The following is a 72,089-nucleotide window of genomic DNA, read 5'->3' on the forward strand; positions in this document are numbered from 1 at the left end:
GTCAGCTGATACTGGTTACCAGGAGTCCGGGCGCTTCCCCAGCAACCAGTCGCTGGATGGTCTTGTGATTTAGACCATACTGAGAAAAAGGCATTTATAGCATTTTGATAAATAAATAAAGAAAAAAGGATTAAAGATCCAGGGTTCAGAGCTCAGATCCTACGGAGGACCAAGCCAAAATTGGGGCACAGTAACATATCACTTCTAAATATTAGTTATAATCGCACAGTATATTGTCCATTCATCAAGGTGGGGTAATAGCATATAAGCACGTCTACTGTAAAAAAGATATGTAGGATAATAATACATGCTTATGATTCCATTATTTTTGTTGCCTCAATTTTGAGGCATGATTGAAAAATGCAGTTCTATTTTACGTGTGGGATTGACTGGGGTAATGACATATAAGCACGTCTGGTGTCAATGACTGATATGTCAATTAATAACACGTGTTTTATAATGCCTCGTTTATTAATGCCTCAATTTTGAGGCATGGTTCAACATGCTGTTCATTTTTGTGGGATTGACTGGAACATTTCAAACGAAACAATTGAAATTAAGTTGCTCGTTCAAGCCGGTAGGTGATACTGTACACAGCCTAAAGATCCATCGGGTCTCGTGCTGCAAAAGTGTGCGGTCCCAATCGCCTCCTCTTATTGGTTGTTTCACCAGTTCTATCCCTATGGCACTCAGGCATTTGGGATTCCCGTTGTGGACCTCGTGTATATGACTGGAGACTGCTGTGTCTCTCTTATTTGCTATGTCTCCCAGGTGTTCGCCTATGCGTCTACGCAACTCCCTTTTAGTTTTTCTTATGTACTCCATTTTGCATATAGATGTTAGCTTGTAAATTACGCCACTGCTGCGCCAATTAATGAAGTCTTGGATTTCGAATGAGCGTTGTAGGTTTGTGCTTTCAAAAGTCTTGCTGGGTCTAAGGGTGCCACATGCCACGCAACCACCGCCACACCTGAAGCAACCTAATGGCCTACGATCTAACCAGGTGTCTGTTGCTGGTGCCAACGGGAGGTGACTGTGGACCAGGGTATCCCTCAGGCTCTGTCCTCTCCTAAACGTAATCTGAGGGTACTCGTGTACAGTGTCTCGGATGTCCGGGTCCATAAGGAGAATGGACCAATGTTTATGTAGGACTTCTCTAGCACTGTTTGACATCCTATCAAAGGTGGCAATGAGGCAAATCTTCTGATCTCCAACAGTTTTTGCCTTTGGTGACAGAAGATTAACACGAGGTACTGCCAAAGCTTTTTGATAGCCCTGTCGCAGCACTTTATCGGGGTAACCTCTTGAAAGAAACCTCTGTCTGAGGTCCTTGGCCTGCCTCACAAACTCTTTGTGGTCAGAGCAATTGCGGCGCAGGCGTAAATACTGTCCACCGGGAATACCCATCTTCAGAGATGTAGGGTGTCCGCTGGACCAGTGAAGTATTGAGTTTGTGGACGTGGGCTTTCTGTATATTGTAGTCTGTAGTTCTTCTGATTCACCCCTGGAAATGCAGACGTCTAAAAATGGTAATGACCTCTGTTCTATCTCATGGGTGAACCTCAGGCCTATTGGTTTACAGTTCAGCCTGTCCACAAACTCAGTAAATGCCTCCTTAGAATTATTCCAGATGATGGAGATGTCGTCGATGTACCGGGCCCATATTAAAATGTCCCCTGTACTCGACGACTCCGCATCACTGAATACAGTGGTAGATTCCCACCAGCCCAGGAACAGGTTGGCATAAGATGGCGCACAGGAACAACCCATTGCTGTGCCCCTGAGCTGGTGGTAAATCTTGCCACTGTAAAGAAAGAAATTATGGGTAAGGAGAAACCGCAGCAATTTGAGAACAAAGTTATTGTGTTGGATGTACTGCTGTCCCCACATACCCCAAAAAAAATAATTGTACTGCCTCAAGGTCCGCTTCATGAGGAATTGACGAATACAGGGCCTCCACATCAATACTTGCCAACCAGGAGTCTGCGTCTACAGTGATGCCATCAAGCCTTTTTAGGAGATCTGTTGTATCCCTTGTATAGGAAGGGAGCGAGGTGTCGAATGGCATGAGAATTTTATCAATGTATATCCCCAGGTTCTGACATACACTTCCTATTCCAGATACTATAGGTCTACCTTTTAATGGCTTGGTCCCTTTGTGTATCTTCGGTAGGCTGTAGAATGTTGCTGTGGTAGGGAACCTAGGGAATAGAAATTCATATTCAACCTCGCTGATCAATCGGTTACTCTTTGCTTCTACAAGGATCATTCTTAATTCGGTCAGATATGAATCGGTGGGATTGGAGGTTAAGACAGCATAATTGTCTTTGTCTTTCAGGATCTGGTTGCACATGATCTCATAATCCGACTGGTTCATAGCCACCACATTGCCACCCTTATCTGAGGGTTTGATAATGAGTGTGGGGTCATCCTTTAGTGATTTGATGGCTTCCCGTTTCTCCTTTGTACAATTTGGAGTCTGGTGAGATGGAGGCAATGTTGAAAGATCCTCTAGGACAAGCTGTAGAAAAACATCCAAGCATGATACGTCCATCATAGGGGGCATCCTTCTACTTTTGTTAGTGAGTGTAGTAAAGGGGCCCTCGCCTTCCACTCTTAAGCTACCCTCCGCCAAGCTATGCAGCAGTTGAACATCTGGCAATAGGTCAGGTGGGATTCCCAGTTCCCTGCACTTACGTCTATCATTATTCTTGTATAGCTTATGCCAGCGTAGTTTTCGAACAAACAGCTGCACATCTTTTGTCCATGTGAACAGATCAAAGTCACGCGTTGGGACAAATGAGAGGCCTTTACTTAGAACCGTCATATCGACGTCCGAGAGGGCCCTACTAGACAGATTGATTACTTTTGGGCCGTCCGGTCTCGAGAGTTGGTGCGGTTCCTGAGATGGTATGCTACTCCCTGTTCTAAAAAAGTACTCTGTGGTATACTTGATTGACCCCTGCCTCATCCGCCTCTACCTCTGCCTCGGTCTTTCCTAGAGGGATTTCTGTTCTTGATACTGTTGGGGCCTGTGTATTCACGTTCGCTATCCGATTGGTCAGTCTCAGTGTTAGATAAGTCAGAAACGTGCTCCCTAGGTTGTGGTTTGTCTTTCAAAACTAGGTATGCTTTCTTGTCTTTGAATTCTTGGAGATCTTTATTGAACTGCCTGTGCTTGCGTTCCCGTAGAAAATATTGAAATTTTTCAATAGATGCCTGTAATTGTACTTCTTTGTTAATGAATTCGGGATCCGCTGAAAAGGTTTGGGCTACCTCTAGCTGAGATTTCAATTTACTATCAAGACTCGCTAGGTTATGTTTCTCTTCCTCTAGTAATAAGGTCATGAATTGAAGTGAACTCTTAGTAGCTATCTCTTCCCAGCGATTATTAAACCCCTGGCTACGGTTTCTCTGGGCCGGTGTTAGTGTAATTCTAAGGCCCAATGTTTATGTAGGACTTCTCTAGCACTGTTTGACATCCTATCAAAGGTGGCAATGAGGCAAATCTTCTGATCTCCAACAGTTTTTGCCTTTGGTGACAGAAGATTAACACGAGGTACTGCCAAAGCTTTTTGATAGCCCTGTCGCAGCACTTTATCGGGGTAACCTCTTGAAAGAAACCTCTGTCTGAGGTCCTTGGCCTGCCTCACAAACTCTTTGTGGTCAGAGCAATTGCGGCGCAGGCGTAAATACTGTACACCGGGAATACCCATCTTCAGAGATGTAGGGTGTCCGCTGGACCAGTGAAGTATTGAGTTTGTGGACGTGGGCTTTCTGTATATTGTAGTCTGTAGTTCTTCTGATTCACCCCTGGAAATGCAGACGTCTAAAAATGGTAATGACCTCTGTTCTATCTCATGGGTGAACCTCAGGCCTATTGGTTTACAGTTCAGCCTGTCCACAAACTCAGTAAATGCCTCCTTAGAATTATAGCATGCTTAATGTAGTTGTCCAGGCTTTGGACCTCCCACCAACATGTAAGATGATCCTTATATAATTCTTGTAGCTCTTTAAATGCCGCCTTGAATGAGGGAATAAACTTTTTTTGTGTATATGTACTGTCCGAAAACACCCCCTTAGCTTCTGTCAACCATGAATCTGTGTCTAACCCCCCAGCCAAAAATCCCGCCATGCCTTGGTTAGGGGACAAACAGCAGAGCTGTGGCAGGATATAAGGGACCAAACCGAGCTGTGGCTCTCACCACTGAACCTACAACCAGGCATGATTGTGTCTGACAATGGCCGTAACTTGGTGCTGCTTTGGAGCTCGGCAACCTGACACACATCCCATGCCTAGCCAACGTCTTAAACTTAGTGGTTTAGCGGTTTATCAAAACCTACCCCAATTTGCCAGAGCTGGTAGTGAAGGTGCGCCACGCATGTGCCCATTTCAACAAGTCGTCCATAGCTTCAGCCGGTCTGTCAATACTGCAGCAGCTATTGCGGCTTCCAGCTCACCGACTGTTGTGCGACGTGAGCATGCGCTGGAACTCTACGTTCCACATGTTGGCCAGGCTTTGTGAGCAGCAGAGGGCAGTTGTGGAATACCAGCTGAAACATGGTCGTTGCCTTTCGAGTCAACTGCAACTATTCACAAGCGAGGAGTGGGCATTGATGTCAGACCTCAGTGAGGTTTTAAAAAACTTTGATTAATCCACAAAGATGGCTAGTGGCGATAACGCTATTATCAGCGTAACCATCCCTCTGCTGTGTCTACTCAAAAGATCGCTGCTCACAATTTAGAACGACGCTCTGAATGTAGCAGACAAGGAAATGGGGGAGGACATTACACAGGGTGATAGCCAGTCCACCCTCAGTTTGTCTTCTCAGCGTGAATTGGACCATGAAGAGGAGGAGGATCTGGAGACAGTTGCCTCTGCTACAGAGGGTAGTACCCATGGAACTTTAATTCCATCTGTTCAGCGTGCATGGGCAGAAGAGGAGGAGGAAGAGATGGAGAGTCATCCTGATGTTGACATTGACGTCTTGCCTGTTAGTACTCTGGCACACATGGCTGACTTCATGTTAGGCTGCCTTTCCAGTGACCCTTGCGTTATACTCATTTTAGATAACCCGGATTACTGGGTGTTCACCTTTCTCAACCCCCGCTACAAAGAGAACTTCTCATCTCTCATTCCTTTGGTGGAGAGGACGAGCAAAATGGTGCAATACCAGAACATCCTTGTTGGAAAATTTATCCAAAATGTTCCATCTGACAACGCTGTCGGCAGAGTCCGCAACACTCTCCAAGGCATGGGACACTTTCATGACCCCCCCACCAGCAACCTCACCCTGAAGCACGGCCTATTGGTACAAGGAGGGAAAAGTTTTGGAAGATGGTGAAAGAATACATAGCTGACCTTCTCAGCGTCCTAAATGATCCCTCAGTGCCTTACAACTACTGGGTGTGCAAGCTGGACACGTGGCACAAACTTGCGCTCTACGCCTTGGAGGTGCTGGTCTGCCCTGCCGCCAGCGTTTTGTCTGAGCGTGTATTTAGTGCTGCTGGTGGCAATATAACAGATAAGCGTATCCGCTTGTCCACTGGCAATGCTGAAAATGAACAAGGCCTGGATTGCCCCTGACTTCTCAACTCCACCAGAGGAGAGCTGAGCTGATGATGAACATAAAGGCAATTTTAATCTATCATTTATAATGTACTCAATCTACTATAGTGTATTCCCATGCACCTTCTCCACCACCAAAAAGAGTATATTGTTGAATCTCCTCCTCCTCCTCCTCATCCAGATTGTCTATATTCCCTCCACTCTATTTTTTTTAATACGGTCAGCTCCACTGCAGGCCCTCAACTCACATTTTTTTTATAGGGTCAGCCAGGGGCGGACTGACAACTCATGGGGCCCCCGGTCAATAGGAGATTATTTTGCCCCTGTGTCCCTCCTACCCTCAAGTCACACCCACATACAGCTTCACCCACATACTGTGCCGCCCACATCACCTACACTTGGCACATAATTTCTCTTTACCATCCCCCTCTACCTTCTCCAACCACCCAGCACCCTTACTCACATAAAACAAGTAATATATATAATATAGCTTACAGTGAACTACTGTAAATACTTACAGTACAGTTCTGAAGACTCCAGCAGGCTCAGGATCAGTGCTCAGGCTAGAAGTGGGCACCGCTCTGCAGTTCAGGAGACCTATAAGAGGCACCTAGGTTTTAGAGGGGGACAATAAAAAATATATATTTTTCATTACACCTCAGGTCAGACCACCAATCAGACCCCCAATGTTATTCAGACCTCAGCTGACAGCCCCAATCAGACCCCCAATGTAAATAAGACCCCAATAAGACCTCAAAGCAGACCTCAGCTCAGACCCCAATGTAAATGACCCCCAATTAGACCTCAGATGAGAGACCCATGCCTCTCATCAGCCCCCATTATGCCTCTCAGCCCCCATTATGCCTCTCAGCCCCCATTATGTCTCTCAGCCAGCCCCCATAATGCCTCTCAGTCCCCAGATTATGTGCCCCTCACAGTAGATATGCCCAGATATGTGCCCCCTAACGGTAGTTATGCCAGTTTATGTGCCTCCTCACAGTAGTTATGCCAGATATGTGTCCCTCACAGTAGATATGCCCAGATATGCGCCCCCTCACAGTAGTTATGTTAGATTATGTGCCCCCTCACAGTATTTATCCCAGATTATGTGTCCACTCAGAGTAGTTCTGCCAAATTATGTGCCTCTTCACAGTAGTTATGCTAGATTATGTGCCTCTCTCAGTAGATATGCCCAGATATGTGCCCCCTCACAGTGGTTATGCCAGATTATGTGCCCCCTGACAGTAGCTATGCCCAGATATGTGTCCTTCACAGTAGATATGCCCAGATATGTGTCCTTCACAGTAGATATGCCCAGATATGTGCCCCCTCACAGTAGATGTGCCCAGATATGTGCCCCCTCACAGTAGATATGCCCAGATATGTGCCCCCTCACAGTAGTTATGCCAGATTATGTGCTTCTTGCAGTAGATATGCTCAGATATGTGCCCCCTCACAGTGGTTATGCCAGATTATGTGCCCCCTGACAGTAGTTATGCCAGATATGTGTCCTTCACAGTAGATATGCCTAGATATGTGTCCCTCACAGTAGATATGCCCAGATATGTGCCCCCTCACAGTAGATATGCCCAGATATGTGCCCCCTCACAGTAGTTATGGCAGATTATGTGCTTCTCGCAGTAGATATGCCAGATTATGTGCCCCCTCACAGTGGTTATGCCAGATTATGTGCCCCTTCACAGTGGTTATGCCAGATTATGTGCCCCCTCATAGTAGTTATGCCAGATATGTGCCCCCTCTAGTTATGCCCACAGCTCCCTCACAGTAGTTGTTTCCCCCAGTCTGCAGCTTTATAAAAGAAAAACAAAAAAAACATACTTACCTTTTTTCCTTATGTACTGCTGGCTGTGCTGGAGGCCAATTCCCGGGCCTTCAGCGCTCCTCCTACAGCCAGCAGCGCGAATTGTGGCCAACAGGGGGAGCGCTCAGGAGAACAGTGAAGCAGGGAACGGAGAGCGCTTTCTGCTTTGCTATGAAAACAACAGCCAGCAGTGACAAGAACTGCCGGGTGTGTGAGTGCGCACCGTGTGCCCCCCCTCCCCCCTTGCCTCTGCGCCAACACCCCCACCCCTTCCTTGACTCATATTATACATGTTTGAGGAGCGCTCTGACGGGGAAGCACCCATCCCTAACCTAGGGTGAAATTTTCATAATTGTGTATCCATGTATTTATTTATATTCTGATTTATTCAGTCCGAATACTTATATCGATCTGCAGAAGTAAGGTCCACCCCATTGTGGGGACCCTTTTGTCATGCCCTGCTCAGGCTATGTGCCGAGGTCTGCCAGGTTAGCAGCCCGTGTGTAGCCTTTTTGTTTTTTGTTTTGGAGTTGAGCTATATCCGCCTCCCTTCAGGTGCACTGGGTGGGGTCGTTGGTTTGAGTTTAAATTACGCCCACTCCCAGTGTCCTGTGCGGGTTATAGAGGAAGGAAGGAAGGAAGCCTCTTTCCCCTTTCACCATCTTAGGGATTCTAGGGAATCATCAGCCTAGGCATGGGGACACGGTCATTCCCACCTTCAGGGTCTGAACGTGGGCATAGAAGCCTAGGGAGAGCTGGTAGGGATTTGTCAGGAGGTGACCTTTATCCCCAGCTTCTTGCCTAGACACTTGTTTGTTTATATCCTGTGTATCTTGTATCCTGTCCGCCGTGACATTATAACCCGCCAATACTTTGACTGCCATTTCTCAGCTGTTTTGAGATGGAGTCAATTGATGCACTAGTTGATTGCATGCAGGGATTATCCCTAGAGGTTGCTGATCTGCGTAATTCGGTCACACAGTGTCAGAATGCTCTGGCATCAGGTGCAATAGGAGGAAGTCAAATTTATGGGGAGCCTAAAGTCGCTCTCCCTGATAGATTTGCAGGGGATGTGGATGACTTTATCCGCTTCAAATAGTCATGCAAGTTGTATTTTCAGCTACGTCCATCTTCGTCTGGTGATGAGAGTCAGAGGGTAGGGATAATCATTTCCCTGCTTAAAGGGGACGTGCAATCCTGGGCCTTTTCTCTGCCGTCCGGGTCTATGGCCCTCCGGTCGGTGGAAGAATTTTTTAAAGCCTTGGGATTCATTTATGATAATCCAGATCGGGTCTCGATGGCGGAATCTAAATTGCATAATTTATCACAAGGTGAACATACTGCAGAGGCTTACTGCGGTGAGTTTAGGAGATGGGCTACCGAGTCAGAGTGGAATGACCCCGCGTTACGTAGTCAGTTTTGTCAGGGGTTATCTGAGAGATTGAAAGATGCCCTAGCTTTTCATGAGTACCCGGATACTTTGGAGAATGCTATGTCTTTGGCAGTACGGTTAGATAGACGTATTAGAGAGAGGTGTAAGGTTCCCTCCGTGCAAAGGATCCCTTCTGTGAGTGGTTTCGTCTCACCTGCTCCCCAGGGTGATATGAGATGTGACTCTGGGGTAGGGGAGGAACCCATGCAGCTGGGTCAGGTGTCTATCCGTTCTGGTAGTAGGAACCTTAGGAGGTTGCATAAACTATGTTATTACTGTGGAAAAAGTGGTCATTTTATTTTTGCTTGTCCTTTTGTTAAACCGCATGTTGATGAGAAAGAATCACAAAGAGGTTTACTTAAAGAGAAAAAAGAAACATCCCTGACTCTTGGTAGTGTGAATGGGGTGGTGGAGCAAGCAGGTATGCAAGCTCCCTGTAATACTAGTTTTCTCCTTCCAGCTATGGTGGCGCTAGACTTTTTTTGTTGAAGTATTCATTGACTGTGGTGCTGGAGTAAACCTTATTGATTTTCTTTTTCTTCAAAATCTGGGTATAAGTACTTGCACTTTAGAAAGAGAGATTCCGGTTTTCGGAATTGATTCTTCCCCTCTTTCTCAAAGGAGTCTCACTCATATTGCTCATGGTATTCTGTTAAGGGTGGGTGATTCACATGTTGAGTAGAGATGTCCCGAACTATTCACCGGCGAACATAGCTTGTTCGTGTTCGCCGCAGCGGGCGAACATATCCGATGTTCGGTCCGCCCCCTATACATCATCATTGAGCAAACTTTTACCCTGAACCTCACAGTCAGCAGACACATTCCAGCCAATCAGCATACTCTCCCTCCCAGACCCTCCCACCTCCTATCAAAAAGCAAGGACAGCATCCATCTTAGATTCCTTCTGAAGCTGCAGTGTCACAAATTTGACTAAGTTGTAATCGCAATGCGAATTCAACTTAGAGCTGGGTTCCTAATGACCCTGTGCCTCACAGTCAGCAGACACATTCCAGCCAATCAGCAGCGTACCCTCCCTCCCAGACCCTCCCACCTCCTAGCAAAAAGCAAGGACAGCATCCATCTTAGATTCATTCGGAAGCTGCAGTCTTAGTGAGAGGAGGGACAGTGCAGCTGCTGCTGATTTAATAGGGAAATCGATAGTTAGTCTAGTGTATTCAGTGTCCACTACAGTCCTGAAAGACTCATCTGATCTGCTGTAAGGACGCTGTCCTTACAGCACCCCAAAAAGCCCTTTTTAGGGCTAGTACATCAGTCTGCTTTTTTTGTCCTCTGTAATCTAATTGCAGTTGCCTGCCAGCGTGTGTGTCAGGCACACAGCGTATACTGTGCCCACTTGCCCAGTGCCACCACTCATATTTGGTGTCACAGTAGATTGCATTTCAAAAAAAAAATTAACTTTTTTGACTGTAATATAATTGCAGTTAGTTGCCTGCAAGCGTGTGTGTTAGGCCTACCGTGTCTACTGTGCCAACTACTGCCAGTGCACAGTGCCACCAGTGCCACTCATATCTGGTGTCACAGTAGATTACATTTAAAAAAAAATAATACTTTTTGGACTGTAAAATAATTGCAGTTAGTTGCCTGCAAGCGTGTGTGTCAGGCCTACAGTGTGTACTGTGCCAACTACTGCCAGTTTACAGTGCCACCAGTGCCACTCATATCTGGTGTCACAGTAGATTACATTTTAAAAAAACAACACTTTTTTCACTGTAATATAATTGCAGTTAGTTGCCTGCAAGTGTGTGTGTCAGGACTGTGCCAACTACTGCCAGTGCACAGTGCCACCAGTGCCACTCATATCTGGTGTCACAGTAGATTACATTAAAAAAAAAAAAAATAATAATACTTTTTTGACTGTAATATAATTGCAGATAGTTGACTGCAAGCGTGTGTGTCAGGCCTACAGTGTGTACTGTGCCAACTACTGCCAGTGCACAGTGCCACCAGTGCCACTCATATCTGGTGTCACAGTAGATTACATTTTAAAGAAAAGAAATCTTTTTTGACTGTAATTTAATTGCAGTTAGTTGACTGCAAGCGTCTGTGTCAGGCCTACAGTGTGTACTGTGCCAACTACTGCCAGTGCACAGTGCCACCAGTGCCACTCATATCTGGTGTCACAGTAGATTACATTTAAAAAAAAACTTTTTTGACTGTAATATAATTGCAGTTAGTTGCCTGCAAGCGTGTGTGTCAGGCCTACAGTGTGTACTGTGCCAACTACTGCCAGTGCACAGTGCCACCAGTGGCACTCATATGTGGTGTCACAGTAGATTACATTTAAAAAAAAACAAAAAACTTTTTGGACTGTAATTTAATTGCAGTTAGTTGACTGCAAGCGTGTGTGTCAGGCCTACAGTGTGTACTGTGCCAACTACTGCCACTGCACAGTGCCACCAGTGCCACTCATATCTGGTGTCACAGTAGATTACATAAAAAAATAAAATAATACTTTTTTGACTGTAATATAATTGCAGTTATTTGCCTGCAAGCGTGTGTGTTAGGCCTACCGTGTCTACTGTGCCAACTACTGCCAGTGCACAGTGCCACCAGTGCCACTCATATCTGGTGTCACAGTAGATTACATTTAAAAAAAAATAATACTTTTTGGACTGTAAAATAATTGCAGTTAGTTGCCTGCAAGCGTGTGTGTCAGGCCTACAGTGTGTACTGTGCCAACTACTGCCAGTTCACAGTGCCACCAGTGCCACTCATATCTGGTGTCACAGTAGATTACATTTAAAAAAATAAAAATAATAATACTTTTTTGACTGTAATATAATTGCAGATAGTTGACTGCAAGCGTGTGTGTCAGGCCTACAGTGTGTACTGTGCCAACTACTGCCAGTGCACAGTGCCACCAGTGCCACTCATATCTGGTGTCACAGTAGATTACATTTTAAAGAAAAGAAATCTTTTTTGACTGTAATTTAATTGCAGTTAGTTGACTGCAAGCGTCTGTGTCAGGCCTACAGTGTGTACTGTGCCAACTACTGCCAGTGCACAGTGCCACCAGTGCCACTCATATCTGGTGTCACAGTAGATTACATTTGAAAAAAAATATATATTTTTTTTGACTGTAATATAATTGCAGTTAGTTGCCTGCAAGCGTGTGTGTCAGGACTGTGCCAACTACTGCCAGTGCACAGTGCCACCAGTGCCACTCATATCTGGTGTCACAGTAGATTACATTTAAAAAAAAACTTTTTTGACTGTAATATAATTGCAGTTAGTTGCCTGCAAGCGTGTGTGTCAGGCCTACAGTGTGTACTGTGCCAACTACTGCCAGTGCACAGTGCCACCAGTGGCACTCATATGTGGTGTCACAGTAGATTACATTTAAAAAAAAAAAAAAAAACTTTTTGGACTGTAATTTAATTGCAGTTAGTTGACTGCAAGCGTGTGTGTCAGGCCTACAGTGTGTACTGTGCCAACTACTGCCACTGCACAGTGCCACCAGTGCCACTCATATCTGGTGTCACAGTAGATTACATAAAAAAATAAAATAATACTTTTTTGACTGTAATATAATTGCAGTTATTTGCCTGCAATCGTGTGTGTTAGGCCTACCGTGTCTACTGTGCCAACTACTGCCAGTGCACAGTGCCACCAGTGCCACTCATATCTGGTGTCACAGTAGATTACATTTAAAAAATAATAATACTTTTTGGACTGTAAAATAATTGCAGTTAGTTGCCTGCAAGCGTGTGTGTCAGGCCTACAGTGTGTACTGTGCCAACTACTGCCAGTTCACAGTGCCACCAGTGCCACTCATATCTGGTGTCACACTAGATTACATAAAAAAAAAAAAAAAAAATTTGACTGTAAAATAATTGCAGTTAGTTGACTGCAAGAGTGTGTATTAGGCCTACAGTGTGTACTGAGCCAACTACGGCCAGTGCACAGTGCCACCAGTGCTACTCATATCTGGTGTCACAGTAGATTACATAAAAAAATTAAAAAAACTTTTTTGACTGTAATATAATTGCAGTTAGTTGCCTGCAAGCGTGTGTGTCAGGCCTACAGTCTGTACTGTGCCAAATACTGCCAGTGCACAGTGCCACTCATATCTGGTGTCACAGTAGATTACATTTAAAAAAAACTAAAACTTTTTTGACTGTAATATAATTGCAGTTATTTGCCTGCAAGCGTGTGTGTTAGGCCTACAGTGTGTACTGTGCCAACTACTGCCAGTGCACAGTTCCACCACTCATATCTTGTGTCATAGTAGCTTGCACGCATAGTACAACTAATCTAAAAAAAATGACAGGCAGAGGCAGGCCACCCCGCAGGGGCCGTCGTGGTCGTGGTGCTGTGATTCCCTTTGCCTTTAGAATAATGCCCAGTGTTCAGAGGCCACGTACTCTGAACTCGAAAAGTTCTGAGGACATAGTTGACTGGCTAACACAGGACACCCAAACTTCTACAGCTTCCGCTCGGAACCTTGACGCACCATCCTCCTCCAGCTCAGCTTCGGGCACCTCTCAAGTTACCACTCGCCCGCCTGCCACCACCACCAACACTAGCACCACAGCTGCTTCACTTGATCTGTCAGAGGAGTTATTTAAATATCAGTTGGAAGAAATGAGTGATGCGCAACCATTATTGCCAGAGGATGTAGATAACAGGGATATGTCTCAGTCAGGCAGCATTACACACATGGACGTACGGTGTGATGATGATGATGTTGTAACCGCTGCTGCTTACTTTGCTGAGTTGTCAGATACAAGTGAAGCGGTTGATGATAACGATGTGTCCGTGGATATCACGTGGGTGCCCGCTCGAAGAAAAGAAGAACAGGGGGATAGTTCAGATGGGGAGACAGAGAGGTGGAGGAAACGAGTTGGAAGCAGGGGGAGGTCGTCGCAAGGAGCTAATAGCACAGTCAGACAGCATGCATCGGCACCCGGGGTCAGCCAGACAGCACGCCAATCAACGCATGCTGTTGCCACCACTAGAATGCCGTCATTGCAAAGCTCAGCAGTGTGCCATTTTTTTTGTATGTTTGCTACTGACAACAGCGATGCCATTTGCAACCACTGCTGTCCTCCTTGCCCCCTCTCAACCATCCGCTACTCCGCCTGTCACCTTCAGCAGTTCCTGCTCATCTGCCCACAGTCAGGTGTCTGTCAAGGAAATGTTTGAGCGTAAGAAGCCAATGTCACAGAGTCACCCCCTTGCCCGGCGTCTGACAGCTGGCTTGTCGGAACTCTTAGCCCACCAGCGATTACCATACAAGTTGGTGGAGTCTGAGGCCTTCAAAAAATTTGTAGCTATTGGGACACCGTAGTGGAAGGTACGCGGCCGAAATTTCTTTTCACAAAAGGCAATCCCCAACCTGTACTCTATTGTGGAAAAGGAAGTCATGGCATGTCTTGCACACAGTGTTGGGGCAAGGGTCCATCTGACCACTGATACCTGGTCTGCAAAGCACGGTCAGGGCAGGTATATCACGTACACTGCGCATTGGGTAAACCTGCTGACGGCTGCCAAGCATGGAATGAGTGGCTCTGCAGAGGAGTTGGTGACACCGCCACGACTTGCAGGCAGGCCTGCTGCCACCTCCTCTACTCCTCCTACTCCATCCTCTTCGATAACCTCCTCGGCTGAGTCCTCATCTGCTGCTGCGTCTTGCTCCACATCAACTGCACCCCCCCAGCTCCCCAGGGGCTATTCCACATCCCGGATACGACAGTGTCATGTCGTCTTGGGGTTGACTTGCCTGAAAGCAGAGAGTCACACCGGACCAGCACTCCTGTCCGCCCTGAACGCACAGGTGGAACAGTGGCTGACTCCGCACCAACTGGAGATCGGAAAATTGGTGTGTGACAACGGAAGCAATTTGTTGGCGGCATTGAATTTGGGCAAGTTGACACATGTGCCGTGCATGGCACATGTGTTGAATCTGATCGTACAACGCTTTGTACATAAGTACCCAGGCTTACAGGACATCCTCAAGCAGGCCAGGAAGGTGTGTGGCCATTTCAGGCGTTCCTACACTACCATGGCGCACTTTTCAGATATTTAGCGGCGAAACAACATGCCAGTGAGGCGCTTCATTTGCGACAGCCCGACACGTTGGAATTCAACACTCCTAATGTTCGACCGCCTGCTCCAATAAGAAAAAGCCATCAACGAGTATTTGTATGACCGGGGTGCTAGGACAGCCTCTGCGGAACCGGGTATTTTTTTGCCACGTTACTGGACGTTCATGCGCAATGCCTGTAGGCTCATGTGCAATGCCTGTAGGCTCATGCGTCCTTTTGAGGAGGTGACAAACCTAGTCAGTCGCACCGAAGGCACCATTAGCGACATCATCCCATTTGTTTTCTTCCTGGAGCGTGCCCTGCGAAGAGTGCTGGATCAGGCCGTAGATGAGCGTGAAGAGGAAGAGGCAGAGTTGTGGTCACCATCACCACCAGAAGCAGCCTTATCAGCATCGCTTGCTGGACCTGCGGCAACGCTGAAAGAGGAGTCTGAGGAAGAGGAGTCAGAGGAGGAATGTGGCTTTGAGGAGGAGGAAGACCAACCACAGCAGGCATCCCAGGGTGCTCGTTGTCACCTATCTGGTACCCGTGGTGTTGTACATGCCTGGGGGGAAGAACAGACCTTCAATGACATCAGTGAGGACGAGGAACGGGACATGAGTAGCTCGGCATCCAACCTTGTGCAAATGGGGTCTTTCATGCTGTCATGCCTGTTGAGGGACCCTCGTATAAAAAGGCTGAAGGAGAACGACTTGTACTGGGTGGCCACGCTACTAGACCCCCGGTATAAGCAGAAAGTGCCTGAAATGTTACTGAATTACCGGAAGTCGGAAAGGATGCAGCAGTTCCAAAACAAGTTAAAAAGTATTCTTTACACAGCGTATAAGGGTGATGTCACAGCACAACGGGAATCTAACAGGGGAAGAGGTGAAAGTAATCCTCCTCCTACCAAGACCACGCCGGCAAGGACAGGACGCTTTACAGACGTGTTGTTGATGGAGTACATGCGGTGCTTTTTAAGTCCTACGCATCGCCACAGCCCTTCGGGGTCCACCCTCAGAGAACGACTCGACCGACAGGTAGCAGACTACCTTGCCTTAACTGCAGATATCAACACTCTGAGGAGCGATGAACCTCTTGACTACTGGGTGTGCAGGCTTGACCTGTGGCCTGAGCTATCCCAATTTGCGATAGAACTTCTGGCCTGCCCCGCTTCAAGTGTCCTGTCAGAAAGGACCTTCAGTGCAGCAGGAGGTATTGTCACTGAGAAGAGAAGTCGCCTAGGTCAAAAAAGTCTAGATTACCTCACCTTTATTAAGATGAATGAGGCATGGATCCCGAAGGGACTGACAGTGGGCGATACATTTGACTAAAAAAGGCCTGTTGAGATGAGATGCCTTGGGCTAAAAATGGTCCACACGCTGCTGTATTTTATCTCTGCATGCCGGATGACTTGCGTGACTTCTCCGCCACCAACTAGGGTTCAAGCCGCAATGTTTTAGTGCACTTTCTGCCTGGAAAACATCAGCGGCTGCAACATTACCTCATTTTTCAGGCATGTGTACATGCCTAATTTTTCTGGCCTCTGGTGCTGCAAAAAAAAAAAGCACATACATGTGTCAATTCCCCCTCATGATCGTTACCTTGTTGTGGTGAAGGGGCTTGCGTATCACAATGAAGCGATCACCTCTATGAGTGTGTTGGCAATGGCAATGTTGGCACACCCCAGATGAGATAAGGTCATTGTGAACAGACCAAAAGCGATCGGCTGGATAATTTTGCATAGAAAAAACATGAATTTTCTTTGTGATCATCTAAGGTGATCATTAAAGCCTACTAGGCCAACAATGGGCCCACACTGCAGAATCATTGTTTTCTGGGTCACTTAACTGTCACTGAACTACCTCAGCACGACCATAGGCTTTGAAAAACCGCCCTCGCCTGCAATCTCCCAAATGTGCGCACGAGCACAGTCATCACTACACCAAGATTGACGCATAGAGGAATAAAATTTGTCATGAGTGTGTCAACTATTGACAACTCTTTGCGGTTGTCTAAACTCTATTCCATACACGTCCCCTGATAGGGGATGTAACAGGGATTAAACTGATAGGAATAGTACTACTTAACATACCACTCATATTGGGATTGCATAGTACATTGCAGGGCGCACGCTGTGCCCCAAATTGGAAGTAAGAAGACCAACCAAGCATCTTTTTCCATCTCCCGGTTCCTAAAATCTATTCCATACACGTCCCCTGATAGGGGACGTAACAGGGATTAAACTGATAGGAATAGTACTACTTAACATACCACTCATATCTGGTAGCATAGTAAATTGCACGGCGCACGCGCAGTGGCCCAAATTGGAAGTAAGAGGACCAACCAAGCATCTTTTTCCATCTCCCGGTTCCTAAAATCTATTCCATACACGTCCTCTGATAGGGGACGTAACAGGGATTAAACTGATAGGAATAGTAATACTTAACATACCACTCATATCTGGTAGCACAGTAAATTGCACGGCGCACGCGCAGTGCCCCAAATTGGAAGTAAGAGGACCGACAAATCATCTTTTTCCATCTCCCGGTTCCTAAAATCTATTCCATACACGTCCCCTGATAGGGGACGTAACAGGGATTAAACTGATAGGAATAGTAATACTTAACATACCACTCATATCTGGTAGCACAGTAAATTGCACGGTGCACGCGCAGTGCCCCAAATTGGAAGTAAGAGGACCGACCAAGCATCTTTTTCCATCACCCGGTTACTAAAATCTGTTCCATACTGAACGCTCATGCACAATGGCTGTAGGCTCATGCATCCTTTTGTGGATTTGACAAACCTGGTCAGTCAAACCCAAGGCAACATCATCGACCTCATCCCATATGCGTTTTTTCTGGAGCGTGCCCTGCGAAGAGTGCTGGATCAGGCCGTAGATGAGCATGAAAAGGAAGAGTTGTGGTCACCATCACCACCAGAAGCAGCCTTGTCGTCGTCGATTGCTGGACCTGCGGCAATGCAGAGAGAGGAGACTGAAGAAGAGGAGTCAGAGGAGGAAGGTGGCTTTTAGGAGGTGGAAGACAAACCCCAGCAGGCGTCCCAGGGGGCTTGTTGTCACCTTTCGGGGACACTTGGTGTTGCACGTGGCTGGGTGGAGGAAGAGACCTTTAATGACGAGGACAAGGAACGGGACATGGCTAGCTTGGTATCCAAACTTGTGCAAATGGGGAGTTTGCGGTTGTTTGCGGTGCGTTAAACTGGGAGTTTGGTCTTTCAGAGTTTGGTCTGTCACTGTGAAGCAGGCGTAACCCTTACACTACCTGATCGATACAACATCATACCTGATGTTTTAAAGCACGTTATTCCAAATAATTTAGTCGGCACTTTCTAGTTTGGATGATAAATCTCTATTGGAAATAGATACTTTGTCACCACTAAATGAATGGTTAGGGAAGATATCACTAGGAAGGAAGATTTCAATATATACAAACTACTAATTAAGTCACGTTTTTCGGAGACACAATCATCAGGACAAAGGGCCTGGGAAATGGACTGTCCAAATATAAAGCTGGTGGGATGGGGGAGTATCTTTACTAATCCAGATGTACTTTCTCACAATTTTAACCACGTTCTAACACAGTTTAATATTTATCATAGACTTTATGTTACTCCCGTTTGGTTAAACAAGTGTGGATTAAGAGATACCTCCAAGTACCCTCGTTGTGATAATGTAGGAGCGGACTATCTGCACATGATGTGGCTTTGCCCAGGTCTGGCAGTATACTGGAATGGTATTAAAAATCTTCTTACCCACAAATTAAAAATAGGTATATCTCTTGACCCACAATTGTTTTTACTTAACGATCTGTCTACATTAACTACTTATAAATGCCAAAAGATTCTACTGGGTAGAATACTACTACTACAAACGCAAAATACAAATGCAATAGCACTCTGCAACCAGCACTCTGCCCTGCCTCTATGCTGGATGTTGAATGAGGCATTGGTGTACATTTTGGCCAAAGCGTAATAAGCCACTCACCACGTCAAGGTCGCCTCTATGAGTGGTCCGTAACACTAGTTGTTACCTGTTATGGGCCATGACAGCCACACTAAGTCCAGGGAATGCAGGTACAGCATGCACGCCAAGCACACTCTGCTTTTAACCCCGTCCAGTGCCATTACAGCTTTCATCGGATCCAGGGATGCAAGTACCAACATGCATGCTGAGCCCACTATATACTCCTGGAGCCAAATGGCTACTGGTAGGTGCTATATAAGCAGACTCAGTTTTATACTGACTTTAAAACCAGCCTCCAGGGCAGACTAACTGGTCAGGTGTGCATGACTGCATGGAGATCGCCACGCCTCCAATATATACTACAAAGAAAAAATGTGGGGGATTCAGTCAGCACAACCCTGTATGCAGGTGCACATCGCTATGGCGAAATACATATACAAACGCAAAATACAAATGCAATAGCACTCTGCAACCAGCACTCTGCCCTGCCTCTATGCTGGATTTTGAATGAGGCATTGGTGTACATTTTGGCCAAAGCGTAATAAGCCACTCACCACGTCAAGGTCGCCTCTATGAGTGGTCCCTAACACTATTTCCTACCTGTTATGGGCCATGACAGCCACACAAAGTCCAGGGAATGCAGGTACAGCATGCACGTCAAGCTCACTCTGCTTTTAACCCCGTCCGGTGCCATTACAGCTTTCATCGGATCCAGGGATGCAAGTACCAACATGCATGCTGAGCCCACTATATACTCCTGGAGCCAAATGGCTACTGGTAGGTGCTATATAAGCAGACTCAGTTTTATACTGACTTTAAAACCAGCCTCCAGGGCAGACTAACTGGTCAGGTGTGCATGACTGCATGGAGAGCGCCACGCCTCCAATATATACTACAAAGAAAAAATGTGGGGGATTCAGTCAGCACAACCCTGTATGCAGGTGCACATCGCTATGGCGAAATACATATACAAACGCAAAATACAAATGCAATAGCACTCTGCAACCAGCACTCTGCCCTGCCTCTATGCTGAATTTTGAATGAGGCATTGGTGTACATTTTGGCCAAAGCGTAATAAGCCACTCACCACGTCAAGGTCGCCTCTATGAGTGGTCCCTAACACTATTTCCTACCTGTTATGGGCCATGACAGCCACACAAAGTCCAGGGAATGCAGGTACAGCATGCACGTCAAGCTCACTCTGCTTTTAACCCCGTCCGGTGCCATTGCAGCTTTCATCTGATCCAGGGATGCAAGTACCAAGGTCACCTCTATGAGTGGTCCCTAACACTAGTTGCTACCTGTTTTGGGCCATGACAGCCACACAACGTCCAGGGAATGCAGGTACAGCATGCACGCCAAGCACACTCTGCTTTTAACCCCGTCCAGTGCCATTACAGCTTTCATCGGATCCACGGATGCAAGTACCAACATGCATGCTGAGCCCACTATATACTCCTAGAGCCAAATGGCTACTGGTAGGTGCTATATAAGCAGACTCAGTTTTATACTGACTTTAAAACCAGCCTCCAGGGCAGACTAACTGGTCAGGTGTGCATGACTGCATGGAGATCGCCACGCCTCCAATATATACTACAAAGAAAAAATGTGGGGGATTCAGTCAGCACAACCCTGTATGCAGGTGCACATCGCTATGGCGAAATACATATACAAACCCAAAATACAAATGCAATAGCACTCTGCAACCAGCACTCTGCCCTGCCTCTATGCTGGATGTTGAATGAGGCATTGGTGTACATTTTGGCCAAAGCGTAATAAGCCATTCACCACGTCAAGGTCGCCTCTATGAGTGGTCCCTAACACTATTTCCTATCTGTTATGGGCCATGACAGCCACATAAAGTCCAGGGAATGCAGGTACAGCATGCACGTCAAGCACACTCTGCTTTTAACCCCGTCCGGTGCCATTACAGCTTTCATCGGATCCAGGGATGCAAGTACCAACATGCATGCTGAGCCCACTATATACTTCTCCTGGAGCCAAATGGCTACTGGTAGGTGCTATATAAGCAGACTCAGTTTTATACTGACTTTAAAACCAGCCTCCAGGGCAGACTAACTGGTCAGGTGTGCATGACTGCATGGAGATCGCCACGCCTCCAATATATACTACAAAGAAAAAATGTGGGGGATTCAGTCAGCACAACCCTGTATGCAGGTGCACATCGCTATGGCGAAATACATATACAAACGCAAAATACAAATGCAATAGCACTCTGCAACCAGCACTCTGCCCTGCCTCTATGCTGGATTTTGAATGAGGCATTGGTGTACATTTTGGCCAAAGCGTAATAAGCCACTCACCACGTCAAGGTCGCCTCTATGAGTGGTCCCTAACACTATTTCCTACCTGTTATGGGCCATGACAGCCACACAAAGTCCAGGGAATGCAGGTACAGCATGCACGTCAAGCTCACTCTGCTTTTAACCCCGTCCGGTGCCATTACAGCTTTCATCGGATCCAGGGATGCAAGTACCAACATGCATGCTGAGCCCACTATATACTCCTGGAGCCAAATGGCTACTGGTAGGTGCTATATAAGCAGACTCAGTTTTATACTGACTTTAAAACCAGCCTCCAGGGCAGACTAACTAGTCAGGTGTGCATGACTGCATGGAGATCGCCACGCCTCCAATATATACTACAAAGAAAAAATGTGGGGGATTCAGTCAGCACAACCCTGTATGCAGGTGCACATCGCTATGGCGAAATACATATACAAACGCAAAATACAAATGCAATAGCACTCTGCAACCAGCACTCTGCCCTGCCTCTATGCTGGATTTTGAATGAGGCATTGGTGTACATTTTGGCCAAAGCGTAATAAGCCACTCACCACGTCAAGGTCGCCTCTATGAGTGGTCCCTAACACTATTTCCTACCTGTTATGGGCCATGACAGCCACACAAAGTCCAGGGAATGCAGGTACAGCATGCACGTCAAGCTCACTCTGCTTTTAACCCCGTCCGGTGCCATTACAGCTTTCATCGGATCCAGGGATGCAAGTACCAAGGTCACCTCTATGAGTGGTCCCTAACACTAGTTGCTACCTGTTATGGGCCATGACAGCCACACAAAGTCCAGGGAATGCAGGTACAGCATGCACGCCAAGCACACTCTGCTTTTAACCCCGTCCAGTGCCATTACAGCTTTCATCGGATCCAGGGATGCAAGTACCAACATGCATGCTGAGCCCACTATATACTCCTGGAGCCAAATGGCTACTGGTAGGTGCTATATAAGCAGACTCAGTTTTATACTGACTTTAAAACCAGCCTCCAGGGCAGACTAACTGGTCAGGTGTGCATGACTGCATGGAGATCGCCACGCCTCCAATATATACTACAAAGAAAAAATGTGGGGGATTCAGTCAGCACAACCCTGTATGCAGGTGCACATCGCTATGGCGAAATACATATACAAACGCAAAATACAAATGCAATAGCACTCTGCAACCAGCACTCTGCCCTGCCTCTATGCTGGATGTTGAATGAGGCATTGGTGTACATTTTGGCCAAAGCGTAATAAGCCATTCACCACGTCAAGGTCGCCTCTATGAGTGGTCCCTAACACTATTTCCTATCTGTTATGGGCCATGACAGCCACATAAAGTCCAGGGAATGCAGGTACAGCATGCACGTCAAGCACACTCTGCTTTTAACCCCGTCCAGTGCCATTACAGCTTTCATCGGATCCAGGGATGCAAGTACCAACATGCATGCTGAGCCCACTATATACTTCTCCTGGAGCCCACTATATACTTCTCCTGGTAGTTCCTACCTATGTGCTGACTAAATCCCCCCCATTTTTTCTTTGTAGTATATATTGGAGGCGTGGCGATCTCCATGCAGTCATGCACACCTGACCAGTTAGTCTGCCCTGGAGGCTGGTTTTAAAGTCAGTATAAAACTGAGTCTGCTTATATAGCACCTACCAGTAGCCATTTGGCTCCAGGAGAAGTATATCGTGGGCTCAGCATGCATGTTGGTACTTGCATCCCTGGATCCGATGAAAGCTGTAATGGCACCGGACGGGGTTAAAAGCAGAGTGTGCTTGGCGTGCATGCTGTACCTGCATTCCCTGGACTTTGTGTGGCTGTCATGGCCCATAACAGGTATGAACTAGTGTTAGGGACCACTCATAGAGGCGACATTGACGTGGTGAGTGGCTTATTACGCTTTGGCCAAAATGTACACCAATGCCTCATTCAACATCCAGCATAGAGGCAGGGCAGAGTGCTGGTTGCAGAGTGCTATTGCATTTGTATTTTGGGTTTGTATATGTATTTCGCCATAGCGATGTGCACCTACATACAGGGTTGTGCTGACTGAATCCCCCACATTTTTTCTTTGTAGAATACTACTACTGGCCAGATTACTGATCAGTCATAGTTGGTTTGCACGCCATGCTCCTGAAGTAAATAACTGGGTAAATCTGGTTAGCAAGATTAAAAACTACGAACGGATTCTCTATAAGCACAGAGGCGGATTAGGAAAATGGAATAAGATATGGGAAGGTTGGAAGTTCTGATAGGCTTTTATGCTGAATTTAGTAATGCGCTGCTCCCCCCTTTTTTTTTTTTCCCTTTCTTTCCTCTCTTTTTTTTTCCTCCTACTCTTCTCTCTTCCCTTCCCCCTACTCTGCTTGAGGAGGGAGGGGGAGGGAGGACAGTGGACGCATCGCAGGTGGGGGTGGGAGGGAAGAAATGGAATTGGGGGAGAAAATGGAGTAAGCTAATTACACCAAATGCTAATTTTGACTTGTGTACTTTTACTCCTTTGCATGCTAATAAAGTTTTAAAAAAAATAAAAATAAAACTTCGTATCCAAGCACTGGGTCCACACGGACCCAGTGCAGACGAGTTCCTCTTTTTATACCCCTTGCAATTTTTGGCAGCCCTTTCACTTACTGCATAGGCTTTATGAGTTTAGGAGTCCCACTAGCTGAACAATTGTACCACAATGTGAATGAGGCCCTCCTTTATGTGATATGCAGGCTGTTTCAGAGTGCCTCTTGCTTCTAATCTTATTGTAGCGCTTGCACTTTATATACAATTGAATATACAGGAAAGAATGTTTCCTAACAATTTTTCCTGTAAAATAGATTTTTTGGGGGGGTTTTGTGCGTATTTTTCTCAGTCTGTAAAAGTGGCGTACAACATGGTTCCCAGCAGCGACCTGGGAGTCCAAGATTCATCCAGACATCATCCCCATGGTGTTCCCGCTCCATTTCGGTAGTGTTTATTTCACTTTCTGACCTTTTCCAATGGACCAGGCACCCTCCCCTCTTCAGAGCACGGGGTGCCTGGTTGTCTCCCCTTGACTTCAATTATACTCGGGTGCTCGGCCGAGCCCACGAATATAGCAATGTGTTCAGGCCGAACACCCGAATACTTTGGTGCTCGATCATCACTAGCTGTCTGCCATCTGCCCTGAACAGTGAAAACTGATACTCATCCCCAACGGATGTGAGCATTTGCCCACTCAAGTCAGTTACAACGACGAACAGCAGTCAGGTCCAGACCCTGATGAGGACAACTAGCATGCAGATGAGCTTCCCTGAGACGGTTTCTGACAGTTTGTGCAGAAATTCTTTGGTTATGCAAACCAATTTTTGCTGCAGCTGTCCGGGTTGCTGGTCTCAGACGATCATGGAGGTGAACATGCTGGATGTGGAGGTCCTGGGATGGTGTGGTTACACGTGGTCTGTGGTTGTGAGGCCAGTTGGAAGTACTGCCAAATTCTCTGAAACGCCTTTGGAGACGGCTTATGGTAGAGAAATGAACATGCATTGCACGGGCAACATCTCTGGTAGACATTCCTGAGGTCAGCATTCCAATTGCACGCTCCCTCAATCGTTGCGACATCTGTGGCATTGTGATCAAACTGCACATTTCAGAGTGGTCTTTTATTGTGGGCAGTCTAAGGCACACCTGTGCAATATTCATGCTGTCTAATCAGTATGTTGATATGCCACACCTGTGAGGTGGGATGGATTATCTCGGCAAAGGAGAAGTGCTCACTAACACAGATTAATACAGATTTGTGAACAATATTTGAGAGTAATGGGTCTTTTGTGTATGTAGAAAATGTTTCAGATCTTTGAGTTCAGCTTATGCAAAATGGAAGCAAAACCGAAAGTGTTGCGTTTATATTTTTGCTCAGTGTTCTTTACTTTTTCCTAACTGATCTGTTTTCACAAAAAGTTATTGTGATAATTCATATTTTTGCAATTTATATTCTTTCAAAAAAATAAATATAATAATATATATATATATATATATATATATATATATATATATATATAATTCCGAGTATATTATGATATAAGGAATTTATGTGTTGAAAATATAAGCAGTGCCTACAATAGTGGTATCTGCACAGACTTGTATTCAGTAATAAATGTCTTGTGCTGTCAGATCGCTTCAGGCTTTTAATTCAGTATATTGAGTTATAGGATCACGAAAAAAATAAGGTATTTTTCAGGCTTGTAAATACTTGACAAATGACAACAGAAAACATACTATTTATTTTAATCACACTGCCCAAATGTTTCATAGTCGCTGTACCATGCTGGTTTTACAAATGACTTGTATGGACAAACTACACAGTATGTGCCATGCTTGTGCTTTTATTAATCATGGTCTATGTGTGGTCTTTGTCCTTACAGGGGCTATAAAATAGTATGTATACAGGAATCACTTAGTATGTTCATTATTATTAGCAAATAATACATATAAGCAAGTATACAGTATACTGTTAGAAATAAGCTTGAATTTACTTGAACTTTAAAGAGTAACTAAACTTTTATTTAACTTTTTTTAAATGTCCTAAAAATCAGAAATAAATACTTTATTAAAAAATTTTCCTTTTTACTAAAGGAATAGCATCCAAAGTCCTGATTTCTACTGCACTTCCCTGTATTCGACAATCGCTGTGCTATGCCAGGATAAACAGCAGAACGGGAACTGTACACCATTCACTGCGGACCCCATTGCTACATTGCAAGGAATCCATACTATGCGCACTGCTGAGAAGTCAGCGATGTGCGAATATAGTGAACAGCGTTAGAATTCAGAACTAAAGTATATTAGAAAAATTATTTTCAGCGCATTTATGACATTGTTTTTTAAAGTTAAATAAAAGTTGAGTTACTCTTTAAAAGGAAGTTCATGCCTCATGGTTGGCTGGTCGGCTATCATTTCTCAAATGGCATTTGTTTGTTTGTTTTTTAGTATAAAGCATGAGAGGAATGCTGTTCAATGACATTGGGGCAGATGTACTGGATAAAAATAACTGGAAAATATCAAATTACTCCCACTACTAGTGGATACCAACTGACCTTGAGTCTCCTTGACCATGAGTAAGGCCTCATGCACACAACCGTTTTTTTTTTAAGGTCCGCAAAAACGGGGTCCGTAGGTCCGTGATCCGTGTCCGTTTTTTCTTCCATGGGTCTTCCTTGATTTTTGGAGGATCCACGGACATGAAGAAAAAGTCGTTTTTGACTTTCAATGGGTCCGTGGAAAAATCAGAAAATGCACCGTTTTGCAGCCGCATCCGTGATCCGTGTTTCCTGTCCGTCAAAAAAATATGACCTGTCCTATTTTTTTGATGGACAACGGTTCACGGACCCATTCAAGTCAATGGTTCCGTGAAAGAACACGAATGCACACAAGATTGGCATCCGCGATCCGTGGCCGTAGGTTACTTTTATACAGACGGATCCGAAGATCCGTCTGCATAAAAGCTTTTTCAGAGCTGAGTTTTCACTTCGTGAAAACTCATATCCGACAGTATATTCTAACACAGAGGCGTTCCCATAGTGATGGGGACGCTTCTAGTTAGAATATACTGAGAACTGTGTACATGACTGCCCTCTGCTTCCTGGCAGCACCCGATCTCTTAAAGGGGGCTGTGATCCGCACAATTAACCCCTCAGGTGCTGCACCTGAGGGGTTAATTGTGCATATCATAGCCCCCTATAAGAGATCAGGGGCTGCCAGGCAGCAGGGGGCCGACCCCCCTCCCTCCCCAGTTTTAATTTCATTGGTGGCCAGTGCGGCCCCCCCGTCCCCCCCCTCCCTCCCTCTATTGTATTATTTTCATTGGTGGCAGCGGAGAGTTCCGATCGGAGTCCCAGTTTAATCGCTGGGGCTCCGATTGGTAACCATGGCAACCAGGGCGCTACTGCAGTCCTGGTTGCCATGGTTACTTAGCAATATTAGAAGCATCATACTTACCTGCTGCGCTGTCTGTGACCGGCCGGGAGCTCCTCCTACTGGTAAGTGACAGGTCTGTGCGGCGCATTGCTTAATGATCTGTCACTTACGAGTAGGAGGAGCTCCCGGACGGTCACAGACAGTGCAGCAGGTAAGTATGATGGCCACCAATGCAGCAGGTAAGTATGATGGCCACCAATGCACTGCAGTAGCGTCCTGGTTGCCATGGTTACCGATCGGAGCCCCAACGATTAAACTGGGACTCCGATCGGAACTCTCCGCTGCCACCAATGATCGGGGGGGGGGGAGAGGGGAGGCCGCACACTGTGCCACCAATGAAAATAATACAATAGAGGGAGCGGGGCCGGGGGGGGCCGCACTGGCCACCAATGAAATTAAAACTGGGGAGGGAGGGGGGTCTGCCCTCTGCTGCCTGGCAGCCCCTGATCTCTTATAGGGGGCTATGATATGCACAATTAACCCCTCAGGTGCAGCACCTGAGGGGTTAATTGTGCGGATCACAGCCCCCTGTAAGAGATCGGGTGCTGCCAGGCAGCAGGGGGCAGTCATGTACACAGTTCTCAGTATATTCTAACTAGAAGCGTCCCCATCACTATGGGAACGCCTCTGTGTTAGAATATACTGTCGGATATGAGTTTTCACGAAGTGAAAACTCAGCTCTGAAAAAGCTTTTATGCAGACGGATCTTTGGATCCGTCTGTATGAAAGTAACCTACGGCCACGAATCACGGACGCGGATGCCAATCTTGTGTGCATCCGTGTTCTTTCACGGACCAATTGACTTGAATGGGTCCGTGAACCGTTGTCCGTCAAAAAAATAGGACAGGTCCTATTTTTTTGACGGACAGGAAACACGGATCACGGATGCGGCTGCAAAACGGTGCATTTTCCGATTTTTCCACGGACCCATTGAAAGTCAATGGGTCAACGAAAAAAAACGGAAAACGGCACAACGGCCACGGATGCACACAACGGTCGTGTGCGTGAGGCCTAAGGTGGAGTGACCCCGAAACATCGCACATGATGAAGTAGGTTCTAAATCGGCATCTCAGAAACACAGGCCTGTGAGCTAGAAACTGCTTTTAATGTTTTGCAAATAAAGGACTGAAAGTGCAAGCACTTCATAAAAAGTGAGTTGCAATTTTTCCTCACTCATACAAGTAAGCTAAGAGCTACAATGGGGCATAGAAGTATTTAGTCAGCCACCAATTGTGCAAGTTCTCCCACTTAAAAAGATGAGAGAGGCCTGTAATTTTCATCATAGGTACACTTCAACTATGAGAGACAGAATGGGGGGAAAGAATATAGGAAATCACATTTTAGGATTTCTAATGAATTAATTGGTAAATTCTTTGGTAAAATAAGTATTTGGTCACCTACAAACAAGCAAGTTTTCTGGCTCTTGCAGACCTGTAACTTCTTCTTTAAGAGGCTCCTCTGTCCTCCACTCATTACCTGTTTGAACTTGTTATTAGTATAAAAGACACCTGTCCACAACCTCAAACAGTCACACTCCAAACTCCACTATGGCCAAGACCAAAGAGTTGTTGAAGGACACCAGAAACAAAATTGTTGACCTGCACCAGGCTTGGAAGACTGAATCTGCAATAGGCAAGCAGCTTGGTGTGAAGAAATCAACTGTGGGAGCAATTATTAGAAAATGGAAGACATAAAAGACAACTGATAATCTCCCTCGATCTGGGGCTCCACGCAAGATCTCACCCCGTGGGGTCAAAATGATCACAAGAACGGTGAGCAAAAATCCCAAAACCACATGTTAATGACCTGCAGAGAGCTGGGACCAAAGTAACAAAGGCTACCATCAGTAACACACTACGCCGCCAGGGACTCAAATCCTGCAGGGCCAGACGTGTCCCCCTGCTTAAGCCAGTACATGTCCGGGCCCGTCTGAAGTTTGCTAGAGAGCATTTGGATGATCTAGAAGAGGATTGGGAGAATGTCATATGGTCAGATGAAACCAAAGTAGAACTTTTTGGTAAAAACTCAACTCGTCGTGTTTGGAGGAGAAAGAATGCTGAGTTGCATACAAAGAACACCATACCTACTGTGAAGCATGGGGGACGAAACATCATGCTTTGGGACTGTTTTTCTGCAAAGGGACCAGGACGACTGATTTGTGTAAAGGAAAGAATGAATGGGGCCATGTATCGTGAGATTTTGAGTGAAAACCTCCTTCCATCAGCAAGGGCATTGAAGATGAAACGTGGCTGGGTCTTTCAGCATGACAATGATCCCAAACACACTGCCCGGGCAACGAAAGAGTGGCTTCGTAAGAACCATTTCAAGGTCCTGGAGTGGCCTAGCCAGTCTCCAGATCTCGACCTCATAAAAAACCTTTGGAGGGAGTTGAAAGTCTGTGTTGCCCAGCGACAGCCCCAAAACATCACTGCTCTAGAGGAGATCTGCATGGAGGAATGGGCCAAAATACCAACAACAGTGTGTGAAAACCTTGTGAAGACTTACAGAAAACTTTGACCTCTGTTATTGCCAATAAAGGGTATATAACAAAGTATTGAGATGAACTTTTGTTATTGACCAAATACTTATTTTCCACCATAATTTGCAAATAAATTCTTTCAGACAATGTGATTTTCAGATTTTTATTATGTCTCTCAAAGTTGAGGTATACCTATGATGGAAATTACAGGCCTCTCTAATCTTTTTAAGTGGGAGAACTTGCACAATTGGTTGCTGACTAAATACTTTTTTGCCCCACTGTATATAAACAACTGAACTGGAAATAAATAAGCCACAATTTTTGAGCACATTTACTAGACAACATCATTTTTGTTAACTGTGATGTTGATTCCCTGTATACGTCGATATGCCACAACCACAGGATCAGGGCTGCTAGGTTCTCCTTAAAAATGACAAACCTGGAGCCCATACTGAATGAGTTTATTCTTTTGATTTTATTTTGAGGTATAACTTCTTCGTGTTCAAGGACCACCTCTTCCTGTAGCTCCAGGGGACAGCTATAGGGGGGTCACTTTTGCGCCCTCGTATGTTAATCTCTTCCTAAGGCTGTGGGAGAGGGAACTGGTCCAGGGCATGGAGGGGTATGACTCAGTTGTCTCGTGGTCAAGATATATTGATGATATTTTATTTATTTGGCAGGGCTCCACATCGAAGTTGAAGCAATTTTTACAACTCAATTCAAATTAGTTAAATATCAAGATCACATGGAAATATAGTCGTTCCCAGGTTGAATTCTTGATATCCTCCTCATCTGTATTGATAGAAGTGCTCATAGTCAGCCCAGCACCTCCCTGAGAACCTGCACCCGGGGTGGACCGCCCCCTCCTTGGCACGCCTCTGTACAGTGGGCCCAGGGCCGGTTTTAGACAAAATGTGGCCCTGGCCAAAATCAAAAGTGGGCCCTAACACAGTCACATTTTGTCGATTCCAAACCTCTTACAGATTTACACCCCTTAAAGCCCCCAAACACAGATCTGAAGCCTCATGGTGCCCTGAATATGCCATATGCCCCCTCCCCTCACAGGAATGAATTCCCTCACAAAAAGCTATAGCAATGAAGCCAGTCGTCATACAGCACGTACCCCAGGACTGCACTGCACACCACCTGGCCGCTCACAGACAGACACAGCCTCTCTCTCCCAAAGAGTCTGTGCAGAAAGAAAGTTCTGTCCTAGACACAATTGGTCATGTGACCAGTAACCTCTTTATGGCAATACGCCGTAAATGTACGGTACATGTCGGGTCTTTAACCACGTCAGCCCCCAGTGCTTAAACACCCTGAAAGACCAGGCCACTTTTTACACTTCTGACCTACACTACTTTCACCATTTATTGCTCGGTCATGCAACTTACCACCCAAATGAATTTTACCTCCTTTTCTTCTCACTAATAGAGCTTTCATTTGGTGGTATTTAATTGCTGCTGACATTTTTACTTTTTTTGTTATTAATCGAAATTTAACGATTTTTTTGCAAAAAAATGACATTTTTCACTTTCAGTTGTAAAATTTTGCAAAAAAAACTACATCCATATATAAATTTTGCTCTAAATTTATTGTTCTACATGTCTTTGATAAAAAAAAAATGTTTGGGTAAAAAAAAATGGTTTGGGTAAAAGTTATAGCGTTTACAAACTATGGTACAAAAATGTGAATTTCCGCTTTTTGAAGCAGCTCTGACTTTCTGAGCACCTGTCATGTTTCCTGAGGTTCTACAATGCCCAGACAGTACAAATACCCCACAAATGACCCCATTTCGGAAAGTACACACCCTAAGGTATTCGCTGATGGGCATAGTGAGTTCATAGAACTTTTTATTTTTTGTCACAAGTTAGCGGAAAATGATGATTTTTTATTTTTTTCTTACAAAGTCTCATATTCCACTAACTTGTGACAAAAAATAAAAAGTTCTATGAACTCACTATGCCCATCAGCGAATACCTTGGGGTCTCTTCTTTCCAAAATGGGGTCACTTGTGGGGTAGTTATACTGCCCTGGCATTCTAGGGGCCCAAATGTGTGGTAAGGAGTTTGAAATCAAATTCTGTAAAAAATGACGAGTGAAATCCGAAAGGTGCTCTTTGGAATATGGGCCCCTTTGCCCACCTAGGCTGCAAAAAAGTGTCACACATCTGGTATCTCTGTATTCAGGAGAAGTTGAGGAATGTGTTTTGGGGTGTCTTTTTACATATACCCATGCTGGGTGAGATAAATATCTTGGTCAAATGCCAACTTTGTATAAAAAAATGGGAAAAGTTGTCTTTTGCCAAGATATTTCTCTCACCCAGCATGGGTATATGTAAAATGACACCCCAAAACACATTCCCCAACTTCTCCTGAGTACGGAGATACCAGATGTGTGACACTTTTTTGCAGCCTAGGTGGGCAAAGGGGCCCATATTCCAAAGAGCACCTTTTGGATTTCACAGGTCATTTTTTACAGAATTTGATTTCAAACTCCTTACCACACATTTGGGCCCCTAGAATGCCAGGGCAGTATAACTACCCCACAAGTGACCCCATTTTGGAAAGAAGACACCCCAAGGTATTCCGTGAGGGGCATGGCAAGTTCCTAGAATTTTTTATTTTTTGTCACAAGTTAGTGGAAAATGATGATTTTTTTTATTTATTTTTTTCATACAAAGTCTCATATTCTACTAACTTGTGACAAAAAATAAAAACTTCCATGAACTCACTATGCCCATCAGCGAATACCTTGGGGTCTCTTCTTTCCAAAATGGGGTCACTTGTGGGGTAGTTATACTGCCCTGGCATTCTAGGGGCCCAAATGTGTGGTAAGGAGTTTGAAATCAAATTCTGTAAAAAATGACCTGTGAAATCCGAAAGGTGCTCTTTGGAATATGGGCCCCTTTGCCCACCTAGGCTGCAAAAAAGTGTCACACATCTGGTATCTCTGTATTCAGGAGAAGTTGAGGAATGTGTTTTGGGGTGTCTTTTTACATATACCCATGCTGGGTGAGATAAATATCTTGGTCAAATGCCAACTTTGTATAAAAAAAATGGGAAAAGTTGTCTTTTGTCAAGATATTTCTCTCACCCAGCAAGGGTATATGTAAAATTACAGCCCAAAACACATTCCCCAACTTCTCCTGAATACGGCGATACCACATGTGTGACACTTTTTTGCAGCCTAGGTGGGCAAAGGGGCCCATATTCCAAAGAGCACCTTTCGGATTTCACAGGTCATTTTTTACAGAATTTGATTTCAAACTCCTTAACACACATTTGGGCCCCTAGAATGCCAGGGCAGTATAACTACCCCACAAGTGACCCCATTTTGGAAAGAAGAGACCCCAAGGTATTCGCTGATGGGCATAGTGAGTTCATGGAAGTTTTTATTTTTTGTCACAAGTTAGTGGAATATGAGACTTTGTATGAAAAAGAAAAAAAAAAAATCAGCATTTTCCACTAACTTGTGACAAAAAATAAAAATTTCTAGGACCTCGCCATGCCCCTCACGGAATACCTTGGGGTGTCTTCTTTCCAAAATGGGGTCACTTGTGGGGTAGTTATACTGCCCTGGCATTTTCCAGGGGCCCTAATGTGTGGTAAGTAGGTAAATGACCTGTGAAATCCTAAAGGTGCTCTTTGGAATATGGGCCCCTTTGCCCACCTAGGCTGCAAAAAAGTGTCACACATGTGGTATCACCGAATTCAGGAGAAGTTGGGGAATGTGTTTTGGGGTGTCATTTTACATATACCCTTGCTGGGTGAGAGAAATATTTTGGCAAAAGACAACTTTTCCCATTTTTTTATACAAAGTTGGCATTTGACCAAGATATTTATCTCACCCAGCATGGGTATATGTAAAATGACACCCCAAAACACATTCCCCAACTTCTCCTGAGTACGGCGATACCAGATGTGTGACACTTTTTTGCAGCCTAGATGCGCAAAGGTGCCCAAATTCCTTTTAGGAGGGCATTTTTAGACATTTGGATACCAGACTTCTTCTCACGCTTTGGGGCCCCTAGAATGCCAGGGCAGTATAAATACCCCACATGTGACCCCATTTTGGAAAGAAGACACCCCAAGGTATTCAATAAGGGACATGGCGAGTTCATAGAAAAATTTTTTTTTGGCACAAGTTAGCGGAAATTGATATTTTTAATTTTTTTCTCACAAAGTCTCCCGTTCCGCTAACTTGGGACAAAAATTTCAATCTTTCATGGACTCAATATGCCCCTCACGAAATACCTGGGGGTGTCTTCTTTCCGAAATGGGGTCACATGTGGGGTATTTATACTGCCCTGGCATTCTAGGGGCCCTAAAGCGTGAGGAGAAGTCTGGAATATAAATGTCTAAAAAATTTTACGCATTTGGATTCCGTGAGGGGTATGGTGAGTTCATGTGAGATTTTATTTTTTGACACAAGTTAGTGGAATATGAGACTTTGTAAGAAAAAAAAAAATAATTCCGCTAACTTGGGCCAAAAAAATGTCTGAATGGAGCCTTACAGAGGGTGATCAATGACAGGGGGGGTGATCAATGAAAGGGGGGTGATCAATAACAGGGGGGTGATCAATGACAGGGGGGTGATCAGGGAGTCTATATGGGGTGATAACCACAGTCATTGATCACGCCCGTGTAAGGCTTCATTCAGACGTCCGTATGCGTTTTGCGGATCCGATCCATCTATCAGTGCATCCGTAAAAATCATGCGGACATCTGAATGGAGCTTTACAGGGGGGTAATCAATGACAGGGGGGGTGATCAATGACAGGGGGGTGATCAGGGAGTCTATATGGGGTGATAACCACAGTCATTGATCATGCCCCTGTAAGGCTTCATTCAGACGTCCGGATGCGTTTTGCGGATCCGATCCATCTATCAGTGCATCCGTAAAAATCATGCGGACATCTGAATGGAGCTTTACAGGGGGGTAATCAATGACAGGGGGGTGATGAGGGAGTCTATATGGGGTGATAACCACAGTCATTGATCATGCCCCTGTAAGGCTTCATTCAGACGTCCGGATGCGTTTTGCGGATCCGATCCATCTATCAGTGCATCCGTAAAAATCATGCGGACATCTGAATGGAGCTTTACAGGGGGGTAATCAATGACAGGGGGGTGATCTGGGAGTCTATATGGGGTGATAACCACAGTCATTGATCATGCCCCTGTAAGGCTTCATTCAGACGTCCGGATGCGTTTTGCGGATCCGATCCATCTATCAGTGCATCCGTAAAAATCATGCGGACATCTGAATGGAGCTTTACAGGGGGGTAATCAATGACAGGGGGGTGATCAGGGAGTCTATATGGGGTGATAACCACAGTCATTGATCATGCCCCTGTAAGGCTTCATTCAGACGTCCGGATGCGTTTTGCGGATCCGATCCATCTATCAGTGCATCCGTAAAAATCATGCGGACATCTGAATGGAGCTTTACAGGGGGGTAATCAATGACAGGGGGGTAATCAATGACAGGGGGGTGATCAGGGAGTCTATATGGGGTGATCACCACAGTCATTGATCACGCCCGTGTAAGGCTTCATTCAGACGTCCGGATGCGTTTTGCGGATCCGATCCATCTATCAGTGGATTCGTAAAAATCATGCGGACGTCTGAATGGAGCTTTACAGGGGGTTGATCAATGACAGGGTGGTAATCAATGACAGGGGGGTAATCAATGACAGGGGGGTGATCAGGGAGTCTATATGGGGTGATCAGGGGTGATCAGGGGCTAATAACGGGTTAATAAGTGACGGGGGGGTGTAGTGGTGCTTGGTGCTACTTTACTGAGCTACCTGTGTCCTCTGGTGGTCGATCCAAACAAAGGGGACCACCAGAGGACCAGGTAGCAGGTATATTAGACGCAGCGTCTAATATACCTGTTAGGGGTTAAAAAAAACACATCTCCAGCCTGCCAGCGAACGATCGCCGCTGGCAGGCTGGAGATCAACTCTCTTACCTTCCGTTCCTGTGAGCGCGCGCGCCTGTGTGCGCGCGTTTACAGGAAATCTCGCGTCTCGCGAGATGACGCATATATGCGTGACTCTGCGCAGGGCTGCCGCCTCCGGAACGCGATCCTGCGTTAGGCGGTCCGGAGGTGGTTAAAGATGGCGGCCACTAGGTGGCAGCACTGTATTGTGATATAGTGATTTCTATACAGAATAATGGAGCAATTACCATTATTTTGCATAAGCTGCAATCTGATGATAACAAGTTGTAGTCCACTTGGGGACCTAACAAAAAGTAATTAAAAAAAGTTTTAAAAAAAGTTTTAAAAATATTTTAAAAAACCTTAAAAAGTAAAATCACCCCCCTTTCCCCTAAATAAAAACAAACAAACAAAAAAAAAACATTATGGGCATTGCCACAATCAAAAATGCCCATATTATTAACTCTTTCTACCCTGGGCCAGTTTTCACCTTCCTGCCCAGGCCATTTTTTGCAAATGCTTTAAGACGCTTTTTCTTATACTGGCCATTCTAAGAATGCTTTTTCAGAAAATATTGAATTTCATGACAGTGGTAAAATTGAGTAAAAAAAATTTCATTTTTATTTATAAAAAATACCAAATTTACCAAATTTCTATTTCTCTACTTTTATAACAGATAGTAATAACTCCAAAAATAGATACTACTTTACATCCCCATATGTCTACTTCATGTTTGGATCATTTTGTGAATGTCATTTTATTTTTTGGGGATGTTGGAAGGCTTTTAGAAGTTTAGAAGCAAATCTTGAAATTTTTACGAAAATTTCTAAAACCCACTTTTTAAGGACCAGTTCAGGTCTGAAGTTACTTTGTGAGGCTTACATAATAGAAACCACTGAAAATGACCCAATTTTAGAAACTACACCCCTCAAGGTATTCAAAACTGATTTTACAAACTTTGTTAGCTCTTTAGGTGTTCCACAAGAATTTATAGAAAATGGAGAAAAAATTTCTGAATTTCACTGTTTTACAGATTTTCCATTTTAATATTTTTTTTTTACACTAACAATGAAAGGGTTAACAGCCAAACAAAACTCAATATTTTTTTGCCCTTATTCTGTAGTTTACATAAACACCCCATATGTGGTCATGAACTGCTGTATGGGCACACGGCAGGGCGCAGAAGGAAAGGAACGCCATATGGTTTTTGGAAGGCAGATTTCACTGGGATAATTTTAAGCTGCCATGTCACATTTGAAGACCCCCTGATGCACCCCTAGAGTAGAAAATCCCCAAAAAGACCCCATTTTGGAAACTATGGGATAAGGTGGCAGTTTTGTTGGTACTATTTTAGGGTGCATATGATTTTTGGTTGCTCTTTTGGCACTGTTTTTATTTTTTGTTATTTACAGTGTTCCTCTGACAGGTTAGATCATGTGGTATTTTTATAGATCAGGTTGTTACGAAAGTGACAATACCAAAAATGACTTTTTTGGTTGTTTCTTTCAGTTTTACATAATAAAGCATTTTCTGAAAGCCATATTTTTTTTGGGGGGGGTGGGCGACTGTCTTATATAGAAGCTAATTTTTTTCAGGATGAGATGACTGTTTGATTTGTAGTATTTTAGGGTGCATATGACTTTTTGATCGCTTAATATTACACTTTTTGTGATGTAAGGGGACAAAAAAATAGCTTTTTTTTACGGTATTCATCTAAGGGGTTAGGTCATGTGATATTTTTATACAGCAGGTTCTTACGAATGCAGCGATACATTATATGTATCCTTTTATTTTTTAAACAATAACAGCATTTTTTAAACAAAAAAAAATCATAATTTAGTGTCTCCATTCTCTGAGAGCCATAGTTTTTTATTTTTTGGGCGATTGTCTTAGGCAACTTTCACACTTGCGGCAGTGTGATCCGGCGGGCAGTTCCGTCGTCGGAACTGCTCGCCGGATCCGCCGATCTGCATGCGACTGAAAGTATTTGTGAGACGCATCCAGGTGCGGATCCGTCTCACAAATGCATTGCAAGAACGGATCCGTCTCTCCTCTTGTCATGCGGACAGACGGATCCGTCTTATATCTTTTTTCACATTTTTTACCGGTCTGCGCATGCGCAGACCGGAAGGACGGATTCCTATGGGGAAAAGGCATTCCGGCAAGTCTTCAGTTTTCTTCGTCGGAGATAAAACCGTAGCATGCTACGGTTTTATCTTTTGCCTGATCAGTCAAAATGACTGAACTGAAGACATCCTGATGCATCCTGAACGGATTACTCTCCATTCAGAATGCATGGGGATATTGCTGATCAGTTCTTTTCCGGTATAGAGCCCCTGTGACGGAACTCTATGCTGGAAAAGAAAAACGCTAGTGTAAAAGTACCCTATGGTAGGCTCTAATTTTTTGTGGGATGAGATGACAGTTTTATTACTGTGATATTGGGGTGCGTATGACTTTTTGATCGCTTGATATTACACTTTTTGTGATATAAGGTGACAAAAATATGGGGGTTTTTTACACGTTTTTTTTTTTTTTTTACGGTGTTTACCTGATGGATTAGGTCATGTGATATTTTTATAGAGCAGGTCGTTATGGACGTGGCAATACCTAATATGTATACTTTTTTTATTTTACACAATAATATCTTTTTGAAACAAAAAAAATAATCAAGTTTTAGTGTCTCCATATAGGGGTTCATTTTTTGTGGGATGAGGTGACGGTTAGATTGGTACTATTTTGGGGGCCATACATCTTTTTGATCGTATGGTGTTGCACTTTTAGTGATGTATGCAACGATACCTTATATGTATCCTTTTTTAATTTATTTAAGTTTTACACAATAACAGCATTTTTTAAGGAAAAAAAATCATAATTTTGTGTCTCCATATTCTGAGAGCCATAGTTTTTTATTTTTTGGGCGATTGTCTTAGATAGGGTCTAATTTTTTGCGGGATGAGATGATGGTTTGATTGGTATGATTTTAGGGTGCATATGACTTCTTGATCGCTTGCTATTACACTTTTTGTGATGTAAGGTGACAAAAAATTGCTTTTTTGACACCGTTTTTATTTTATATTTTTTTACGGTTTTCACCTGAGGGGTTAGGTCATGTGGTATTTTTATCAAGCAAGATGTTATAGACGCGGCAATACCTAATATCTATAACTTTTTTTTATTTTTTTTACATTTAACACAATAAAAGCATTTTTGAAACAAAAAAAAAAATCATGTTTTAGTGTCTCCATAGTCAGAAGCCATTGTTCTAGGTATGGGTTAATTTTTTGTGGGATGAGGTGACGGTTAGATAGGTGCTATTTTGGGGGCCATATGCCTTTTTGATCGTATGGTATTGCATCTTTAGTGATGTAAGGTGACAAAAAATTTTTTTTTTTAGTACAGTTTTTATTTTATTTTTTTAACGGTGTTCATCTGAGGGGTTAGTTCATGTGATATTTTTATAGAGCCGATCTATACGGACGCGCCGATAACTAATATGTCAACTTTTTTTTCTCCTATTTTTGAAAAGAAACAAAACTTTATTTTGTGAAAAGGACCCTTGAAACTTTAAAAAAATTTTGTAAAACTAAATTTTTTAACTTTTTTTTCCACTTTATTTTTTGTCCCACTCTGGGACTTCAACTTTTGGGGGTCTGATCCCCTTTACAATGCATCACAATACACCTGTATTGTGATGCATTGGCTGTAAGTGTATTAGAGACTGTAACACTTAGGCCTCTTTCACACAGGCGTTACGGATTGGGCCGGATAGGATGCGGGTGCGTGGCAGGGAAATCGTGCGAGTGAGCACACAATTTCAGTCAGTTTTGACTGCGATTGTGTTGCGTGGTTCAGTTTTTTCTGCGCGAGTGCAATGCGTTTTGCACGCGCGTGAGAAAAAACTGAATGTGGTACCCAGACCCAAACCTCTTCAATGAAGTTCGGGTTTGGGTTAGTTGTAGTGTAGATTTTATTATTTTTCCTTATAACATGGTTATAAGGGAAAATAATAGCATTCTTTAATACAGAATGTTTGTTTAGTAGATGGTCAATTGAGGGTTAAAAAAATAAATAAAAACTAACTCACCCTCTCCATAGCTGCCAGTCTCTGCTCTTTCTTCAGGACCTGTGGTGACGTCACTGAGCTCATCACATGGTCCATCACCACGGTGATGGACCATGTGATGTGGCATCACCACAGGTCCTTTAGCAAGCAGCTCATGATTAAAGAAGTAAGAAGAGATCGGCAACTACGCAATCAAGAGGAGGAGGTGAGTTAATTTATTTATTTTTTATTCCCTCAATCCACATTTAACTAAGTATTCTGTATTGAGAATGCTATTATTTTCCCTTATAACCATGTTATAAGGGAAAATAATAAAGATCGGGCCCCATCCCGATCGTCACCTAGCAACCATGCGTGAAAATCGCACCGCATCTGCACTTGCTTGCGGATGCTTGCGATTTTCACGCAGCTCCATTCACTTCTATAGGGCCTGCATTGCGTGAAAAAAGCACAATATAGAGCATGCTGCGATTTTCACGCAACGCACAAGTGTTGCGTGAAAATCACTGCTCATGTGCACAGCCCCATAGAAATGAATAGGTTCGAATTCAGTGCGGGTGCAATGCGTTCACCTCACGCATTGCACCCGCGTGGAAATCTCGCCCGTGTGAAAGAGACCTTACAGCCTGCTTGCCTGTGAGATCCAAGGGGCTGGATCTCACAGGCTGTCACGGAAGGCATCGGGCTGCATTCCCTGCAATCGGGTCCCCGTCAGAGTAGTGCGGGGACCCTATGAAAGCTCTCTCCCTCTCCACACACCACACGTGCCGTGGTCAGCGCTGACCACAGCACATCAAGGGTTAATGCTCCGGCGTCAGTGTTTTCACGTCCCGTCCCGCTGCGCCGTACTATTACAGCGCTGGTCGGGAAGGGTTTAAATATAAAAAAGCTAGCCCATATGGTGAAGGATGTAACAGACAAAAATTTAAAAAAAGGCCAATTTGCCGTTTTACATACACGGGTGTTGTTTGATCCTATTTGACATTTTGCTCCATTAGTTTTTTTCAATAAAGTAATACTTTTTACCCTGTGTCTTTAAATTGTATTTAGCCTCTATTCTTGAAATGTTTCTGCTGGGATACAAACCCTAAACCTTCTATATTAAAGGCCTTAAAGGGCTTCTGTCACCCCACTAAAGTGATTTTTTTTTTTAGGGCTAGTTAAATTACTTATCCTGCGATATATGAAAATATAATTGTGTTCCTTACTTTGATCCAGCAGTTTATTCAAAAAACGAAGTTTTATCATATGCAAATTCGGTCTCTACCAGCAAGTAGGGCGGCTACTTGCTGGTAGCTGCTGCAGAAATCCGCCCCCTCCTCTTGTTGATTTATAGGGCCAGCCGGGATCTCCTCCTCCGGCCAGCCCTGTCGGCGTTTCAAAAATCGCGCGCCTGTGTTGAATCGGCGCAGGCGCTCTGAGATGAGGAGGCTCGTCTCCTCAGAACTCCCTCAGTGCGCCTGCGCCGATGACGTCTTCTATTTCGGTGATGTCATCGGCGCAGGCGCACTGAGGGAGTTCTGAGGAGACGAGCCTCCTCATCTCAGAGTGCCCTCGCCGATTCAACACAGGCGCGCGATTTTTGAAACGCCGACAGGGCTGGCCGGAGGAGGAGATCCCGGCTGGCCCTGTCAATCAACAAGAGGAGGGGGCGGATTTCTGCAGCAGCTACCAGCAAGTAGCCGCCCTACTTGCTGGTAGAGACCGAATTTGCATATGATAAAACTTTGTTTTTTGAATAAACTGCTGGATCAAAGTAAGGAACACAATTATATTTTCATATATCGCTATATAACAAATTTAACTAGCCCCAAAAAAAAAAATCACTTTAGTGGGGTGACAGAAGCCCTTTAACCACTGAGCTATAGACCTCTGTGTTTTAGCACTGTAAATATATTGTGGCCAAAAACCTCAGCAGTAGTGTCCCATGTGTTATACATTCATATATATCAGAGGTATAATTTTATATATATATATATATATATATTTTTAGTAATACATATTAATTTTGTGCCATACGTTTTTTACAATTACTAAAATAATATAAAATAGTGCTTCTACTCTATATAAATACCTAATACATGAGAAACTATAATGAGGTTTTTCTGCCACCGTCTAACATTAAGCTCTATAGCACAGTGGTTTAGGTTCTTTCCTTTAACATTTCAAAAGGAGAGGCTCAATAGGACTTAAATACACAAGATGTCCGCAAGCATACTGACAATGCCTGGGGATAATCTTCATAGCACTGACACAGCCATATATGGAGTCAGAGCAGGGCTGACTCTTCAGCAACACTGCTGGATCCCCCAATGTTCATTAATCTGTTGTGGACCCTTAGAGGATGGGTGCTGATGCCTTTTCTGGTTTTATCATATTCAACACTTATTTTATTATTATTAGAGATGAGCGAATTTCTTTGTGGCAAATCTCCTTAAAAAACTACTATTTCCTGGCTGCGAGAGATACTGTATACTGGTGTAGAACACTGTGCCTTGAAGAAACACGCATAGGGAGTCTGCTGTGGTAGTGAAACAATACTGTGAGTCAGTATGACACGCACATGACAGATGTCGCTCTTAGAATCACTGCACACTTCACTTATTTGAGCAGTTATGGGGCTAAAACTGACCAAATAACTCAAGTGTAAGCTCAGCCTTACAGGTCAATGTTAGCGCCAGATATAAAGAATCGTGCAGAGGCCCAAGATCCTATTAAAGCGTGAAAGAGCGCACTCGTTTTACACTGTCGTCAGCTGATTCCACATTGATTTCTATAGAACCTGTCCTATTAAATGCTTATACAAGTAGAGCCCCCCTAACAGAGTGGAGAGGGTGTCAGCAGAAAGTTTGTGTTGATGTCACTGATTATTTTGCTCTTCCTCTGATCCGTCAGAGCAATAACCCCCAAAAAACGGATCCTGTCTGTTGAGCATCTGCCTTCACTCTGTCAGCATTTGGTCAGTAATCCATCAGTATTGCTAAATCCCAAAAAAAAACATGAGTGGATCCAAAACAGAGATGAAACGTGAATAGAATATTTGCATGTCTTCTGTGTTTTGTACCCACTCCTGATTTTGGATACCAAATCATAAGCCAATTCTGATGCAAAATAGGGACCATGTCATACAGGCCTTACAGTTGCTACATAGACAGGATCCGTTGTGTGTCTCATTTTTCCTTCCTTCTGACAGATCGGAAGAAGGGTCAAATAAATAGTGATGTCATCCAGGCCAAAAAGGCAGAATAGTGGCCCAGTCATGGAGTGGGGAGGGTGGGAACAGCACGAGAAGTCCACAGAGTGGCCCAGTGACAGAGTGGTAAGGCAGCAGCAGCATGAGGAGACCACAGAATGGTAAGGTGGCAGCAGCATGAGGAAACCACACAGTGGACCAGTGACAGAGTGGTGAGGTAGCAGCAGCACAAGTGACAGAGTGGTGAGGTGGCAGCAGCATGAGGAGACCACAGAGTGACCCAGTAACAGAGTGGTGAGGTGTCAGCAGCATGAGGAGAACACAGAGTGGCCCAGTGACAGAGTGGGGAGGTAGGGGGCAATACCAGTACCAGCTGAAGATGGTGGGTGGCAGTAGGAGCACCTGGCAGCAGGTGTGTGGCATCAGGCAGGTGACAGCATCAGAATAGTAGCTGAAGCAGGTAGCCAGAAGAAACAGGTCTCTTTTGTTTTAAAAAAGTTTAGGTGTGGCACCATGAATGATCTAGTCTGATTCATCAGGCCCTGGTTTGTGGAAATCCTGGCTGATCCACGCCTGATTCATCTTTACAAAGGTCAGTTTCTCCACATTTTGGGTGGACAAACGAGTTTTCCTTGGGGTAATTATGACCCCTGCGGCACTAAACACCCACTCTGATGCCACACTGCTGGCCGGGCAGGAAAGCTTGTCCAGGACAAACTCGGCCAGTTGCGACCACAAATTGAGTTTTGCTGCCCAGTAGTCCAAGGGATCTTTGACGTGGGGTGGCAGGGTGCACTCCAAGTATGCCACAACCTACTGGTTTAGGTTCTGCTCTATGTCTAGCTGCTGCTGCTGGTGAGTAGTTTCTTCAGTAGGCTGAAGAAAACTGCTCTTCAGCGACTCTAGACTTAAGTTGCTGTTGATGGAGCTGGTACTGCTCCTGCCCACCATTAACCCCCAGCAGCCATGGTACTGGAACGTGAGCGCAGAGGGCCCCCCGGTGAGACCTTTTTGAGGATGGGCGATGGCACACATAGCCAGCGGCCAACTAACTACATAGGATGTCTCAATAGTAGTTCAGTTTGTCCTTCCTCCCAGGCCCCCATTAGGGACCGATGGCAAGGGTCTAACATGGAGGAGAGCCAGTAGTCATCCCTCTGCCGAATGGTGACAATTCGTCTGTCACTAAGCAAGCATCGGGCCATTTTTGCAAGTGACTCGGAGGGACTTCCTGCCTCCATCTCCACTGAATACTGTAACAGTTTGTCTGGGTCATCTGCCTCGTCTTCCTCGTCGCACTGTAGCTCCTCCGCGCTGCTCCTGCTCCTCCTCTCCTGTCACCTGTGTAGAAAAACCACCCATTTCTCTATGCATTGCTTGTGCTCGAATGTCCTCCTCCTCCTCCTCCTCTAGTTCAGCCCCCACAAGGCTCATGTAGCCATGAGACGTAGCCCCAACATCTCCTGTCCCCTGGCCAGCCACATTTAGCAGCATCTGTTCCTGGACATAAATCAGTGGAATGATGATGTTCATCCTGTAGTCCTGGCAACTGACAAAAAAAGTTGCTGCCTCAAAGGGCCCAAGTAAACAGCAGTTGTGATGCATGAACTGCCACTGGCTAACGAAGTTACACAGGGGAGTACCTCTATCCACTTGTATCATCAAGAAATCATTTATAAAGATAAAAGAAAGACAGGAGGCAGCGCCTCATGTGTGGTGTTGTACAATAGATTGATAAGAGATGTGTAGAAACTCTTACCAGATTGTGTTGTGAGAAGTCACAACACCATTTGAAGCTTGTGCCGATTTGCCCGATCGGCATGCGGGGTGCCTGCGCTGCTGCCTAGGTTCCAGCCCGTGCTTGTGATAGCATTCGTTGGGTAGAGGTATCCGTGCAGAAGGAGAAAAAACAACTGAACCTTTTTGATGGCGCTGTCAGCAGGAATCAGATGTTATCAATACCTACCTGTTATCTGATTCCTGCTGACAGCGCCATCAAAAAGGTTTAGTTGTTTTTTCTCCTTCAGCTGCTGCCTCTTGCGCAAGTCCCCACCATCTTTTCCTGATGATGAAGCCCCTTCTTCACCTGTCTCTCAAGTGTGATCGACTACATCATCATCATCCACTACTGTCTGCACGTCACTGATGTTTCCTTCAAAGGTGTCAGGGCCAGGAGCCTGACCGCTCACAACAGCTGCTCCCACGCGAATCTCATCATCACTACTTGCTCGCCTACTGGAGGAAGCGGTGGATGTCTCATCCAGATCTTGGCTGGGCAGTAGCTCATCCTCACTGAAAAGTGGAGCCGAGCCTACAGGATATAACACTTCTCGCTCTGAGGGAACTGAAAATGACAGAGGCAGGTTGTGGACAGTTGGGGGCACACGGCCTGCTCCCGGGCCATGTCAACTAAGCGTCCCTAATGTGGTCACGATACTGCCTGATGAAAGGCTTATGTTAGCCCGAAACATTGCTTCTTGTGTACCACTGTGCCCGCCTGAAATGAAATAAAATTCACTGAGCATCATAACTGTTTTTGGAGTGCTGTCTAAATTTATACGACGTATACAGTTCTTGTGGTTGAGCTAAGAACTAAACCCAGACGTGCACCAATTTTTGCCAGGTCAAAAAGAGTGCTGTGATCAAACAAATTTGAAACTATAGATGACACTGAGAGTTCAGGCCTCTCGATGCGACTCCTGCTGCCACCCCCCCCCCCCTTCTTTTGCTGCTACTTCTGCCTGAGACAGGAAAAATTTGGCCACTGCCACAAGCTAAATTCACAGCAGAACGGCTAATAGGACGTACATATATTTCCTATTAATACACCCCATAAAAGGTTGTATCACAAAGCACTTGCACCCCAATAACAAGCAAGGTTTCCTGGAATTACTGAGCTATCATTTAGTGCAATTTGGATCCCCAGTTTGTGCAGCAAGGTGTAATAGAATCGCTCCTATTACCCAGGCTGTACACTCTCCTATTGCACCCTGTTCTTCTTTTATAGTGTAGATGATTCCACCCAATAAAGTCTTTGCTAGCACTGTCCCTAGCGCCTGTCACATCTCTCTCTGCACTAAGTACACTGGAAAATGGCTGAATCCAAGATGTCTGAGGCTACTGATAGGGCTGTGACATCAGGCTACTGATAGGGCTGCATGCATGTCATTCTGGGTGATCCCTCGTTCTCAGAGTTCTTTGCTCCATGTCCTAACATGTGCAGCAGCCATTTTAGGAAAAAAAGAGATTCGTTAACACAAAGCGTGAGGAAATTCGACTTCGGTGGGAATCAAATTTTTCCTGAAATTCGGATCGAATTACATTTTGTCAACTTCTATTCTCTCATCTCTAATTATTACTAGCGTTGGTCAAGCACCAAAGTGCTCGTGTGCTCGAATAGAACACATTGGAAGTCAATGGGAGAACCCGAGCATTAAACCAGGCACCTCCTGCTCTGAAGAAGGGAGGGTGTTGGGACTCTAGTTTGGCTTAAGAGTCCCTGCTCTGACTCCATATATAGCTATGTCCATATATAAAGTCAGTGCTTGGGGACGCCCAGTGTATTTAAATCTAATTTAGCCTCTATTTCTGTAAAGTTTCTGGTGGGATTCGAACTCACAACCTTCTACATTACAGCCAAGAATGTAATATAGAAGGTTGTGAGTTTGAATCCCACCAGAAACTTTTCAGAAATAGAGGCTAAATTAGATTTAAATATACTGGGCGTCCCCAAGCACTGACTCCATATATGGACATAGCTCTATATGGAGTCAGAGCAGGGCCTCCTAAGCTGAACTAAAGTCCTAACACCCTCCCCTCTTCAGAGCAGGAGGTGCCTGGTTTAATTCTCGTTTTTTATTTTTTTATTTAGTAATTACACATTTTTTACAATTACAAAAAATATATATAAATTTTATTTAGCCTCTCTTTCTGAAAAGTCTCTGACAGGATACGAACTCACAACCATCTACATTACAGCCCAGAATGTTAACCACTACACTATAGAGCTGCATGGACAGCTACAGTAACATAGTATATAAGGCCGAAAAAAAGACATTTGTCCTGTTATCCTGCAAGTTGATCCAGAGAAAGGCAAAAAAAAACCCTGTGAGGTAGATAACTCCCTAGATCAACGAACCAACTCCAGTAGCTATAGCCTATAATATTATTACACTCCAGAAATACATCCAGGCCCCTCTTGAACTCTTTTAGTGAACTTACCATCACCACCTCCTCAGGCAGAGAATTCCATAGTCTCACTGCTCTTACCGTAAAGAATCCTCTTCTATGTTTGTGTACAAACCTTCTTTCCTCCAGGCGCAGAGGATGTCCCCTTGTCACAGTCACAGTCCTGGGGATAAATAGATGATGGGAGAGATCTCTGTACTGACCCTTCATATATTTATACATAGTAATTAAATCTCCCCTCAGTCGTCTTTTTTCTAAAGTGAATAACCCTAATTTTGATCATCTTTCAGGGTACTGTAGTTCCCTCATTCCAGTTATTACTTTAGTTGCCCTTCTCTGAACCCTCTCCAGCTCTGCTATGTCTGCCTTGTTCACAGGAGACCAGAACTGTACACAGTACTCCATGTGTGGTCTGACCAGTGATTTGTAAAGTGGTACGACTATTTTCTCATCACGGGCATCTATGCCCCTTTTGATGCAACCTGTTATCTTATTGGCCTTGGCAGCAGCTGCCTGACACTAATTTTTAGAGCTTAGTTTGCTGTTCACTAAAATTCCCAGGTCTTTTTCCATGTCAGTGTTACCCAGTGTTTTACCATTTACTATGTACTGGTGGCTTGCATTATTCCTTCCCATGTGCATAACCTTACATTTGTAAGTGTTAAACGTCATCTGCCACTTATCTGCCCAAGCTTACAATCTATCCAGATACAGCTGCAGCAGTATACTGTCCTCTTCCGTCTCAATTACTTTACACAGTTTAGTGTCATCTGCAAAAATTGATATTTTACTGTGCAAGCCTTTTACAAGATCATTAATTGAAGAGGATAGGGCCCAATCTGAGTGTGTACCATTAATAACCACCCTCTGTTTGCTATTATTGAGCCAGTTACTTACCCACATACAGACATTTTCTCCCAGTCCAAGCATTCTCATTTTATATACTAACCTTTTATGCGGTACAGTGTCAAATGCTTTGAAGAAGTCCAGATAAACAACATCCATTGATTCGTTACTGTCAAGTCTAGAACTTACCTCCTCATAGAAACTGATTCAATTAGTTTGACATGAGCGATCCCTCATGAAGCCATGCTGATATGGTGTTATTTGCTTATTTTCATTGAGGTGCTCCAAGATAGCATCTCTTAGAAAAACTTCAAACAGTTTACCCACGACGGATGTTAAACTTACTGGCCTATAGTTTCCGGGCTCTGTTTTTGGACCCTTTTTGAATATTGGCACCACATTTGCTATGCGCCAATCCTGTGGAACACTCCCTGTCAGTATAGAGTCATTAAATATCATAAATAAGGGTCTGGCTATGACATTACTTAATTCTCTTAGGATACGGGGGTGTGTGCCATCTGGTCCTGGTGATTTGTCTATTTTAATCTTTTTAAGACGCCGCTGTACTTCTTCCTGGGTCAGACAGGGCACTTTTAATGGGGAATTTACTTTTACATTCTGCATTTCATCTGACAGTTTATTTTCTTCAGTGAATACAGTGGGAAAAAAATATTTAATAACTTTGCTTTCTCCTCATCGCTCTCTGCAACTCCTCCCTCATAACTCTGTATGAGACTTCTGCTGTAAAGGTGTCACGGATGATGTTGCAGATAGCTGGAAGTTATGGATAAACATCCGACTGGCTTGATACCAAACTAAGGAGCATAAAGGTGACCCGTATAAAACCCTAAGAGCTCACCCTGACTGCTAAGCACATACAAGGGTCTCAGAGGTAGACGATTGCATGCCCTCGTACCTAGACTGTGTGACACCTGAAAACCCTATAATAGTGAGGGGACACGACCACGGGCTCCCTGCACTTAATACGGAGGGAGTCAGGGTCACCTAGAATCAAGCCAGCAAGAAAACACAATATATGAAAGGACTTATCTGAACAAGCAGTAACAGAAGTCTCCAGCAGTGAACACTTCAATCCAGGAAGTAGTATAAACCGCAAATTGAGGCAGTATGGGAGGGAATATAAAGGGAGGCAATTAGTGTAAATAGGTGACAGCTGGGAGAAGGAAAGAGATGACAAAATGAAACCAAAACAAAGAACATCATGCAAGAGGTACAGAAGAACCTCTGCCAGACCTTCTCAGAGAGCTGGCGGTGACAATAGGAATACTTACTACTAGTAAGTATTCCTATACAGCAGAAGTCTCTTTTTTTTTTGTTACTGGTCAAGCAGCTCTATAGTGTAGTGGTTAACATTCTTGGCTGTAATGTAGAAGGTTGTGAGTTTGAATCCCACCAGAAACTTCTCAGAAATAGAGGCTAAATTAGATTTAAATGCACATGCTCGAGCACACGCGACATTCGGCTGAGCATAGTGATGCTCGAGCCGAACTAGTGTTTGGCCGAGCATGCTCGTCCAACACTAATTATTACGTATGTTATACTAATGCACTCTGAATCATGTTTGCAATATTGCACCTTAAAGCAATTGTGGTTTTTGCTTGATTTATATGAATTTTGAACATCCTTAGTATTTTTGTCATTTTTATTTTACACTTGTCACTTTATACTTGCATGGAGATGGACTGTTCACTAGGTGAGGAATTAGGGTTATCCACTTCCTCTATGTCCTTTTGCAGTTTCATTGTAACCATTTCTGTGTTTTTGGATTTATCCATATTGTGACAGTTTGTTTACATCACGGGCAGGATACATCCTGTGCATGCTCTGTGGCCCCGCATCGCTTTGTGCTCTATCATGCTGGTTTCCATGGTGAGGGGTGACGAGCGTGCCTACGTGACGATGCGGTAGTGTCTTGCGAGATGTCGCCCTAGGGCAAGCTTGAGTGAAGCGGCGATGCATTGAGCCACATCATGACAGGTGTGCGACCATAATTTGCCTTAGGTGTGCTCTATTATACTTCTTATATAATACCCCTCTCATCACTATATTACTGCCTCCTGACGAAGCAAGTTCGGTGGCAAAACACGCATCAAGGGTTTTTGTTTTCCTAACAAGTGGACCGGACCATCTCTATTATGGGTATATTTTAGTTATTGTTGCCTGTTTCTTTTATTAGACATTGGGTTCCGGTTGCACATTTATTCGACTCTGCCACGCCACTATTTTATTGCCGCTTAATAGCCATACTTTGTGCTACTTAGATGCAATGGGTTATTGATTGCATTACTGCCCGATATTGCTTAATTTGCATCTCATCTTTTGCTGCACACTGTTTGGCTAGTATATTTTATTTTGTATCCTCAATACTGTTTAAGCTGCTTTTTCATCCAACACTGTGTGGGAATCTTTATCTGTGATATTGACCTATGCTACAGTATTCATATTACTATATTACCACACACTGTTTGATTGCAACTCATCTTGATTGTTTTGCCTAACAAGCTTTGTAGCCTTTTTGTATTTACCCCCTTTTTTTCATAGTTTGTTTTCTTTCATTTGTGGGTTCCAAGTACAGGTGGCACTCTCCTGAGCTGTATTTATAGTGTTTTCTATAGTGCAACGGTGGCAGTTTGTGCCACTTTACACCGTTATATATTTTATGTATATTTCGGGTTATTTCCTTCTAAGGTAGCACATCCACATCTATTCTGGGCAGGCAGACTGAAACATTGGCCCGGACTGGCACAGCACGCTCTCCATCTTCTTTCTTGCCCTGCCTCCAGTGTCATTCAAGTTGTCCTCTACCAATGTCCAAAACATAATTTTTTTATTCAGAGGGATTTTCACACTCCTTCAGCTGATTCCCCTGTTTGCCTAACTACCATCACGCTCTGTATGGCTGTTGCTGAGGCCTGCATCATGTAACAAATGCCTAAATCATCTGTTTTATGTGTGATCACTTTCCACACAATAGAAATTAAAAAAAAAATCTTTTTTTTGGGGGGAGGGGGGTTTAAATTTAATTAAGCATACATGCATGATTACTGCATCAATACTAACATTTTCTCAAAGCTATGTATGTCAGTGTCACTCAGACATCATTTACTATTGCTGTCATTGCGTGCCAGAGCTTGGAGAGGAAAAAAACAAAACGTTAAAAATAATAGAGATAACAAGTTTTCCTTAAAATGATGGGGTCATTTATCAAGCTGAAATACGCCTTAATTAGGTGTATTTCAGATGCAGAATGAGGCGCAATGGTTAGTTGCGCCTTAATCTTTGACTTTTCCCTGCTCATGCCAGGTCTAAAAATGTGGGCATGGGCCGGGAAGGGGACAGGCTGGCAGGTCTGTCTCATTTACCATTTTCTATGCCTGTTTCAGGTGAAGAAAAAGGTCTAAATGTAAGATGGCTAGGAAGCTGTCTTACATTTAGAAGTGGCGGGGAATCCGCCGTAGTTATGAAGAGACCTGCGCCTCTTCATAACTCCGGGGGATCCACCGCCAGCTTTGGGGCATCTAAAACACTGGTTTTAATAAATGACCCCCTATTATTACTAGAGGGCTAGAGGGGGATATAAGTATATATATACTTATATACAGTCAGGTCCATAAATATTGGGACATCGACACAATTCTAACATTTTTTAAATGAAACGATAAATGAAAGATATGCTTTAACTGCTGACTGTCAGCTTTAATTTGAGGGTATTTACATCCAAATCAGGTGAACAGTGTAGGAATTACAACAGTTTGCTTATGTGCCTCCTACTTGTTAAGGAGCCAAAATTAATGGGACAATTGGCTTCTCAGCTGTTCCATGGCCAGGTGTGTTATTCCCTCATTATCCCAATTACAATGAGCAGCTAAAAGGTCCAGAGTTCATTTCAAGTGTGCTATTTGCATTTGGAATCTGTTGCTGTCAACTCTCAAGATGAGATCCAAAGAGCTGTCACTATCAGTGAAGCAAGCCATCATTAGGCTGAAAAAACAAAACAAACCCATCAGAGAGATAGCAAAAACATTAGGCGTGGCCAAAACAACTGTTTGGAACATTCTTAAAAAGAATGAACGCATCGGTGAGCTCAGCAACACCAAAAGACCCGGAAGACCACGGAAAACAACTGTGGTGGATGACCAAAGAATTCTTTCCCTGGTGAAGAAAACAACAGTTGGCCAGATCAAGAACACTCGCCAGGAGGAAGGTGTATGTGTGTCAAAGTCAACAATCAAGAGAAGACTTCAGCAGAGTGAATACAGAGGGTTCACCACAAGATGTAAACCATTGGTGAAGCATGGTGGTGGTAGTGTCATGGCGTGGGCATGCATGGCTGCCAATGGAACTGGTTCTCTTGTATTTATTGATGATGTGACTGCTGACAAAAGCAGCAGGATGAATTCTGAAGTGTTTGGGGCAATATTATCTGCTCATATTCAGCCAAATGCTTCAGAACTCATTGAACGGCGCTTCACAGTGCAGATGGACAATGACCCAAAGCATACTGCAAAAGCAACCAAAGAGTTTTTTAAGGGAAAGAAGTGGAATGTTATGCAATGGCCAAGTCAATCACCTGACCTGAATTCGATTGAGCATGCATTTCACTTGCTGAAGACAAAGCTGAAGGGAAAATGCCCCAAGAACAAGCAGGAACTGAAGACAGTTGCAGTAGAGGCCTGGCAGAGCATCACCAGGGATGAAACCCAGCGTCTGGTGATGTCTTAGCGTTCCAGACATCAGGCTGTAATTGATTGCAAAGGATTTGCAACCAAGTTTTAAAAAAGTGAAAGTTTGATTTATGATTATTATTCTGTCCCATTACTTTTGGTTCCTTAACAAGTAGGAGGCACATATGCAAACTGTTGTAATTCCTATTCCGTTCCCCTGATTTGTATGTAAATACCCTCAAGTTAAAGCTGACAGTCTGCAGTTAAAGCACATCTTGTTTGTTTCATTTCAAATCCATTGTGGTGGTGTATAGAGCCAAAAATGTTAGAATTGTGTTGATGTCCCAATATTTATGAACCTGACTGTATATACTATATATGTACTTTTAGGGAAATTGGAGCAACTTCGGTTCGGTCCCCACATCTGCCAGTGAATAACAGTTGAGACATCGCTTTATGTATTAGATGCCTGGCTGGTCTCACAGAAATTGGTGACTTTGGCCGACATTCACCTATTTATGGTCATCTCTAGTATTTGTGTTATATTGTTATTTTACAGATATATGGGATTTACTTTAGAATCCTTTATTTTTTTATTTACTTTATTAATTTATCTATAAACAAAATATTGTGAAATATTGTACATAGATTGTCATCAATCACATTAGTCCATTAAATTAGGGCTAAATTCCAAATTAACTGCATTGGGGCAAATTTACTAAACCTATAGATGGTATAAACAGGCTATCTAGAAATGCACCAAATTCATCACAGTGTCTCAGGCTGGATAATAAATTTGGCCAAGAGATAGACACTTTTGTCTAACTTTATACCACCTATTGTGTTGGCTTAGTCATTTACAGAATTTTTTGTCGAAATTGTGGCACAAAATGAGGCAATACCCCTTTTTAATGAAACCACATCCCTTTGGAAATGCCATCTTGCTGAGCTAGGTGCAAGGATTTTCCCAAAAGCAGGTGCAGCAAATTGCAGCTCAATTTATGACAAGGTCTAGGTGCGTTCACAGTAGTATTTATTTGGAGTGTGAGAGGAAACTGGAGTACCAGGAGGAAACCCACACTAACATGGAGAAAACATACAGACATTGCCCTTGGTTGGATTCAAACCCAGCCCTACAAGGCAACAATGCTAACCACTGAACCAACTTGATGCCCCAAATTGTGAAGCATTGTATGCATTAATTAATGATAGGTCATTGTTGTGTAATGCCCAGTTTAGACTGCCCAGTTGTCAATCAGATTATCCTATGAACACTTGCCCATTTAAAGGTGCTGCAGATCACATGGTGAATGAGGGAAACACTCGTTCATTAAGTGAAATGATTCTTGGTGTGGATACCTCAGTCATCATTTCTGGGCAGCAGATCATGCAAACAGCACTCTGCTGCCAGAAACAATGTAGCTGTATGAAAAGAAAAGGTGATCGCTGTATGTGGAGTAGCCCAGACCTGAGCAATCTGCAAATGTTATGTCAACTACCCTGTTCCTCCCCATTTTGGTGGGAGTGGGCTGGTCCTGCTTCCTGCCAGGAAGGGGAGTTCTAACTAGGACAGTGAGGAGGAAGCACATCCAATTTTATCTACGGTCTTACCAACAGAAAGAGATCTATTCACCTGTGAGACCACTACTCTAAGGAGACTGCAAGAACATTGTGATACAGATTTCCTAGAAGCTACAGCGGGGTATAGGTAGCAGAGTGACAAGTAAGCCACAGTTTTACAGACCCTGCTGCATGGTTCAGACACCCATCAACAAGATGACATCCAGGTCAGGCCAACTAAAAGCCAGAAAATATGTCAGTCCCAGGTAATATGGGTATAGTTTTGGTGATTTCCAAGTTATGGCATGTTGCTAGGATATGGGTTTACTATAAGATCCATAAGAGTACGACCTATGAGACTCTCACCAATCTTGAGAATGAAGAGGGATGCAGTGCCATCACTTTATGCGATGGGAAAACCTATTTAGCATCGTGAATTTTTTATCTAAAACTGAGGTAGATGTTCCTAAAACTCTGTGAAAAGACTGCAGAAAGTATGTTCTAAAGTTTTTTAGATTTTTTTCCACAGCATTCTTTATCCAGAAAGTAGTTGAATGAAGATCATCTAAATTTTACCTATTGGTTCTTATTCCATTCATGCTTAACAGGACACAAAATAGAGGGGCAACAGTCAGTAATAAAAATATAAAGTAATAGATACTAGTAAACCTATATCACGTTCTAATGATCCCTTATTAAATTATATTTTATTATTTAACCATTTAAAGCCAGCCAATGTACCCTATATAAGATATCAGCTTTGTGGGTACAGAACATCATAAATGTACATTATTGGTTTAGTCTTCTCGGCAGGTCATATGTCACCTACTGACCTTCCTTAACTGCATGGAACCAAAAGAATTGGAAGAGCCAATGAAGAGCAGTATTCCGTTATATTAGGGTTCAATTGCTTGAGTTTATTTTACAGTTCTAGAACACCCAATTATAATCATTCATTCAGCAAAGGACATAGCATTGCCCATACAAGTCAGGTCACATTTATAAGCTCCCATGAGATGCAATTCTGGTTGAAATCTATTTTTTTGATGCTTCACTTGGTTCATCAATAGGTTCCATTCAGCTTGAGAATGGAATACTGTCTGTAAGCTATTTTAAGCAGAAGTGTCCAGAGGCAAAGAGTGTTGTTTGTGGAGAAGACCAGTTTTATGTTGTAGACAAATTCAATATGCTAGCATTATGTAGCTTTATTCGTCAAATTGTTCTCTAGGTTACAATTTATTGCACTATTATGTAAATCCACAGTCTGTGGGAAAAAATAGATTATGATCCAATTGCAATGTTGAAATCTAGCAACTTTCCAAGGCTCTATTCATATATTATTCCTTTGTCAGTTGTGCCTTTTTTAAAGGATTTAACCATGTTACAGATAAACTGTTGGTGATTAATAATGTTTTTAGTAATTCTGTAATATTTACATTGCATTAACATACAGGTCTAAAGGCCCTTTCAGAGGAGAGATGATCAGGACAATCATCAAGAAGAATTGTTCCCAAAAATGCTGGTTGCTGATAGGTGCCCTGTTTAAAGGTACCACTGATCACCCAAGCACTAGTTCTTGGGTGTTTGCATCTTCCCTGTCGCTCAATAAATCTTTGTTTGCTGGCAGTTGATCACCCTGTGAAAACAGGGATCTGGTACCCACAAACAATGATTCCCTATGGTGTATGGTGCAATCACTAGTGCCAATACAGGGGAGGTGATTTTTGCATGTGGATGCAGCTGTCATCTTTACTCAATGATCAGTCAATGATCAGGAACTAACTATGTATTCCTGGTCATTGCTTATGCATCAGCAAGTGTAAAGGGGCTTTATCTACCCCAGATAATGGGTTGAGCAGAAACATTGCAGTAGGCCCAAAGTGCAAGCATCACCTGCCCTTTTCTGACCACTTCCTCAGTGATAATATCATATGTCATCCATTTCACTAACTCAAGTAATAGCCAAGGGTGGACCAATGTTTAGGGGGCTTCCCAAACCCTCCTGGCCGCAAGTCAGGTATATAGCGATCTGATACTCTCAGCATTAATTAAAGCTTGGAGCATCTGGTACTTATGCACCTGGCTGGCAGGAGAAAGTGCCCTCCTACATTCAACTATATTTGGTTCTGCTGGGGCAGTATTTTGCACTGCACTACAGTATTTTTGGCCTGCCTTCTGTCAGTTTGGACCCACCTACATTATATGGCCACTTTTAGTTTTTTCCAGGGCCACTTTAAGTTCCCAGTCCAACCCTAGTAATCACATTAAGGCCCCTTTCCCACGGGCGAGAATTCCGTGCGGGTGCAATGCATGAGGTGAACGCATTGCACCCGCACTGAATCCGGACCCATTCACTTCAATGGGGCTGTTCAGATAAGAGTTGATTTTCATGCATCGCATTGCGTGAAAATCGCAGCATGTTCTATATTCTGCGTTTTTCACGCTACGCAGGCCCCATAGAAATGAATGGGGATGCGTGAAAATCTCAAGCATCCGCAAGCAAGTGCGGATGTGGTGCAATTTTCATGCATAGTTGCTAGGAGATGATAAGGATGAGCAACCCCATTAAAGTCAATTTACTGTATTATTTTCCCTTATAACATGGTTATAAAAATAATAGCATTCTTAATACAAAATGCTTACTAAAATGTGGCTTGAGGGGTTAAAAAATAATAAAAATTAACTCACCTCATCCGATTGTTCGCGCAGCCGGCATGTCTTCTTTCTTCTTCTTTCAGGACCTGCCAAAGAACCTTTGAAGATCCTTCTATCTTCATTCAGCAGGACCTGTTCTGACGTCACCGCGCTCATCATGTGGTAAGTGCGATTACATCATCAAAGGTCCTTTGGCAGGTCCTGAAAGAAGACATGCCGGCTGCGTGAACAAGCGGATGAGGTGAGTAAATTTATTTTTTAGCTTTAAACCCCTCAAGCCACATTTTTACCTAAAAATGTCATATAAATTGATGAAAATATCTGTCAAAAATTAAAATAAAGATTTGACAAAAAAAATAAAAGAATGCTATTATTTTCTCTTATAACTATTGTGACGAGACCAATCTTGCCACATTGCATTGGAGAAGCCTGGTTGCCCGCCTGCTCCCTTTAGACTATGGCCCCATGTTGAAACGCTTGATTTTCCCCTGCAAAGACATGAAAGCTGGGTCATTTGGTACTTGCACTATTTGAACAGTGATACCCCAGATAGCTATGCCATGGAGCCCCTTCGGATAACGAAAGACTATGTGAAAGAATTTGGCTCCATGGCGATTCTACTGTATTCGTGTAGTCTGAGTGCCATTCACCTAATAAAATGCACTCAGACCTGAGCTATCTGGGGATATGTTAAATGTCTGTGTTTACTGTAATAGTTGTGACATTGTATATTTGAATAGTGATTTCTGTCCTGTTGTCCCCACGTGTACAATGACGATTTCCCTTTGTCCTGAGAGATAATTTAATTACTCCTCGGTTGTCTCCAGGGCAGAGAGAAGGAAACCAGGATGCATTGTGGGGATGTATTGTGTCTGTGTATCCTGAATTGCTGCTTATCTGTCCTGTGTCACAGTCTTCCATCTGGTCCCCCTAGGGGAGTGTCCACCAGATGGGGACCTGCATAAATACGGGCCCTCAGTAAAGAGAGATTCTGATTTACCCTCAACACAGAGCTTGGTCTCGTTTTTGGGGGGGATTTATTGTATGCTGTTCCAGTTCGATTGCTAGGAGTGCAAACCTTTCATATGGTTTTTCCTATTCAGCTGTATGCAGCATTCATATGGTTTCCAGTTCGGGAAAGGGGCGTCTTTAGTGGCTGCTTTTGCATCTGCAAAGGGAATATCTCTGAAACGGCTTTTACCCCCTTTTATGCCCGGGGTGCCGTTACAACTATGTTATAAGGGAAAATAATAAAATCTACAGAACACCTAACCCAAACCCAAACTTCAGTGAAGAAGTCCGGGTTCGGATCTGGGTACCACAATCAGTCTTTTCTCACGTGCGTGCAAAACGCATTGCACTCGTGCGGAAAAAACTGAGCAACGCAATGCAATCGCAGTCAAAACTGACTGAAATTGCGTACCCACTCGCGCGATTTTCCCTGATCGCAGACGCAACGCATTCGGACCTAATCCTGAAAGGGGCCTAACTGTTAAATCATTCCAGACCAGTCTGGATATTATAGGAGTTGTCCACATTCAATAAAAACGTGAGCAGCCCCTGTTAATGTGCTAAAATAACAACAGAAGACATACTTGCCCCTTTTCTCCCCTGCCACTTCCTTCATGGAGCTCAGATCCTCCCTGCTGCTGTTTGTTTTCCTGGGTGCAGTGGTAATGTTTTGGGTGCACAGGTTTTGACTTCAGCCAATCAGTGGCATCAGAAGTGATGTCCTGTGTACTGCTGAGGCAAGTGATTGGCTGCACCATGAATTATGTGCATGGAATATCACTGCTGCAGCCAGGAAGATGTCAGGGCCAGGTAGGAGTGCAACATTAGAAGTAACTGAGGAGAAAATGTGTAAGTATAGCTTTGTTTGTTATTTAGTCACATTTACAGGGTCTGTTCCGAGTTGTTGTTTTTTTTACCTGGACAACCCCTTTAAAATTCAGTGTGGTTTGGAGTGATTTAGCCGGTAATATTATTATTTGGCTTGGTGAAATGGATAAGTATTTACCATCATGTTCCTGTCCTGCAGAGATCATAGAGTGTACGGCAGGTGGTACAGTAGATAGCTTTGTCTCTGTAAATGGCCTGAGTGTCATGAATGTATAGAGTGATCACTGAGGAAGTGATCAGAAAAGGGCTAGTGTTGCTTGTGCTTTGGATCGGTTGCCATGTTTGTAGTTTAGCTCATAAATGAAGTGGGATATAATTTATTAACATAAAAAGACCCTATATTGCAAATAATATTCAATATTTACTGTTATGCCTCCCAATATCACCAGGCATTAACTTAAAGCATGCTTTTTTAGATGCAGTATGTAATACATTGGTAGTAGGTAAACTATTCTCTGTTGTGTCCTTTTGATGTTTTTTTTTTTTTTCTTTTTTTTTTTGAGAATTAGAGATTTCCTAATTTCTTAAAATTTCGATTTGGCTGATTTGCCGAATATCACAAAAAAATTTGCTTTGTGACGAAGTAGTGGGTGCAATGACATTGAGCTGCGATAGCGCCGCCCCCATCATTGTACCCCTCAGATGCCACGTTTATACATGATCATGGCATCTGAGTGTAAAATTAACAATTAAAAAGAAAAATTAAACCAAACTTACCGCCTACATTTGCTTGCGACGGGATGGCCGCCGCCATCTTGCTTTAAGATCTCGGCAGAAATCCTGTGTGGCGCGAGATTACATAATCACGCCAGCCGGCGTGATGACATCATAGAGCCTGTCGCTAGCAAATGGAGGCGGTAAGTTTGAATTTTTTAGTTTTTTATACTATTTCAGGTTAAATCGATTCTCTGACACGAGGCACGAGGATATTCGGCTTCAAGGCGAATTGAATTTATCCTGAAATTCGGATCGAATTCCACTTCATGGGATTCAGTTCGCTCATCTCTATTGAGAAACAATATCTACAATCCTGTTTTAATGTGTTCAAAGGAAAGTGCCCACTCTTCTTTGCAGGTTTGTTCAATGACAGGACAGTAGATATGATATTTGTGCTGCTGGTTGTATACAGTTGTGAATAAAACTTTTCAAACTTTTACACTGATGGATTTAGCAGACGATTTTCATGAAGGAAGTAATCCTTCTTGACAATCACCTGCTCCTCAGTGAAGGAGACCGCTGCATTTACATGCAATCATAAAAAACTGAAGCAGAAAATTTTGACAAACCCAAATTTGTGTCGTTCTTTTGGCCACAATTGTAATGATAGATAATATAAATTCCTCCTTACGGCCCACTATATATATACATCGGATATAAAAAGTCTACACACCCCTATTAAAATGTCAGGTTTCTGTGATGTAAAACAATTAGACAAAGATAAATCATTTCAGAACTTTTTCCACCTTTAATGTGACCTATAAACTGTTTTTTCTTTTCTTTTTTTTTTCTTCACGATTTAAAGCAACAACATATTATAATAGAAAAGGCAGCCAATACAGGATAGTCACTATAAAACAATAGTCAACTACCCTATAACATACCACAGAATCCTATATAGATTATGAATATGACTGTAGATTCACAATACAACAAATAAAACTATAACCTCCCACCCCTTCCCCCCCAATTGGCTGTCGTCGCTATGGCTCTGATAAATACAGACATAATTACACTAGTAGCCATGTCTGAACAGTCACACGTGCTGCTCTCCGTCTTCTTTCCATATCTTTATAGACTTTAATTTGTTGAAGGTACAGGATCCATTTATTTAACGAGGGTGGGGAGACAGACCCCCAATATTTAACTAAAATAACTTTTGCCACCATCAGACCCCTCATCCAGATCTGTCTGACCCGGGCCGGGACTTCCGTGTCTAAAGCATAATATCCCAACATCACTGTCAACATCCCAGGGCTATATGTCGAAGAAGACTCCTTTTGTAAAGCTACAAAGACCTGTTCCCAATACCTTTTTATTTTACTACATTCCCAAAGTAAATGCCTGAAATCTGCATTCACATATCCACATTTAGGACAGCAACAGTCTTGGCCTTTATTTTGGGGGAACTTCGCTTGGATTTTTGGCGTATAGTACATCTGATGCAAGATTTAAAATTGAATTAATCTGTGAGCATTAGAGATTGTAGCCTTTCTTACGTTTCTATATATACTAGTCCATTGTAATGGTGGGCAATGTAACTCTTGTTCCCATTTACTTAGAGTTACAGTTGCCAGTGCCGTTCGAAGTTTACTGTTTAGACTTGCTATCTTAACCCTCTCATCTGTATGGGCATAACAATAATCCAAAAATACATTCTCCCGCGGAAAAATATACCCATTATTCCTAGAGGCCTCATAAACGTGTTATAAACGTGAATACATAAACACATCTAATGCTATACTATCAGTGAAATTATGATCCGAAAAGGATTTAAAGTGTCCAAAAACAAAAAGATGACACATTAACAACCCCCCTACGTAGCCAATAAACAAAATCTGTGATTTTGAAGAATTCCACCAGATTCCTGTTCTCCCACAGAAGGGTGAAAGCAAAAGAGTAGGAGACTTTCAGAATCCTCTTAAGCTTATTCCAAACCATCTGTAGGGTCCAAGGGATCAATAGGGACTTCCTCACTCCCAAATAACCAGATTCTAAATATGTAAAAATATTCTCTATTGGTTTTTCCATAACCTGCGTCAAATATTGTGCTAATACACCCTCTTTAAATTTACAACAACGCTGAACCTGTGCACGTAAATAATATCCTTGAAAAAAAGGAAATGATAGCCCACTATCTGATTCTGACAGCCATAAGTAACTCTGTTTTATCCTCACCCTCTTCCTTCCCCATATTAGATCGTTAATAAGAGTCTCCAATCTATAAAAGAAAATATCATCGATCAAAACACCGGAGGCACACATCCGGTACATCACAATAGGCAGGATAATCATTTTGACCAGCGCTATTCGATCCGTCTGTGCCAATATCAATTTCTGCCAAGCACATATTTTAGACTTAACTTTATTTAAAACCGGGGCCAAATTCAGATCATAAAACCTATTTATGGGAACCCCAATCTTAACCCCCAAATAGTTCAAGGTTTCATTAGAAGCCAGGACCCGGACTCCACTCCCCTCATCTACGGCCTTGCGGTTCAGCGGGAGGAGTGATGACTTGGTCCAATTAATCAGATAGCCGAATAATTTACCAAAGTTCTCTATTGCTGCCATCACATAGGGAAGGATTTTCCATCCCTGGTCCAAAAAAAAAATAACCTCATCGGCATAGAGACTTATTTTATCGCTCACTCCTGCCACCCCAAAGCCGTCTATGCGGTTATCTGAACGGATCTTACAGGCCAATGGTTCAATAAATAGAGCAAAAAGCAGGGGAGAAAGAGGGCATCCCTGTCTCATCCCTCGCAGCATCATAACGGGAGAAGAACCAATGCCATTAACCCCTTAAGGACCGGGCTCATTTTCACCTTAAGGACCAGGCCATTTTTTGGAAATCTGACCAGTGTCACTTTAAGTGCTAATAACTTTAAAACGCTTTGACTTATCCAGGCCATTCTGAGATTGTTTTTTCGTCACATATTGTGCTTCATGACACTGGTAAAATGAAGTTAAAAAAAACTCTTTTTTTTGCACAAAAAATACATAATTTACCAAAAATTTTGAAAAATTTGCAAATTTCCCGCGGGGATCAGAAACTGCAGAAAGCGCTACAAACCGCAGGTCTGAATTGACCTGCGGTTTGCAGCGATCGCCGATAGGGGGGGGTCACAGGACCCCCCTCGGCATTGACCCAAGGTGCCTGGCTGTGTGTGACAGCCGGGATCTCAGCGCTGTCACCATGTCTGCAGACATGGTGACAGTTAAATGCCATGACGTGTATACTCATCATGGCGCGCTAAGTAGCAGTGCTCCATGACGAGTATACTCGTCATAGGTCGGGAAGATTTTCACACTATCTCCTTCTCTGATCGCTTCCCTGACAGGAATTGGGGCGATCAGAGAAGGAGAGGCACATAGTCCCTCCCTAACCCCCCCTTACCTGCCCCGATGCGCTGCGATTGGTCCCTCTGCAGTAATGGACCAATCACAGCGATCGCGGGCGGGTCAGAGCTCCTATACAGTTCCTGCCGGCTTCTCTGGTTGCCTAGCAACCCCAGCACGCCGGTTTCACTGAAGCTTCAGCGCTTCGCTCCCTGCGCTGACAGAGAAAGCCGATCACGTACATGCACGTGGGGATGCGGTGAGGCACCACATTCCCCCACGTACATGTACGTGATGTTGCGTGAAGGGGTTAATATTAATACGTGCTAACGGCTGTTAATATAGCATTTGGGTCATTTCTATGAATACAGGCCCCAAACCAAAATGAGGCATAGTGGACCACAAAAAAGACCACTCCATGCCTTTGCGGCATCTAAGGACAGGATGGAGTGGTCTATGCTACCCCAACAGAGAGATTCAAATAGACCCTATAGAGACTCACCTGTATTTGCCATCCCGGAATGAATCCCGTCTGATTGGGATGTACCAGAGAGTCAATGACCCTTTTCAAGCGATTAGCCAAAATTTTGTAATCTGTACTTAAGAGCGATATGGGTCTATATGATCCCATATCGCATCTATCTTTATCCTTTTTCAGCACCAAGGTAATCACTGCCTCTCTGAATGATGGAGACAAAGAACCAGATACACAGGATTCATTCAAGACCCGCAGAAATATTGGAAGGAGCGATTTAGCATGGTACCTATAGAGTTCAAACGGTAAACCATCAGGACCAGGGGATGAATTATATTTCAGCAATGGAAGTATCGATCGCAGCTCCTCCAAACAGATAGGACGATCCAACATTTCCCTGTCCTGTAAATCTAACTGGGGAAGCTCCAGTTGTTGTAAATATAGCTCTATATCATCCCGCCTAAGCGTGGGGTCAGACTGATAAAACGAAGAGAAGTATTTAACAAAGTCCTCCCTAATCATCTCTGGGGACCTCACCCTATTACCTTTTAAATTCCTTATCTCACTTATACTAGTAGCCTCTCTCTGATTAGCAACTAACCGTGCCAGGAACTTGCCTGTTTTACCCGATTCACAATAATGATTTTGACCTTGGAAGAGAAGCTTATGTTGAGCTTTACTGTACAAAAGTATCCTAAGCTGTGAGTTGGCCTCTTTTAACTGGGTTATATATTGTTCATTATGATGAACAACTAATACACCTTGTAATCTCCTAATTGTCTCTGTCAGCTGTTGTTCGCTTTGACGAAGTATAAATCTATACCGGTTAATTTTAGTAAAATATAAGCCCCTTATATGGGCCTTCAGTGCATCCCACACATAATGTATATGTGTCGAGCCTACATTAAAGCCCCAGAATTCCTGAATATCCTGATCAATTTGGCCTTGCTCTCCTATCACATCAAACCAGTGCGAGTTCAATTTAAAGGTTCTACCTGGGACTGGAAGGTCTACCTCTCTGAACGAGATCAGGACTGGGGAATGATCTGAGATTCCATGAGGTTCATACTTCATTTTCACAATTTGATGACTCAAATCACTGCTTGCAAAAGCCAGATCAATACGGACATGGACCCGTAGGACTGGCTAAAGCAAGAGAAATTTTTCTTATTGCCATAGAGGTGGCGCCAGATATCAACCAGTGCCAGCTCCCGGCAAATAGTACTCAAAGGAGATCCAGTCCGACCTCGCCCAGGAGAGGCAGAAAAACGATCCAACTCAGGATCAGGAACAGCATTAAAATCTCCGGCTACTAATAATGGGCATTGATTTTTGGTCGCTAGGTATTTAGCTAATAAAGAAAAGACAGTTGATTTATATGGTGGAGGAATATAGATAAACGCCAATATAATCTCCTGCCCTTTCCAAAACCCATGCAGGAAGACAAATCTCCCTTCTTTAACAATCATGTTATCCACAGGTAGAAATTCCATCCCACCGTGTATATATATACACTAACCCCTCTTGCATAAGAGGAGAAGTAAGCATGATATTCCAACGAAGCCCATTTTCTTTTCAATGTATAGAGCCTATCTACTGTTCCGTGGGTTTCTAATAATACCACAATTGCCAGCAAATGACGGGCCACAAGATCAAACACCACCGTCCTCTTCACTATGTCTCCCAGCCCTCTCACATTCCAGAATAGAATATTACGTGGCATAAGCAGTGTATAAATGACAATCCCTGTCCCCCATCTAGAAGAGAGACACGTAGACCTAGAAAGCAAGTGACGACAGCCAATCCCTCCCTTATACCCACCCCCAAAAAAAACAACTCCATGGTTGATAAGGAATATCACATTACCCATCAACCTCTTCCAATCCACCAAACCTCCCCCCCGGCCACTTCCCCCATTAACCTCCCTACTCCCCACATTTACATTTTCCTTTATAGCCCCATCGAGTCCAGCCATTGAACAATATCCGCCTGTGTAGAAAAGAAGCGGACCGAATCCTTGTGTACCACCCTCAATTTGGCTGGATATTACATTGAGTAAGCTGCAGCCAATCTTTTTTTAACATCAAAAAAGGATCTTCTTTTAGTTTGGGTCTCACGCAAAAAATCTTGGTATATTGATATCAGATTACCATCAAAATATGTATCCAATACTTCTCTTTTACATCTAAGTACCCAGTCCCGGTCCTTTGAGCAAACTAGTTCCCTAGGGGAGGCCCCTGGAGGAATTTTTTTAGAGGGGATTCTGTGGGCCCTTTCCACACAAAAGGTAGATGCATCGTGATCTGGCCCTAGATTTTCAACCTGTTCTGCCCCTTCTGGGAAACCTACCAGTCGCAAGTTGTATCTACGAGACCTATCCTCCAGATCTGTCACTTTCCTTCTGAGCCAGGAACGATCCTCATCTACCTCTTCTAGTCTCTTTTTTATAATAGACTGTTCTCTAAAGTGGCAGAGTTAACAACAGATTCCAGTTCCTTCACCTTCAGTCTCAATTTGGTCATCTCATCTCTAATTATCGTGACATCTCCTTGTACTACTGAGAGGGAAAAGGCCAACTCTGCAACGGAGGTGCTAGTAGAATTTACTACTCCTAATATATCCGAAAGTTTTTTATTAATACTCTCAAAACCTTCACTCTGGGGCGTGCTAGCTTTTAAAGTACCCAACTCTGACCGGTCCGTATTAACCACTCTCTTCTCGACCTGTGGGACAGATCTTTGCACACCTCCCCGGGTTTTAGGTGGTGGCGACTTCAAAAATGTATCTAATCGAGCCTGGGGCTTCCCCCCTGGCCACCTTTCGGCGAGGACATCCCTCCTGATTTACGATACTTAGGCGGCATTTTAGGGAGCCTAATAGAAAACCACTGTACATACAGTTACCACAAAAAAGAAACATAATATTAGAGCCAGACAGTATGAAACATGGGAGGATTTCCATTACCAGATCCCCTGGCATTCCGGATCTACATGGAAAATGCCCTGCGTTAACTATAAGAGATGTTCAGCTGTATACATAAACACTCCCACAGCTATACCAATTTAAGGTCACAATATCCAGGCAATACACAATATACAGGCGGAGGTCTCCTTTAACCCCAAATGTCAGTCTGGGTCGAGTAGCAAAAGAACATACAAGCAAAAGCCACTGTATATCTAGAGATCTTGCTGGGTAAGAATTTGACATATAGTTCACCTTCGGTGAATCCGGCAGAAGCCTCCTCGAACCTCACGGACCTGCCCTCCCAATGGAGCCCCCCAAATATGACAGTTCCACCAGCAAACAGATTTATCAAATCGCCCAGCTAAATGCCTCCCAGCGCATGATATTTATCCAGAGGGCAAATCCGTCTAGACACACAAACCGAGGCAAACAGAGGCACCTAACAATCGTGGGTGGCACTGGGAACCTCAGCTGGCATTCATCTGTGGCCTTATCCCCTCTCAGGCACACAGAAGGACTCAGCTCTCCAGACTCCACGGCATCCAAGTCCAGCCTCCACAGACGACTCCATCGGCATCCACAACCAGACACCGCAGTCCACCGGAATCAACTGAGGGGTCCAACGCCCTCCCAGGCATGAAAAAGGCACAACAGCGCCATCCCGCCAGGACCACGAGGCCTCCACCCACTCCCGTCACCCACCGGAGGTAAGTGTCTAAACTTCAGCCGCTCTCAGCCATGGACTCCATCACCCTCCAGCCAGGCAGGGTAAAGCCGTACCAGTTAGAGCAGCGTCTCAGAGCCCACACCTACTCCAGCATTCAGATCAGCGCTTCTACGCTCCACAGATGGCAGATCACGGCGTGTCACAGACGGCAGCTCCCTATAGGTCACAGCTGGGCTCAGCGTTCCACATCGGAGCCGGAGGCAGGGAGAGAGGGGGACGGCCGCGATTCAGTTTGTTTTTCAATTGAGTTGTACAGATTATAGGTCACATTAAAGGTGGAAAAAGTTCTGAAATGATTTATCTTTGTCTCATTTTTTGCATCACAGAAGCCTGACATTTTAACAGGGGTGTGTAGACTTTTTATAGCCACTGTATATATATATATATATATATATATATATATATTTCATCTGCAGGTAGTCTTTGCTAGAATACAGGAGTAGCTAAATTGTGAGTTGTATAACGTATTGCTTCCATATTGTAAAATTATTGTTTCTCTGCTTGCTATTGTTTGTAATTTGCTTATTGTTTATTTACAATATTTTCTGCTATGTTAATGTGTTCCAATGGCAATGTCCTATATTTTCTACTTGCCAGTTATCTTTATTATCCATGGTAACATAAAAATCTTTCTGTTAAATTGAATATGTGTGTCAGGTTAATCTGCTAAGATACTGGCAATAATTCATTAACACTGAGTAATGTCACCCTTTTAACTAATGAAATGAATCCATAATAGAGCAATATTTTAGAAGGCAAGTAATGAGAAAAAGGCCGACGTGAAATGTAATAAGGGTTCTGGCTAGTTCATCAGAACTGATATTTTCATTTTAATGACTTAAATGCTTGTATTGCCTGCTGGCAGGTACAATTTGTCGGAGACTTCATGTGTAAAACACGAGTTTACAATTTAAATTTCCCTAATAGTCTCTAGTGCAAATGGCTGTCTTTTAAAGTCAAAGGAGCAAAATCTATTATTTAAAGCAAACAACATGAGAAAGTTTTTATTTAAATTATTTTTCATAACAATGGTTTCATTTAATTCATAATGTATACTCATCTTTGCTTTGTGTCTTTTAATGAGTACAATTTGTTGCCTGAAGTACCTTGTCATGTATTTTCTCTTTGATCATGCTGATGTTTCCAGTACAGTCCATATTTAGGTGGGCACATCTTTTCTGCTATGAGACCTATTATAATGTACCAGAGAAAACCTTAATCTACAGTCAGTAATTTCCAAGGCACTATGGACAAATTTCCCAAAATTTGTTTTGGGTCTGATTTGGTTTAATTGACCGTCAGATTAAATTCAACTTGAATCAAAATTGCCCCAATTGCCCTGAAAAGTTGTATATGACACTTTGATGGTGACATTTGAAGTGATGGTGAAATTTATGGCTATGGCTAAACAGCCACACACTGCACTGCACTGATTTTAATTTAAAAAAAAAGTCTAAAAATGATCTCTTTGTGGTGACAGATGACTTCTTCTCTGTCTTCGGATCTGTAAAATGGTGGATGCCTTTTTAAGTGATTTATGTGGGATAAATCACAAAAGTTTTAGAATTTTTTTTATTTTTTGGGGAAATTTGTAACAAATTCAATTCATGTAGAATCGATTCTCTCATTTCTGCAAGGCGGCAACTATCTTCTAAATGGTCTTTTAAAAAGTATAAAAGTAACAAAAAACATTGTGGCTTTGGAAAGCCTTTTTGCAAGTCAGTTTACTAATGTATAATGTTAGCACATATATTGTACATATATACACTGAACAATTTAGTGTGTGAGTGGCAGCAGGAACATACCAGTGCCACGGAGAACAGTGCTGGAGAAAAGGGTGAGTATAACATCATTTTGTTTTTAAATCAATTGTAGGTCAAAGGGTTTTCCTACTTAAAGGGGTTGTCCAAGATAATTAAATATCTCGGACAACCCCTTTAAGTAGGAAAACTCTTTGACATTTCATCCATCCAGTGTAGTCTGTATAAGGGCTCATGCACACAAACCTATTTTCTTTCCATGTCTGTTTTTTTTTTGCGGACTGTATGCAGAACCATTCATTTCAATGAGTCCGCAAAAAAACTAAAGTTACTCAGTGTGCATTCTGTTTCCGCATGTCTGTATTTCCATTCAGCAAAAAAATAGAACATGTCCTCTTATTGTCCGCATTACGGCACTGTTCTATTAGGGGTCAGCTTTTCCGTTCCACAAAATACAGAATGCACACAGATATCATCTGTATTTTTTTAGACTGCCACCAGTTGCAGAAGAGAGGACACACCCCCTGAGAAATGGTAAGCAATGAATGGGAAGATCTCTGAATTCAGGCGAAGTATAGGCCTGGTTCTAAGTTGTGTTAGTAAGAGGTTGTCATGTACCTTATGATGCATGATTTTCATTTTTTACATCAATTATGAGATGGCCCCTTTAAGCGAGGAAGCAGTAGCCGAAAGGTTGGTCAATTCTTTAGGAGGCAAACTTGAATAGGAATGGTAGCCAATGTCAAAAAGCATTAGTGGTAGCTATGACTGTCTACTCAACCTTTCCCACCAGAACACTAACACTTTTGTCATGGGCATGGACAAACACAGAACTGGAGGTACACTTTAACTTACAAAATATGATAATCACCAGTTGCCTGAAATTTCTGAATTTCAGCTTGTTCGTTTGGATAATTTTTTTTCACTGACCAATTTCTCCAAAAACCATGAGCTAGAGATTTAGCACTTGTGCATAATTTGTAAAGTAAGGGAAATATGTATTTTTTTTTTCTGCTAATGTAGCGAAAGTAAAAATTACTTAAAACAGTCAATTGTTATTCAGATATTTGCTGAGATTCATTAACCTCAGCAAATGCAATACAATATTCCCTCCAAACACAGTCCTCTGCTGCCCATAGCTGTTTTTCCCAATCTATAAGCGAGTGTGCATTTGAGCACGTCAAACAGCAATTATTATTAATGACCAGAGACATGTTGACAAACTACAAAGCCGCTTAATCAATACACGATACAATGGCAAAAGTCAAAATCCTTCTTCTTCTGTACGATTGTTAAACTTCATAATTGATGCCAAGGGATTTTACCTTTCATGGACTGGTTTAGATGTTTCTGCAAAGGTTCCTCCCCCTCACTCAGAGTCCCTGGTGTAGTAACCCGGTAACTTTTTTAAATTAGCATTTTCATTTTGTGCAAAATATGTCAGCACCATCCTATTGACATATCTTTTGGGAACATATGTTTTAAAAGTACAAGACAGCACTTAACGTCTTTGTAAGGATGAGAGATATCCTTGTACCAGATGTGCATGAATCCCAGAAGTCTGTCATGCTGCTTGTATGGAATAGGCATGTACAATTCAGATATTTGAGCATGACGGATACATGTAACAGTTAGGAAAGAGTCACATAACCCAAAGTACATCATATGGACCTGAAGTATACTCATATTGCTCTTTTAGCAGAATGCAGTAAATTCTAAATTACAGTACCAGCAATTATCTGGTTGAGAAATAAACTGATAAGCAGGCACACTCTTATATGGGTCAATCTATTTTGGTTTATTTATAGTATTAAAATAATATTGTAGTTATAGGATGTTTTTTTTAAAAAAGTTATATATTAAAATATGTATGGATGCTGGCAGTAAAATATGAGATATATAGGATCAATGGTAAAATATAAGATATATAGGATCAATGGTTCAAAGATAAAAGTCTATGAAAATGTCCTTAAGAGTGAAGATAATAAAATATTGAAAAAATTAATAAAGAAACAAATAAGGAAAAAATAGAGAAAAAAAAAAAAGGTAGTAGCCACTAGGTAGAAGATGGATGATGCGCCTTTTATAATAATGCTTCTGTTTGTGGAATAGTCTTTCATAGATCAAATGGAGGTATGCGTTGATAGTCTTGTATTGAGCTAGGAATGGTCCTCTTTAAGTCAAGACTTCAAGGTGTAAGTGACGGTATATATATAGTACAAATGGCTGTATTATTGTACAATACTGTGGGAAGAAGAGATGCTCTGTGCCTCAGTGCGGCGTCCCGCACTGTCTCTGGCTGCAGAGATCACTTACCCACCAACCGGAGCTGTTGTACCCGATCCTCCAATGACGGTTGGCTGTTCCTGGGAGAGTTCGCGAAGTCCAGCACGATTTGGAGAAGTCATCGGCGTACCTTGTGTTGCCTAGGACGCCAGGGGCGTGGTTCGCGCATCTGGAGTGTGACGCGGGCGGTCACGTGATCGTGATCTTTTCAATGTCTCTTCAGAGCGCTGCTTTTGGTATGGTTAGGATGGTACACCGTAGTTAGTGTTCTGAAAATCCTCTATAGGCTTCTTAAACGCGTTTCGGGAGTCTCTCCCTTCATCAGTAAGTAGAGGATTGTGATGACCACTGTGTTATTTATAGGGTGATAGTCATTAACTCATTTGTGGACCCATTGTTTTTTCCAATGAGATTAATTGTTCACATAGGGGAGGACACAATGATCCCCTTGTTAATATCATATGTGGCATGGAAAAATCAAGATATTATCAGCAGTTGAGTCCATATGAGGAAGTTAATACTTCCAATTATTGAATCCATATATAACCTAAAAGAAACATTTTTGGCAAGAGTAAATAAAAATGTATGGTTGAGACACATTACGTCATTGATGAGATGATTGGCTTTTCAAATAGGATTAAATAGAATTAAGCATTCTGAGTTTTTGAATGTGTTTATGGTGTATGAGAGTAGTTACAATTGTAGATGTAGATTGGTTAATTGGTCAGGAACCTTACTCTAAAAGGTAAATTGTGAATTAAGACAAATCATAATACATGATAATTGGCTTTTCAAATAGGATTTGATGGGATTTGGCATTCTGGGTTTTTAAGTGTATTTATGGTGTAGGAGAATAGTTGGAGTTGTATGTGCAAACTGGTTAATTATTCTGTACGGGTATAGAGCTTTATGTACTCTAAATATTTTTATTGTTGATTGGTTTTGTTTGTGTGTTCTATACAGGTATAGATATTTATGTACTTTCAGTATTATGTTGCTGATAGGTTTTGTTATTTCCTGATTGTATAGTATATATTGGAAAGGTGTCCTCATTATGTCACTGGTCCGTATATACAAAAGACCCAGTGGACATGAGAGCTCTCCATCTATTTTTACAACAAGAAGGAAATAAAAGAGTAAAAAAAATTATAAGAGAAAATGGAAAAAAATGTTGATAGGGGATCATACAGATATCTCACT

The sequence above is a fragment of the Bufo bufo genome, chromosome 1 (genome assembly GCF_905171765.1).
Source record: "Bufo bufo chromosome 1, aBufBuf1.1, whole genome shotgun sequence".
NCBI lineage: Eukaryota > Metazoa > Chordata > Amphibia > Anura > Bufonidae > Bufo > Bufo bufo.